General features: G+C 34.1%; 6 protein-coding genes and 3 long non-coding RNA genes across 14 annotated transcripts; 5 read left to right on the top strand and 4 right to left on the bottom strand.

Annotated features, from left to right (window-relative positions):
- Positions 1 to 7,262: 7,262 nt before the first annotated feature.
- LOC122605665 lies at positions 7,263 to 8,404 on the top strand. Of its 3 annotated transcripts, XR_006324669.1 has the most exons (4): positions 7,263 to 7,711; positions 7,870 to 7,930; positions 8,139 to 8,227; positions 8,327 to 8,404. It is a non-coding gene; the product is annotated as an uncharacterized LOC122605665 (long non-coding RNA). The 3 variants fall into 3 exon arrangements; XR_006324668.1 differs by having other exon boundaries at positions 7,263 to 7,930; positions 8,337 to 8,404; XR_006324667.1 differs by having other exon boundaries at positions 7,263 to 7,930.
- Positions 8,400 to 8,950, top strand: LOC122605666. The gene is made up of 2 exons (XR_006324670.1): positions 8,400 to 8,450; positions 8,723 to 8,950. It is a non-coding gene; the product is annotated as an uncharacterized LOC122605666 (long non-coding RNA).
- An 11,252-nt stretch (positions 8,951 to 20,202) lies between these two features.
- On the bottom strand, positions 20,203 to 23,440 carry LOC122605983. 2 transcript variants are annotated; one of them, XR_006324775.1, is made up of 8 exons: positions 23,177 to 23,440; positions 22,979 to 23,075; positions 22,588 to 22,672; positions 22,361 to 22,476; positions 22,094 to 22,272; positions 21,877 to 21,997; positions 20,587 to 20,737; positions 20,203 to 20,491 (listed from the first exon to the last, which is right to left on the bottom strand). It is a non-coding gene; the product is annotated as an uncharacterized LOC122605983 (long non-coding RNA). The 2 variants fall into 2 exon arrangements; XR_006324776.1 differs by lacking the exon at positions 21,877 to 21,997.
- A 2,600-nt stretch (positions 23,441 to 26,040) lies between these two features.
- Positions 26,041 to 28,103, bottom strand: LOC122605720 (wall-associated receptor kinase-like 20). The gene has a single exon (XM_043778678.1). The coding sequence runs from the start codon at positions 28,026 to 28,028 to the stop codon at positions 26,070 to 26,072; it is 1,959 nt and encodes a 652-aa protein (XP_043634613.1). The 5' UTR covers positions 28,029 to 28,103; the 3' UTR covers positions 26,041 to 26,069.
- An 805-nt stretch (positions 28,104 to 28,908) lies between these two features.
- On the bottom strand, positions 28,909 to 33,871 carry LOC122605307 (peptidyl-prolyl cis-trans isomerase FKBP16-4, chloroplastic). Its single transcript, XM_043778223.1, has 10 exons — positions 33,733 to 33,871; positions 33,499 to 33,633; positions 32,839 to 32,894; positions 32,694 to 32,749; positions 32,450 to 32,507; positions 31,682 to 31,756; positions 31,082 to 31,171; positions 30,462 to 30,539; positions 29,255 to 29,295; positions 28,909 to 29,173 (listed from the first exon to the last, which is right to left on the bottom strand). Exons 1-10 carry the CDS (start codon positions 33,791 to 33,793, stop codon positions 29,146 to 29,148), a joined length of 678 nt encoding a protein of 225 aa, XP_043634158.1. The 5' UTR covers positions 33,794 to 33,871; the 3' UTR covers positions 28,909 to 29,145.
- Positions 33,872 to 35,583: 1,712 nt separating this feature from the next.
- Positions 35,584 to 37,183, bottom strand: LOC122605013 (protein CHUP1, chloroplastic). Its single transcript, XM_043777877.1, has 2 exons — positions 36,348 to 37,183; positions 35,584 to 36,152 (listed from the first exon to the last, which is right to left on the bottom strand). Exons 1-2 carry the CDS (start codon positions 37,080 to 37,082, stop codon positions 35,694 to 35,696), a joined length of 1,194 nt encoding a protein of 397 aa, XP_043633812.1. The 5' UTR covers positions 37,083 to 37,183; the 3' UTR covers positions 35,584 to 35,693.
- Positions 37,184 to 38,107: 924 nt separating this feature from the next.
- Positions 38,108 to 44,062, top strand: LOC122605988 (pentatricopeptide repeat-containing protein At5g03800). Of its 3 annotated transcripts, none has more exons than XM_043778955.1 (4): positions 38,108 to 40,736; positions 42,849 to 43,009; positions 43,124 to 43,275; positions 43,369 to 44,062. In XM_043778955.1, the coding sequence occupies exons 1-2, from the start codon at positions 38,183 to 38,185 to the stop codon at positions 42,851 to 42,853; spliced, it is 2,559 nt and encodes an 852-aa protein (XP_043634890.1). In that variant the 5' UTR covers positions 38,108 to 38,182; the 3' UTR covers positions 42,854 to 43,009; positions 43,124 to 43,275; positions 43,369 to 44,062. The 3 variants fall into 3 exon arrangements, with proteins under 3 accessions (XP_043634890.1, XP_043634888.1, XP_043634889.1); XM_043778953.1 differs by having other exon boundaries at positions 42,834 to 43,009; XM_043778954.1 differs by having other exon boundaries at positions 42,834 to 43,009; positions 43,106 to 43,275.
- A 7,713-nt stretch (positions 44,063 to 51,775) lies between these two features.
- Positions 51,776 to 54,483, top strand: LOC122605074. The gene is made up of 7 exons (XM_043777946.1): positions 51,776 to 52,110; positions 52,308 to 52,543; positions 52,612 to 52,821; positions 52,917 to 53,006; positions 53,090 to 53,194; positions 53,510 to 53,794; positions 54,265 to 54,483. Exons 1-7 carry the CDS (start codon positions 51,966 to 51,968, stop codon positions 54,265 to 54,267), a joined length of 1,074 nt encoding a protein of 357 aa, XP_043633881.1. The 5' UTR covers positions 51,776 to 51,965; the 3' UTR covers positions 54,268 to 54,483.
- Positions 54,484 to 62,142: 7,659 nt separating this feature from the next.
- Positions 62,143 to 68,224, top strand: LOC122603547 (coatomer subunit delta-2-like). The gene is made up of 11 exons (XM_043776274.1): positions 62,143 to 62,414; positions 62,559 to 62,598; positions 63,609 to 63,832; positions 64,539 to 64,781; positions 64,886 to 65,069; positions 65,188 to 65,492; positions 66,077 to 66,269; positions 66,389 to 66,542; positions 67,042 to 67,104; positions 67,195 to 67,291; positions 67,889 to 68,224. Exons 1-11 carry the CDS (start codon positions 62,412 to 62,414, stop codon positions 67,976 to 67,978), a joined length of 1,596 nt encoding a protein of 531 aa, XP_043632209.1. The 5' UTR covers positions 62,143 to 62,411; the 3' UTR covers positions 67,979 to 68,224.
- The last annotated feature ends 3,257 nt before the right edge of the window (positions 68,225 to 71,481 follow it).

The raw sequence follows: 71,481 nt of genomic DNA, 5'->3' as shown, positions 1-71,481 counted from the left end.
ATCGTTATCAGTGATTTGTATGATGGAATTGTGATTTGCTAATAACATTAGTTTATTACGCAACGTGGTTCGAATACCATGTAATTATGTCAAATACTTGACATGAATTACCATGATGAATTAGTATACATGAATTTCATAGCTTGAAAAAGAAATTTTTGATACATAAATGACAAACAAATAGATGTTTGTAATAACTCTTTCTTGAAAAGAAAAGTCATAAATTGATATTTTATTTTAATATTATTGTTTTATAATATAATAGGATATTTTTATTTTTTATACTTATTGTTTGTTTGTTTTTTTTTTACGAAGGATCGACTATAATTATCAAGCTATGTGAAATTCATCGTTTTTGGTAATACAGGCTATTGTCTATATGATCCATCTAACTCTATATAAATATAGAGAATCTTTAGAAGAGCTCAATATGAGAACATATCAAAATACATGACAATGGTCATAAGCAATATATGATAATTACAAACATGTGATTCTCTTAAAGTCCTGTTCTAGTTAGTTGCACAAGAAGTTGCAAAATTGTAAAATACGAGTAACTTCACATGGATGCTCATGAAGTAGCAACTTGATAGAAATATTATAAAGCCGTGTAAAGTCCCTCACTCGATGGTTTAACCCACAAGTGTAGAATAACAAGTCAAGTAATCACTAGATAAGACTAGTATGAAACTTCAAGTAAGCACTAGAATGGACTAGTATTACGATAAATATAAATGCAAGAATATATATATATATAACGTAATACGTACTTAGGCAATATAAAGATAAGCAAGTAAGTAAATGGTGAGACACAATGTAATTTTCAAGTGTATTCTATTTATTGATGTAAAATAAAATACAAGGTTGTTGCGGAACAAGATATTACAAAGTAAGTATCTAAACAACCTATGAATTACAAGTGATCTAATCTTTGCTAAATAAACTCTTTGACCGAAATAGTTCAAGTTGTGAAGTATGACTGTTTAGATCGAGAGTATTTTAGCAAAGGCACCAAATTGCAAAAGTATGTGATTTGGACGAGGAAGTGACTTGGTATTTATAGGCAAAAAGAATAAATATAATATTCTTTTTGTCGTACAAATATGGTTACATGCATTTAAGGAAATTACTTTAATTCCTTAAAAGCATTGATTAAAGTACAAGAATAAAGTCACATGATAGTGACTTGTCTTCTAATTAACCAACCACCTTTACATGCGTGTAAGGCTTTTAACAAAAGACAAATGGATTGTCCGGTTAAAAGCATGTAAAGGCATAAAGTCAATTCCTCGTAATCAGTGTTCAGACTTGTAAGGTCTAGAACACTGACAAGGACTCCGGTCAGGAGATCTGGTAAGTCTTCCAGTGAGCTCCGCTATTTGTCAGACTTCTTTCTTCAGACTTCAGTCTTCGACTTCAGTGAGAATGTTCTTCAGTGGAAAGATCTTGACTGGAGTGAAGTCCAGTGAACAAATCTGGTGGAATCCAGATTTCTATACAAGTAAGTTGTTCACTGGTCTTCACATAATGTCTGGACAAATCTTCAGAGGGCTCCAGTAGTCACGTCTAGAGCGAGTCCAGTAAATCTGGACCTAACAAGCCGTCTAACGGTGTGGTATCCATTCACTAAAGCGAATGCAATTACATGCGTTCGGAATGATCCATATGTGTCATGGTCATGGAAATTCAAATATCAAGGTGTTTATGTTTAAGAACACGAGATGACACTAGCAATGATCGACTTTTATACAATCAAATGAACATGAGAGTTCACTTACCATAGTGTTTGTATTATGAACACGAGTTGTCACAATGAGTAACCAAATTATTAGTGACTAAATAAAAACGACTATATGTCGTTATTTCACTTAAAGATACTTATATACGTATTCAAGATTGTCATATTATTGACATATTGTTGTTTCTTAAAGAGCTACTTCGATAGCTAATATAACTTGATCAAAAGGAACAACATTTAAAAGTAAATGATACATTTTGGTATCATCGTTGTATATAAACTATACAATGCATAAGGTACTTGAATCATATATGGTCGTAACCAGAAGTTTATGAACCGTGAGTTTGTTATTATTGTTTGGTATGACCGGTGAGACTAGCCCGGGTCATTATGATGCAAAAGAGAATACATAGATTCTTCAAAGTAATGAGTTTATAAGCTCTCTGAAATATCAATTATTCACCAATTGCTAGTCAAGTGGGGACTCATTCCCTTAAATATTTTAAAGATGATACAAGAGGATGTATTTGGCCTATACATCTAATATACCATTTAGTTATACAAAAAGCGATGCATCGTCTAAATGGTCATATATCGTGAATCGCGCAACATGATGTTTGTGTCAAAAGTGGCTTAGCTAATAAGATTGCGAATATTCGTAAATGGTGGTGAATCTTAAAGTGCTTATTAAGCGTCTATTGCAAATTAAATGATTATGAGAGCAAAACTCTGAATTATATGTTTGGGCAAAGTCATTATACAATATGATCTTGCATCATCCCAACAAGATAAAATATTTCCTCCCTGTTATCTTGGATATGGTATTTCAAAAGAGGATTTCATTAAGGGGGAGAGAAGAAACAATTTTGAACGATTATTGTGTGAGCTTACTAAAGAACATGAACATAAGGTTCATATGATGATCCAAAGACTTGAGTTTGGAAATTGACTTACACGTTAACTAAATCAAATAAAGCCATATACATTGTTTTTCAATGCTCCAATGGTGATCGTATCTCATAATGATGACTTATATAAGTCTATGTCATGCATGCAAAATGGTAAATCGATTCCAAATAAAAAGCCTCGAAACTGAAAATAGAAAGGAGCAATATATGTGATGGTCATATCGAGGTGAAAAGACCCAGACATGTGTCTTAAAGAGACAATAGACATGATGGGTCATAAGGAACCGCTGATATTTTAATAATAAAGAGATCTCTTACAAACATATATCATGTCAAGTATTGCATTGAATCAAAAGCATGGAATCGAAATAAGATTGATGTCGACAACAATTATGTATATTATTTGGCGCTAAATACTATGCGTGCAAATTTTAAGAGCATATATGCTATGAGGTGCAAAAATTGAGATACGTAGGCTAAAATAGCAATACGAATAATGCTATAAGATATTTAAAGCCTCTTATCGTGCACGAAACTATGGACATGAAGTCCATACATAAGAATGTGTAGCATACTCTATATAAGCCGGTCTTTGCTAAAGCGAAATGAGAAATTGATATATTGACGTATATGGCGCAATTGATGCTACAATGAATTTTCGCAAAGACCTAATTTATTTCTCTCATGGTTGATCATATTATTTGAATACCGTGATATACAAATAGTTATTTGTATCTCCTTGCTATCATTAGAGCCCGCAAATGGCTTAAAGTTTCACATAGATTTAAAATGCTCAGAGCATGAATCATATTTTGATGATCAACAAATGTATGAATAGTTCTTATGAACAATATTATTATGTCATTATATGGCCAAACAGAATATGTGTATGGCACAATTGTCTATATGCAATATCATCAATTGCAAATTCGACATCTAAGGAGGAGATTTATAAATAATTAATGAATGGATGTCAAAATTCATATAACTGAATCTCATGAAGAGATGGATATACTACAACTTAGTGTTGTATTATCTCGAAAAATCGAGCATAAATTGAATGAGACTTTTGTCCATTTATGAAAGTATATTGACGAAATGTCAAAGAGTTTCAATATTGGCAAAACTTACTTATTAAGGTATTATCGGTTATCGAACCATAAAATGTATTACATATCCCCGATATTACATCATTCTACAAATGTATTACCAATAAATGACTCCGAATCAACAAGCTATCGGTGGATAAAACTGAAGACATACTTCAATACATGAGATAAAATAGTTCACTTGCAAAGAAGATTGAATATGTTGATGCTACGTATTTGTCTCATCTGCTCAATGTATAGTCACAAACAATTTAGTTATTCACAAATGGTGACACTACAAATTTTATAGAGATTAAGCAATCATCAACAACTATATCGTCAAGCTATGAAGATGATCATGGTCAAAGATCAATGATGAAAATGTCCAAGAAGAATGTGTTCGCAATATTGGCCATTATTTGAAGATAATGTGGTGTATATAGATCAAGCTCAAACGATTATAGAGTCAATCTCAACATATGATCAACAAGACGGTGACACAATCAATTTTCATCAAAGCTGATTGAGCAATAATTTGGCAAATTATTGAATCATTTATATACAAGATCAATATTCGATATTTTGAAGATGGATATTCAAATGAGGGGGAGTATTATACGCGCTGCACTCTTTTTTCATTCACCGAGTTTTTATCCCACTGGGTTTTTCTTGGTAAGGTTTTTAATGAGGTAGCAAAAACCATATTTTCTTATAATAAAGTGTGAATATCCAAGGGGGAGTATTATAATATTAAATATAGTATGGATATTCACTCCTATATTTATGTAATTGTATCTATTCTAGAATGTTCTCTAGAAGCCTATAAATATCAGACTATATTGTAACCCTATGCATCCCTCATTAATAGAATTACTCCTCATTCTCTCTCAACTCTTCTCTCCACATTCTAACAAAACTCAATTAGATAAGTATTTTTTTTTATAAGATTACGGAGAACATGTTCATGAAGTTATTTGTTCCATAATATTTATTTCCGAAAAAAATAATTATGTAACATAGAATTTTGTTCCAAATATATTTCCGAAGAAATTATGGAACAAAACAATAGATCCATATGAAATCATATTTTCTCCAATTATTATACATGTATATATCGCATTGCTTTTGATCGGCCGCAAACCAAAAAAAAAACATTGTTCGTTTTTACATGTTTGGTCGAATGGATACTGGATCACTAAAAAAAAGATCCAAAGTGATAAAAGGATTTCATTGTTATAGTTTTATATTATGCGCGGCTTTCACATGTTTGGATTTCATTTTTTTTACGGCAATATGGAAAAGGGAGAATCAAAATGAATCTCACGATCCATTAATCTCATATTTTTTAAAAAAGAAGAACAAAAAAAAACATATTTTCGGTCATTTTAAAAAGGGAGATGATCTGTACACCACCTGTTTTTGACTGTACACCATCAAATGTGCTTTAGAGTGTTGTACAGTACAATACTATATAGCATGTTTGGTGGTGTATTGTCAAAATCAGGTGGTGTACAGATCACCTCCCTTTTAAAAACAATACAAATCATTAGATCGGTGAAAAAACATTTGGCTCATGATACCACATGTTGGAATTAATATGATTTATATTGTATATATGATGAAAACATGTTAATAATAATATGTACCTGACGATCCAAAGGACCATGTGAGAGCAAGAATGTTTATCATCTGATTGTCAGGTTTCCAAAACGAGATGATTGATTGATAATAGGATTAGAGAGGGAGAGAGCACACACACACACAAGAAATAAGGTAGAAGATTAGATTTTGAAATGTTGTACATGGCTCTTTATTTATAGAGAGGGCATTTACAACTTCAGCCCTTAGTGTTTAGTATGTGCAATATAAGTCCCCGTAGTTATAGTCATCTAATGAGAAACCCTATAATATGTCTTTAAGAGTAAATATGTCCATCGTATATTTACTAGACATAGAGATTTCAGTTATCGTCAACTATCATATCACGAATGATAAACGATCAGTGACGGTAACATTTAACGTAGTTCCAACAGCAAAAACAAAAAGTGTGTGCAACCATGTCTAGGCCTGCTGCATAAACCACACAGCTAAGGGCTTTGTTATTTATCTTCCGAGTCGCCAAATTGATCTTTTTAGGTAACCGATCCCTTAGTAATCGCCAAATAAATATATTAACCTTTTTAGGAATGAAAGGATTCCAGGTAGTATTTATGTCATCAGAAAGGAGTAGGATACTATCAAGAGCCCGACGAAGATTACAAACTTTGAAGGATTTCACGCCGCGATAATTCCATGCCCAACCGTCACGAGAATCACTAAAATGAATTTTTTCGAGAAGAGGCACCAGATTTGTGAAGTCTACTTCCTCTCTGCCGCCTCTAATGTCCCTTCTGCAGGACTAAGAAAACCCGTCATCATGTATTTTTTTCAGAAACCTTACATTCTTTCGTCTGTTCCAAAGCAAACAACCTAGGGAATCTGGTCGCAAGTTTACCTCCACTCAGCCATTCATTCAACCAAAATTTAGTAGTCATTCCATTTCCAATTTTGCGATGGATAACATCAGACGGGATAGAACTAGTTTTATGGACCAACTTAAGAGTCGAGCACATACGAGACCAGGTACTACTGCCACGATATTTGAAACCCCTACTCCAAAGAGGGAAGACTTATGAAAGTTAAATTTCAAACCCGATACCACATAAAATGATTTCAAAGCTGATCTGATCACTTCCGCATTAGAAATATTCCAATCGCTTAACAATATAACATCGTCGGCATAAATTAAAAAGATGAGATATACTAGATAAATTACCAACCTTGGCACTTGTGAGAAATCTATTTTTGACCAAATTGTTAATAGCTACATGAAGTCCTTCCATTGCGATAATGAAAAGAAAAGGTGCCATTGGGTCACCTTGGTGAAAACCTCTTCTAATGTCAAATTCGTCCGTTGGGCTGCCGTTTATAAGAACCGAAGCCCGAGCCGAGTACAGGCATCCCCTAATCCACCTGATCCATTTCTAGCCAAATCCCATGACATCAAGGATTTTTAGAAGATAGCTCCAAGAGAGAGAGAGAGTCATATGCTTTGGCAAAGTCGATCTTGAACAACATGAGTTAATTTGAGCTTCTTCCTTTTGTACCATTCAATGACTTCATCCAATAAAAGAGGACCATCCAAGATTTGATGGTTTTTAACATACGCTGTTCGGGATGGGCTAATGATGTGATGGATAACCTTAGATAGTCGATCGGCTAGAACTTTTGCTATAATTTTACATTAAACACCGATGAGACTAGTAGGCCTAAATTTAGCAACCGTCGTTGGCGAATCGACCTTCGGGATGAGAGAGATAAAAGAAGCATTCACTAAAAAAAAAGTACATTTTAGTGGCACAAAGTTTTTATGGCAGATGAGTTATGTGTCACTATAGGTTGGTTTTTAATAACACTTTTATTTATGCCACAAAAGATATTAACCATTAGTGACACTGTTCCATATGTGTCATTACATGTCACTAACATTTGTGGCACATCAGTTATTTTTGCCACTAAATCCATTTCTTTTTATTTATTTTATATGTACTAGTGCCTACTCTATTACGAGTATATTTCTTTTAGAATAAAACCTTTTTATGAATCAATTTACTATCCCTGATACTCTTTTAGGTTTTCCTATCAAAACTAAAAACCAAATTGGCGGCCTATTTCTAATTTTCAGATCCGCGCCTCATCTAAAATCTTAAAAAGATGGCGGCCATTTTCAAGGGTTTCCATCTTAAAATTTTGAATCGCCCATCTATAGATCTAAAATAATGGCAACCATTTCGTTTCTTTTATTTCCCCCCATCTAAACTCAAAATAATATTGGGGGTACGTAATCACAAGTTGTTAGTCACACATATTCAAGTTGGTTCTGCAATTGAATATCAAACTTACAATTGAGTCATAGAGGGCCCTCAACCTTGTAATAGGTGAATGTTTATGCTCCTTTAACTGCTTAGTTATATTGATATTTTACTTTATTTATCATCTATTTATTAAGGGGTTCTTTTTATTGTTAATTTTTGTGTAATATCAATCATGGTAGTGGATGTGTATTTCTATGTTTTACTAACCATTGCAATTTCAGTTATCATTAATGGTTTAAATATAAAATGCAATCTGACTGCTCATACGTGATAGCAATCATGGTTAGTCCTTCCAACTCTATTAATAATTAATATTTGATTATTACTTTTGCAAAGATTGATGTTGTAAATCACCATCCTTGAAGTAGTTTTTGATTTAATTTTCTTTGGGTATTGGTTGATTTTGTCTATTACTACAGATTTATACATATTGTTGGTTACTTTGATTTAATTTTCTTTGGGTATTGGTTGATTTTGTCTATTACTACAGATTTATCCTTATACATATTGTTGGTTACGAAAAGGCTTATAAATAGATGTGTGTATATATTTACCTACCAGTTCATGGGAGCCTCAAAGGTATTTGTTTTTGTTTTCCCATTCCTTGCAATATTGTTGTTATTGAAGGTGCGTGTTCAATTGTGATACGCCCTTGATTTATTTTGTTTCGTTTTCAAGTATTTCTTAGGTGATACTTTTGTCGGTTGATTCTTGTCTACCTTAGTGAGTTTCATAAGGATGAGATTGAGTTCTGCTTGTATCTCTTTTTAAATGGAACATATTCTCCATCAAATTCTTTTAGGTAATCATCAAGTTCTTAAATACTTGATCTTTTGATACGAGTCTGAGTCTTTAGGTGTTCTCTCTATTACCAGGACTATTTGGAAATTGAAAAAAAATTTGGTGGAAACTTTGAATCGATACCTACTGTTGATGTGATAGGATTGATAAAAGAAAGCAGAATTTAGGACTTTTGTTTACATTAATTTTGATCCTTCAATCTTGTAAATTTCAAAACATCCTTATATTACTAACTTCTTATGAATGTCTAAAACTTTACGTCGGCTTGTGCAGGAAATTGCTAGTTATTATTTCAAGAAAGAATGAAGTCTATGTATTTCAACTATAGATTTGTAGAAGTGGTTCATATGCTTCAAAGTTCGAGTAAATTACATGATGATTATTTTGATAGTCTAGTGGAGTCATTTTGTAGTTGTATTTAACTTTTGGTTTAGAAAGTATCAGAAGAAAATGTAACTCTTGTCTTATGCCTAGTAATGAAGTTTTACTTTTGATTTCTCATATTGTCAGATTATTGTTTATTTTCACTAACCAAAATAACAAATCAGTGTTATTATTAGTAGCTTAATCAAGTGTCACTAATTCCGGTATAATGGTTTGATTGTCATATATACAGTGACACAAATTTTGTGTTGCAAAATCCAAGTGGGCTATTGCGTCATAAATAAATAAAAGTGCCACTTAAGTATTGAAGGTATGTAGTGACAAAACTCGGAAGCGTCACTAAAGGGTTTTAGTGGCAGCGGTACTAGTGACACTCTTTTTTGTGTCACCCATTACCTATGATGGTTTTAGTGACACTTCTATGATATTTAGTGACACTTTTTTTGTGTCACTAAAAGGCATTTTTTTATAGTGATTACAACCCTTTGGGATATAGCAGGTACGAAAAAACTCGGCAACTGAATTAAAAACATCCTGCTGCAAGAGATTCCAAAATCGTTTTTAATAAAATCAAACGTAATACCATCAGGTCCTGGAGATTTTTCCAAGCCACAACTCCACACAACATTTTTAATTTCTTCCATAGTAACATCCAATTCAATGTATGAGCACTGGTCACCGGAGAGTTGTTGAAAATCATTCTTGTTTAGGAAAAAATTTGCTCCTTCGAAGTAGCTGAATTTCATAGAGTAGAACTTGTAGAACTCATTCTTTATCACCCGGATTCTTTGCCCACTTACCATCAACATGAATGTCTCTAATTGCTTGTTGTCGTCGTCTCCAATTAATGACAACATGGAAGTACTTATAATTTTCATCTCCATTAATTGCCCGTTTTATCCTAGATTTTTGCCTTAGATCCAAGTTCTTCTCTGTGTTCTAGTTCTTTCAAGGACGTAACCGACTCAGATCTGTTCCTTTCGATACCATTTATGTCTTGTTGCACAGGATCTTTCACAAGATGTTTAATTTCGGTAAGAATTGTGTCTCGTTGGTGACTGTATCCACGATCCATTTCCTTCGACTTTCTAACATCAATCTTTAGTTTCTTACATTTTTTTTTTAAACTAATAATGGCATTTTTGAAACAAAGAGAACCATTTGTTGCAACTATATCATTTAATTACTATCTTAACTTATTAAAACTTATCATGCTTTTATATTTCTTAATTACAGAACCCACAAAAAAATACGAGTAATATATAACCTTTTTATACATAACATTCTGTTATACTTATGAATGTTAGGGATAAACATAATTTCCCAAGTCCCGTTTGTTAAATGGTGTCATCAAGTACGGTACTGCGAAGTGGTACATACTAAATTCCAGATAGGTCCGGCACCAAACCTACTTTTGTTGATTCACGGGATTTGAGACCGCAGTATAAAAAATGATTTTCCGAAAAATTATACCAGATTCCAAATGGGAATTTTCAAGACGAATACCATTGTTATTGAAACCGTTGCAGACCAGTCCGGCATATATTTTAATCACTATGTTGGTATTTTAGTGTAATTAGGTTAACTATTTATTTAAGTCATAATAATACATCATATAAGTTTAGTGGTGTGGAGAGCACGCTTATATGAATTTATTATGATTTTAGGGGCGAAGCCCCTAAGGAACGGGGTCCTGGGGCAACGCCCCCGGGAGCTCTGTCCCTTGGCTGGGGTCGAGCTAGGGACTAATTTTGCCAATATTGCAAAGTCGAATTTAACTGCCATAAAGGCAGTTAATGGGCCTTGGTTCTGGATTCCGTTGTTACGAATTCTCTTAGAATTCTATCTGGTTTCACACACACTCTCAAACACAAAATCATACAAAACGTTCTTAATCACTGATTGTTTCTAGTTGAATAATTTGGGATGAACCACCGAATTGATTCAATCGGAAAGCGAATCGCGCCTTTAGTGATTGATTTATATCCGGTTTTATTCGTTGTTTACTGCATATTCCCAACAAAGATTGAATCAAATATCGAAGATGACGAACAACGAATCTGGGAAGGATATGATGAAACCCTTTGAGAAATTGGACAAGTTTACTGGGCAGGAATTTCGTCGCTGGCAGAAAAAGATGCACTTCTATCTGACGAATTTGAAAGTGGTCTATAATCTGAGTACCCCATGCCCCGAGGCCATTGAGAATGAAACCCTGGAACAAACTCGCGCTCGTTCAAAGGGGAAAACTCTGACTACATCTGTCGTGGTCATATTCTTAACGGTATGTCTGATTCCTTGTTTGATGTTTATTAAAACGTAGAGTCTACAAAAGAATTATGGGATTCCCTTGAAGCCAAATACATGGCAGAAGATGTGTCTAGTAAAAAATTCATTGTTAGTAATTTCATTAATTATAAGATGGTAGATACTAGGCCTGTCATGGAACAATATCATGAATTGCAAAGGATGCTAGGACAGTTGGCACTATATGGTATCAAAATGGATGAATCAATTTCTATTTGTAGTGTGATTGACAAACTGCCCCCCTCTTGGAAAGATTTTAAAAATAATCTGAAACATAAGAAAGAGGATATGAATATGGTTCAACTTGGAAGTTGTTTCCAAATTGAACAATCCATACGTGATATGGAAAAGGCATCTGTTGGTGGTGCTAAAACCATGGTTGGTTCTTCTGTGAACATGATGGAGGAGGGTGAAACCTCCAAGGCTGGTAAAGGGAAACGAAAATCTCAAGGCAATAACAACAAAGGTTCTGATAAGAAACCAAAACTGGCCTGTTGGAAGTGTGGGAAACCTGGACACTTGAAGCGTGAATGCAGGTCTGGTAAGGGTAAAAGAAAAAGGGAAAAACGATGCTGGTACAAGTGGATCCAAGGATCTAGAAAACCAAGCAGGTTCGTTTTTGGTACCATGTGATCATTCTATTGAGAATTTTATTATGTATCAATAATCTCTGAAGCATTTTATGTGCAAGATGATGACATTTCATGGTGGACAGATTTAGGAGCAACATGTCATGTTTGCAAAGATCTTCGATGGTTCAAGGACTTTAAACCAATTGAAGATGGATCTTTACTGAAGATGGGCAATGTTGCTACTAAACCTATTAAAGGAATAGGATCTGTTCGATTAGTATTTACTTCTGGAAACTCCTTACTGTTAAATAATGTCTTGTATGTACCTGGAATTCGTAAGAACTTAGTGTCTGGTATTGTATTAAATAATTGTGGATACAAGCAGGTCATTGAAAGCGACAAGTATATCTTGTCAAGACATGGAACCTTTATTGGCTTTGGATATTTGAATGGCATGTTTAAGTTGAATTTGGATGTTTCATTTGTTAATAATTCTGTTTGCATGGCTTCTACTAGTTCTAGCAATAGTTTTAAGAAATCGGAATTATGGCATGCTAGACTAGGACATGTACATTATAAGAGATTAATTGACATGTCGAAAATGTGTCTAATACCTTCTTTTGATGTTGGTAGTGAAAAGTATAAAACTTGCATGTTGACTAAGATCACCAGACAACCTTTCACTAAAAACATTATTAGAAATACATAGGTATTAGAACTTGTGCACAGTGACTTGTGTGATTTTCATTCAGCTCTATCACTTGGAAATATAAAGTATGTGGTTACTTTTATTGATGATGCTACTAGATATTGCTATGTTTACTTGTGTCATACAAAAGATGAAGCTCTTGATAAATTTAAAATTTATAAGGAAGAGGTAGAACTTTATCATGGTGTGAAGATTAAAACTCTTCGCACTAATAGGGGAGGTGAGTATTATGATCCAGTGTACTTCCAATCCACTGGAATAGTACATCAAACCACTGCTCCATATACACCACAGCAAAATGGTGTATCTGAGAGAAAGAATAGGAAATTAAAAGAAATGGTTAATTCCATGTTGTGCTATTCTTGCCTAAGCGAGGGATTTTGGGGTGAGGCTATGTTGACAGCCTGTTATATTTTGAATAGAGTTCCTAATAAAAAGAGTAAGATGACCCCTTATGAGCTTTGGCATAAAAAGATTCCAACACTGAGTTATCTCAGAGTTTGGGGTTGTAGAGCTGTGGTGAGACTGATTGACCCTATGATCAATAATGTTGGTCAAAGAGGTATAGACTGTGTTTTCATTGGCTATCCTGAGAATTCTGTCTGCTATAGGTTTCATGTCATAGAACCTAATGACTATGTATCTGTGCATTCTATTGTAGAGTCAAGGGATGCTGATTTTGGCAATGAGGATAGATTCACGTCTTTGCCAAGACATGCAGACATGATTGCAAGTTCTAGTAACACTGGTACATCTGACCAAGTGACTGAGACATCTCCTGAGCCTAGGAGGAGTGAAAGGGCAAGAAAACCCAAGTCTTATGGTGATGATTTCCAACTATATTTGGTTGAAGGATCAAGGGATGAAATTCACTTTCAATATCCATATTGTTTCAATGTTGATGATGATCCAAAGACCTATAGTAAAGTTATGGCTTCAAGGGATGCTGCATTTTGGAAAGAGGCAATTCAGGATGAAATTGACTCTATCATGCACAATAAGACTTGGAAATTGGCTAATTTACCACTTGGGTGTGAACCATTGGGTAGTAAATGGATCTTCAAAAAGAAGATGAAGGTGGATGGTAGCATAGATAAGTATAAAGCTAGATTGGTTATCCAAGGCTTTAGGCAAAAGAAAGATATTGATTTCTTTGACACCTATGCTCCTGTTGCTAGGATTACCACCATTAGATTATTGTTAGCCCTTGCCGCTATACATAATCTTGTAATTCACCAAATGGATGTGAAAACTGCTTTTCTGAATGGTGAATTGGATGAAGAGATTTACATGAAACAACCTGAAGGTTTTGTCATGCCTGGTAATGAGCATAAGGTTTGTAAATTGGTGAAGTCTCTTTATGGTCTGAAGCAAGCCCCTAAACAGTGGCATCAGAAGTTTGATGAGGTTGTGTTGTCTAACAGTTTTGCATTAAACCAAGCAGACAAATCTGTCTATAGCAGATTTAACTCTTCTGGTAAAGGAGTTATAATTTGTTTATATGTTGATGACATGTTGATCTCTGGTATTGACCAAGATCAAGTTGATAAAACTAAAGGATTTTTGTCATCAAAGTTTGATATGAAAGACATGGGGGGGGGCTGATGTGATTCTTGGGATTAAGATCATATGTGGGGAACATGGAATTTCTATTTCTCAATCTCATTATATTGAGAAAATGTTGGAGAAATTCAATGTCAAAGATTGTTCTCCAATAGGTACTCCAATGGACCCTAGCATCAAACTTGTGCCTAATAAGGGTGTTGCAGTGAATCAACTTGAATATTCAAAGGCTATTGGATCTCTCATGTATGCCATGACTAGTACTAGGCCTGATATAGCCTTTGCTGTAGGAAAATTGAGTAGATATACTCATAATCCAAGTCTGATTCATTGGAAAGCGATTCATCGAGTATTTAAGTACTTGAAAGGAACCATGCATTATGGTTTGACTTATTCTGGGTTTCCTTCTGTGCTTGAGGGTTATTCAGATGCAAGTTGGATTACCAATGTGGAAGATCATTCTTCTATTAGTGGCTGGGTATTCTTACTTGGAGGTGGTGCTATTTGCTGGGCATCGAAGAAACAAACTTGCATCACTAATTCAACAATGGAATCTGAATTTGTAGCATTAGCAGTAGCTGGTAAAGAAGCTGAATGGCTAAAGAATTTAATTTATGAAATTCCATTGTGGCCTAAACTGATATCATCAATATCTATCAGATGTGATAGTCAAGCCACGTTGGCTAAGGCATATAGTCAAGTGTATAATGGTAAGTCTAGACATTTGGGTGTTAGACATAGCATGGTACGTGAATTAATCACGGAAGGTGTGATATCGATGGTGTTTGTGAAAACACAACAGAATTTAGCTGATCATTTGACCAAAGGGTTAAGTAGAGATCTCGTGCATAAATCGACTATGGGGATGGGATTAAAGTCCGCCAGAAATCTCTGATATTAAGATACCCAAATCCCATCTAGTATGACGCTAGATGCTGAATTCAATGTGGAAGGCTTAATATTTAGAGATTGGAACACATGAGAGTATACATCCCAAGGTATGTGTTCAGACCTGCAAGTTAAGGAGGTTGAATGTTTATATTCTTAATAGCTCTTTTGACAAATTGCATATGCAGGTGCAAGATTAGAGGAGCTACCTATGTGAGCATGAAGTTTAGCCGCTTCAAGAAGCTGGGACTTGGCTTTGACATGCTTATGAAGGATAGGGACATAGGCTAGTAAAACATATGTCAAGATAGAACTACTATGTATGTAAACTTTTGTGTACATTATCTTCGTGTATTCACAATGAGTTCCCAGGGTTCAATCCTTAGCGACACCCTGGTATTCGAATATATGGAATGTGTAATGTACTAATGTGAAATTCAATCGTCACGACATTTCATTTATGCAAAAGTTTGAATGTTTGAGATACTTTTTAGTTAATCAAGGATTACACTAAAATAGGAGAGGATTGTTGGTATTTTAGTGTAATTGGGTTAACTATTTATTTAAGTCATAATAATACATCATATAAGTTTGGTGGTGCGGAGAGCACGCTTATATGAATTTATTATGATCTTAGGGACGAAGCCCCTAAGGAACGGGGGTCCGGGGGCAGCGCCCCCGGGAGCGGGGTCCAAGAGGCAGAGCCCCTGGCTGGGGTCGAGCTAGGGACTAATTTTGCCAATATTACAAAGTCTGAATTTAATTGCCATAAAGGCAGTTAATGGGCCTTGGTTCTGGATTCCGTTGTTACGAGTTCTCTTAGAATTCTATCTGGTTTCACACACATTCTCAAACACAAAATCATGAGTAAAGTCCTTTGGAAAGTGTTTAGAGCATTTTCCTTTTTTCATACACGGCATAAATGGTTCCACAGGGTCCATGAATCATGTTGTCACAAACAATTTGATATAAAGCAGGTTCAAGCTCCTTGTCAGATAACTTAGCACATATCAAACGGTCTATGTCTTCTGGATTTGGAAGTTTTGAATTTTTTTCCAAAAAGAGACATACGTGGCAATGTGGAAGCCCCCGCTTCTGGAACTCAATGGTATATACAACTGTGAGCCAATTAAGTAAGTGGGGTTAACGCATATTGTTATCAACACATTAAGATGGTAAATATGTAAGTGTAATACCTCCGACGAATTTGTTCTTCTCTCAGACGGCTGATTAATGAATCAAGTTTTATTTTGAATATTATTGTCAAAATATCCGGCCTGTCTTCTGGTTTAAGATTTTCAGATTCAACAAATCTAATGACTTCTGGCCACTTAGGATTGCAAGTAAAGGTCAAAAAAAGATCCGGATATCCAAACCACTTCACCAGAGTCATTGCATCTAAGTAATTCTGCTGCATGTAACGGCTACCACCTATAAAAGAAGTTGGGAGAATGATACGGCTTCCTATCATAGAGGCATCTTCAACTCCAGCTTGATCAGCCTCGGCCAAGTTTCCATAAGTTGTAACGCGCAATGATGGCTGGTTGAACCTTACATAATTTAGGTGATCATTTTCAACCATTGTATAGATATCAACCACAAATTGCTGAAAGAGTTTCCTCCCATGCAATATCAACGATGTTTCATTAGTTCTCTGTTGTATACGATAAGCAGCAAACTCTCGCATCGTCAACTTTATTTGGCCCTTTTCTTCTGGATCTTCAACTCCACGACGTAGTATATCTGGTCGGTATCCATCCTCAACATAAGGGAACAATAATGGATATTGGAGTACTAGATACTGAGGATGCAACTCATTAATCGTTTGGGCTGGTTACTTTTTGTTTCCAAAACTACGTCTCTTGAATCACAGCCGTCAATGTCACCTACAATGATAGCTGCAACCTCACTTGCAGTTGGAAGATTATACTGCCTACCATCCTTTGCTCTATCTCCCTTCAGTTTAATTCTAATAAGCTCTGTTGGATCTGAGCTAAATCGATCACGTGCCATTCTAAATTGCTTAACTAATGGGTTTATGAAATCCAATAAGCCCATCAATTCGTGAACAGTCCAGAACTCGAGAGAATGTGGATTTGCCATGGTGTTATCTAATGAGGTCTTTCTCTTTTTGGAGCTACATTATGACAAAAACGAAAAGATTAATATACGTTGTAGGTAGTACAATTAAAAATAACAATATGAAGCTACTATAATTATACGATAGTGGGTATTTATTCACATACTCGTATGCGTTGAATCTGTTTTCGGCCTCATGCTCTGTATCATATATGTACAACTGGCAAAATTTTGGTTTGTCTCCCTCCTCTGGTAGTAAGCTGCCTCCAACATGATAATTCTGGCTATGCATTCGAAAAACATAAGGAGCGCCTCCAGAGTTAATGGTGTGATCTATCTTACCAGCCATAGACGTAAATGCGAACATCATATTGTATCGACGTACATTCTGGATAAAGTTTTGAATTTTTTCAGAAACTCCACTATATAAGTCAACCAACAACTGAGGTGGATGGATCAGATTTGGTAATTCAACTTTTCCATTGTAACAACAAATGGAATAATATGTTTTGATCAAATCTTTATTATTTCTCATGGCTTCTGCAAGCCACACTTTAGCTTTACATACTGAGCAAACATATACTGCGTCGCCTGAATATCTTAAGACAATTAAAAAAAGCTCTGAAATTAGATATGCAAGAAGATGGAAATGCTAGAGTGTAAACACGTATTATTAATTGCAACGACAACAAAAGTAGTTATAGGAAGTTAATACCTTTGCTTATTCCCTCATATTTACTCCTCTTGTTAGTCATTTCTTCATTATCAGTATATGAAGTTGAAGGTAGACATATTTGTATTTTCTTTTTCGTAGAAGGGGGTCTGCCTCTTTTTTTACTTTCCTTAGATTTAGGGTTGTTACCACTTGACTGGTATCTATCAGAAGATGTATATGCATAATAAATATCTGAGTTTATGCATAATAATATCTGAGTTTATATTTGTTGAATGAGGGTAGTACAACGCAAGAATTAGTCAAGAAAATGTATAAGTCATTCAATAACAAACATAGGATAGTATACCTTGGATGGAGTAACTATAAAATGTGTTGGTTCCATTGTTTCCGGTCATTTTGGTTGGAGTGTTTTGGAAGTTTGACGCAACACGTTTACAATTTTCAGGTACAAAAAAACGGGTTAATGGTCTCGTAACCATTTGGTTGGGATTGAAGGAAGCGTTGATGGGTAAAACATGATTGTTTGTGACAGGTTGTTGAGCTTTTCTTTTTCTTGAAGTAGATGAATTGTTACTCTTCTCCATAAGTTTGGTTTATTGTGTGTTGATGCTTATACGGGTTTCTGTGTTGTGTGCAACATATATAGTAAAAAGAAAAAAAATCTTATATAAACATAGATATATCTATACTCCCTATATAAACAAACTACCCCTCTCCAAATTAAACACTCTACCTTTAAATTCTCTATTTTACCCTTTTAATTTACACTACCACCAAACACTTTAATCGTGAAATATCGAAAATACCCTTAAGAAAACCTTACGCCCTTCCCCTGAAGCTGCTCACATATTATACCAAAAAACACATACATCCCCCCAGAACAAAACACACACATACATCCCCTCAGAACCGCCTCCCTCTAAAACACACATAGCCATCGCCCCCCAAAACCGCTGTCGTCTCCACCGTCTAAAATAGTAAAACACGCATAGCTATAGTTACAGTGATCCAGTAATCGCGCGGGTACCGCGAGTGTTTTTTTCCTATGCCCCGCCGCATCGCATGGGTACAAGGCTAGTATGTATTTAATGTAGTTTGTTGTTGGCTTTAATTGTTAATTGGTTGTATAAGGAAATTACAAATTAGGAAGAGTTCACATTACGAAGATATTGTTAAAATGGAGAGAATATATATTAAAAAGAAAGAAATCTTATACAAACATAGATATATATGTATTTAATGTAGATTGTTGCTGAGTTTAATTGTTAATTGGTTAGTATTAAGATATTACAAATTAGGAAGAGTTCACATTAGGAGGATATTGTTAAAATGGAGAAAATAAATAGGAGATTTTAAAATTTTTAAAAGTTCAACTTTAAATAAGAGGGCTATATATTTAATGAGTTTTGTAAAAGTCAAACTTAAGGTGCATATTGAAAATCGTCGATTCCTTTTTTGCGTGTATACATTCTACCAAAATTGATTGATTTTGAACCATATTTGTGCATTAGATGGCTTGTAGGATGTAATCATGATAGGACAGTTGTTGACCTATCCGATTTTCAACGTTAACCATACATGTAGTATAACGTGACCATCCTTCCAAAAGTATTTTGTTTACATCGTAGTAAAGAAGAAGAGAAAGATACCTGGCTCGATAACATGGTGAATGCATTGACTATGTATGTTTCAGACAGTAGTTGGGGTTCGTTTAATAGGATTTCAAACGTGACTTTAAAAGTAGTGGAAACCAGTGCCGGTCCTGGATTTTCCGATGCTCAGGGCTTAGCTGCCAAATTATGCCCGTAATAAATTTTGAAAAGCAATGAAACACTATATTTAGGTGTTTGGAAATTGGACCTATCTAAAGTATAAAATACTATATTTAGGTGTTTGGAAATTGGACCTATCTAAAGTATAAAATTCATTTTCATGTTGATATTTGTTAAGTAAAGATTATAAAGTTATAATTTAAAGATCTAAAACAAAAGTTAATTTCAAGGTTGAAATATAATTGAGCTAAGGGTTTGACTCGTCTCACGGATGACATGTTCCATTTTATAAATATGTAATACGAAGTAATTTTGTATCATGAATGATGATGAATTACGAATGCTAATTTTACATGTAATATATACTCTATATTAAAGAAAATACCCCCATGTTGAAAGTTACATGGGTGAAAATGTCTAAAATGCCCTCCTATGTAATATTTTCACTTACAAGGCTACAACCCTTTAGAATATTTTCACATACACTATTCTCTTAACATTAATAATTAAATTACACTATCAATCCTTTATTTTTCTAAAATATCTTTATTAACCTTTTAAATCAATTACTTTTATATGAATTATCTACGGCACTCGACGTCGCATCCACCACCAACACTCGCCTCCACCACCACACCGTCGTCGTCACGACCACCACCGCATCGCGCGGCTACAATGCTAGTAAAATGTTAACAAAAGTCTATAGTCTTAAGCAATTACAGTATTAAAACGTTTATTTAATAGACAACTAACCAAAATCAAAATTACAAATGTAACGTTCAAAGAAAAAAAAACTACAAATGTAAGATAAACTACCATGTTAATATATGGACCAATGGTTACAAATGTAAGATAAACGATCAAAACCTTTATTTAATAGCCAACTGAGAAAGTTAGAAAGCTGCATAGTTAATGTCTTTATAGTTTAGGGACTCATATTATACTTTTAAATTATTGTAGGGGTTTTATAGAAATAAAATGAAAAAAAATGTGTTACTGTTCGTCTTCTTCCTCTCTTGTTGACTTGTTCCTCTGCTTCAAAACTCCATTAAAATGTAACTTTAAGTTTCACTTTATTTTATACTTCATTTCCTATAAAACATTATTTAGTTATACTCAATCATCCAAATTTATATAATAACTACTCAAAACAAGTTCGGAAAAGCTCAGATCTTGTTGCGATGGACCTCAAAATTGTATGCCCCTAAGTTTCTTGTTGCTCAGGGCTGTCGCCCAGACTGCCCATAGCCAAGGCCGGCTCTGGTGGAAACTGCTACAACATATTACTTGTTGTTGTAATATTTTGATCAATTTTCTACTGTCATAGTTGCTAGGAACCTGTAATTTTGTATAACATGCAATTTTGTTAAGAGGCTCATATATTATCTTTTGGTTTTATTGTACTTTAAATAAAAGATGTCATGATTTGTTGTAGTATTTTTATTCGGTCAAATAAACCATGTAAAGGGGCTCTAAAGATAGAAGGTTTACCTGTAAGCTTGGTATTTGGTAGTATGCAGATATTGCTTGAAGATCTTTTTTCCAGAATTCTATATGTTTATTAATGAATGTCAGATATGTCAATTTCACATATGCAGGGTATATAGTTCCGTTAAATATCAAAAAAATAACTAAACAAATAACAGATGCTACGAATAGCGTATTACAAAATAAAATACCTAATATCACGAAAAAATCGTGTTTATCTCTTATTATATTAAAGGTCCTTTGACACGAACATCGTGTCAATCCCAAATTAAAGGCACATTAAAATCTGGAAAAAAACTGACTTGAGTTATCAAGCCGTATAGCAACAATCAAAAGTGCTACACAATTATTAAAAGACAGATAGTTCAAACATGAAATGAAAATTAAGTGTAGATGATGACAGATGGCATCACATTACTACAGTTTTTCCATCCTAGGGATCTTCAACGTAACAAAATCAGCACCACCACCACCAGGTTTGGATGAAGAACACTCGAAAGAGTCAGTCGCTTCAACAATCTCAATAGTACGCTTTCCCCAAATGTTTGATGGAGTTACAGATTCAAGATCAATAACGTCGGCATTATCACCATGAATTGAAGTTTCATTGTCCTATACATAATGTAAAGCAAGGCTTGTTAACAATTTAGTTTACTAACACTTTTAACATCTATAATTATAATTAAAAACATCGACCTTAATTGGCTGGGTAACACGAGTCCCAGCATCATGACTATCTTCATCAGCAGAAGACGCTTTCAACACTGCATTAAGTACCCTTTCATCATCGGTCAACCTGTGCACAGTTTATATGGGATATTCGTTGTCGATATTGAACATGGAGATCTGAATTGTGAAGACAAATTTCCTATTGACCAAGTTGTTGAACTCATCAGGGATATTCTGTCGGCCTTAATCCTGTATTACAATACAGGGATTTATTGCATCATTTAAAAAAAGACTATAAATTTGGAGATAACTTGTCAAACCTTCGATATTTTATCCACCAACCATTTTTTTCCTCAACACAACATATCTTTTATATAACGATCAAACAATATGAATGAGGAAGATCCAGTTTCATCTTGAAGACGAACTACTACCCTGGCCCTAAAAATGTTAAAATAATATTTTGTAGGTTATTAAATAAAGAGTGACATAGATGAAAATAAACAATGCACACCAAAGATTTAACAAAGTACTTACTTCACATACACATCCGAAACTCCACCACATTTTTCACAGTTAAAAGGTTGAGAGTCACTATCATCATCATTTTTAGTCACCTTTATTGAGTGTTCATGACAATAAAAAGAATACCATCCTTCCTCCACGGCAAAAGAGATTATAGTAGCAATAATGGTTAAACCAACTTCCTCCTCCTTCTAAAATTGTTTCAAAAGAGATAATATTAAACAAATTTCATGTGTACATGGTATATACCAAAAACGTTAACGTATGTATTTCATGAACCTTAACATAGTTGGGAATATCATCAATGTTTCTGATCACATGTTGAAGGTAGTATTCTTTTGGAGTGGAAACAACAGTACCAGACTTAAGTTGTGTCACTTATGTGGGATCCTCAACTAGCCCATCAACAATAGACATATTACATAGAAGCGATACAAAATGAGGGGGGTTAAACCGTAACTAATGTAAGATACAAGCACGTAAAATATCCTGGTAGCAAAACAAACCTTTCTTTGAAGGCCAAAATCTGAGGTGTGTCATCATTTATGAACAACCTTGATCCAAATAGACAATTACTAACCTGAGGATGATCTGCAAATAATAAGGGATTTAGATAATTTCATTGGAAATGGTAAATGTGTTGATTTAGATAAATATTAATGACTAATTAAATGGACTTACTTCCACAAGTTTTGAGTTTAGCCAGACATAGCATAAATATAATGGGAGAAGTATCAGTTTCATGATTCGCAATGTAAGTATTTAACTTCATTGCAAAAGTATCCCACAAAGCAAACGCAATCTTTGTACCATTAAAAAAATGCATAATGGTCAAGACCATATAAGTATAAAAATGTAAAAAGTTATAAGCAGTAAGAATACACATATTTGTAGTACCTTTGATCCTTGGCAACCAGATTCATTAATTTTTTTTCAATTGATTTCTCAATAATGACTCGCATGGGTTCTGCTGAGACCACTTGACCAAGAAAATCTAATTGTTGAAAAAAGTTAGTATCAGTCAAATGTTGCTTTGATTTTTTTTTTAAACAAATACCAACATATGATTAAATATTATAATAAATTAGAAGGTACCGAATGCAACGCGAGCATCAATGTTGTTGCTTAGCAAATCGGGGATTGACACAAACGTATACGGATCCACAATATCCACAAATTCATCAGAGACGCGAACAGTAGTTGTCTTGTAGAAGTTGATCTTATGCGTATGATTCACAAGCATGTAATCTCCTTCATTGGAAGCGATGGCGAAGTTACGGATTTCTCTAACGCCTCTTTCATCAAATAGAATCTCAAATGCTGGAATGAGATTCTTCTTAATTGTGGCTTGTATTTTAGTGCCCTGCACGTTATAATGACATTTAAATTAGTGTGAAAGAAACAATTTAATTTATAGGACAAATAAATGTAGCAAACCTTCTCATCAATTAAAATCATGTCCAAGTTGGAGATGATTTTTGGGTTGTACTTATACGTTTGCTTTCAAAGTAAAACGACCTTAACCTGGATGTTCCATGATTCCTTGGATGCATCAAGGTCGGCCACCCTATCAAACACAATTGGATTTTTCATGATATTGTATAAGTGAATTGAAAAAAGAAAATGAGAGGAATTGTGATATGAAAAGAGTAACATTCGTCAAATTTATAAAGAGGTATAAGGTAGTTAGGTGCAATATGACAGGCAGATTAGTATCATTACCATACTTACATGATATAACCAAATCATATATCAAATGAAATTCTGATCAAAATAAAATTGTATTTACTTTGGTTGATATGGAAATTATAGTATTTCCTTACTTGATGATGATTTTGAACAATCTTTTTAATTTTTACAACTATAAACAATTAGAAAACAATAAACAATTTACTTGGAAGATCTGGGGAAGAAGATTTGTTTAAAATATTAATAAACTCAAATATTTACAAAGCAATAAATCTTTATTTGATGTACAAAAATCATCTCTCTATATGTCCCTGAATATGTGTAAATCGAATTTCCCTGCAAAATACCACAAAAATCAAATTAGTCTAAAGTTATTAAAAAAACCTAATTATACATATAATTATAAAATAAATTAAGTGATCTGATATATACTAATAATTAATAATATTATTAGAGAATACATATAATAATTATAAAAATTAGGAAAATTTGTTTGATCTAAATATGTTTGATCCGATCATTATATATAATGTAAGAATCCATATAGAAATTTGATTTTAGGAATATGATATTGAAAACTTATCTTAAGAGAAAAAAGAGGAACGGATCTTATGAGAAGGAAAAAAAAAGGAACGGAGGTGCAAAAGATGGATAAAATAGGCGAAAGTTCAAGGGCTAAAAGGGGCTTGATTTCAAGTGGAATAGAACATGACGTAAGCATCTTGATCCAAAGGTTTAAAAATAAGGTTAAATTTAAATGAAGGGTTCAGATTTACTCATTTTACTAATTTAGGTTGCTGTTTTAATATATATAAAAGATAATATTAATATTAATAACAATAAAGTAAATTGAACAATAAATAAATATCAAAAAAGTAAATAATTTGTTAGTTAAAGGTTTTAAGTGAAAATTCTGAAACTATATAATTGTGTGTGATGGTGGGACCAAACTACAAAACAACCCCATATTTGCAAAGTAAAAAAAAACCAACCTATTTTTATAAAACATATAATAAACTAGCCTAATTTTGCAAAAAACTCGTTCTTGTGTCCAAGCCTTGGGTATGGATCCCCCCCCCCCCCCCCCCCCCCCCCCCCCCCCAAAAATCGGGCATTTAAAATAAACCTTTTCACTTCGAAAGTTTCCGCGGACCCGGTTAAAACAACGTATGATAGGCTTTTCGCTGTCGAATCATGACACGAAGTTTCCGGCGAAATTCACCATTCAAAAAAATAATTCAGAATGACAAAGTAACACATCATTACTAACAAATTAATACGAGTATGAGTATACATTAGTGGAGCAACTATCTAAACGTTTTGTGATGGTACAAAATAAGTATGCAGATCCGCTTCATTGTCACAAGTTAATATAAAAAGTTAGGGGTAAATATCGACAGAACCAACTCATTTCATTTAAGAAAAACATCATTCTATCTCGAATATTCGTTTACAGTTAAAATTGAAAAGATTATAAATAATGCATAACAAAAATTCGAGTTTGGTATTTCAGATTCACGAACATGGCTTGTTCTAAAGTCTTGCTCATTAAGGAGCAACTCTTTTATAACATACTTACGGCAAAGACTCTTCCCTTAATCCATCTATAAATATACTTTTTTCGTTAAGAAAGTCTTCTGTCGGGTTAAAAGTCCAATAATAACGTTTCATTGATTTTTCAGTAACGTAAAATCATCCAAACAACTTTTAGCTTGCTTCTTTATCGTGATTATCCCCTTCTTCCATCCAAACGAACTCGAGGAGGATTTAAAACCAAATCTTCGTCTTTCATATATATATAGAAAGGTAGCTCTCATCATATGACGTCACTAAAACATCATTTATAGGAATTCATGACACAGGACTATGATATTAAGAGCCAACATTTTAGGGTGGGTGCTCTCTTTATATATAAAATTTAGTAAATAATATAAACTTCTAACCAGCCATCATAGGTCCATAGCATTATATATGTATGGTTCTAGGTGTGGTAAGAAATGAATTTATTTATATTGAAAGCCAATCACATAGAAGCTTTTAATAGGAGTAACAAAATAGTCACTTTACACTAACAAGTGCATAACCCATATTTAAAAGGTGCTCAGTTCACACTAGCAAACACCAACAATAAATTGGTAAGGATTTTATTTTCTATTTTTATATTGGTAATTTTTATATTGATAGCGTTGATAAAATAAATTGGTGTGAATAAGAGATTTTTTTATATTGGTAGCTCTAATAAAATAAATTGGTATGAATAAGATATCTCATTGTCAAACAAAAAACATTTACTAAAGCTTCATTTGATCTCTACACTTGTTTCACAAGCAACATACTCTTGATTTATAGTCTCAAGTATGGATTGTAGTTCTTGGACAACGTCTTTCATGGTTGGCCTGTCCCCTCTCTTCTCTCTTAAACAAGCAAGTGCAAGCTTGCAAAAGAGCCTTACACTAGTCAAAACCTGACAAGAAGGCTCCTCTCCTACCAACCGTCGGTCCACAACCTTCGTAATTGTGTCTGCTCGTTGAGCCACATAAACCGCCAAGTTCACATCATTTTCTTCTCGTTCAAAGTCAATTGCCCTTTTAGTAGTGACAATTTCAAGCAACACAATGCCATAACTATACACATCGCTTTTGTCAGTTAACTGGTAATTTTTGTAGTACTCAGGGTCCAAATAGCCCAAAGTCCCTTGAGCACAAGTTGAGACATGGCTCAATCCTGGTCGAGCCAGTCTAGAAATACCAAAATCCGCAACTTTGGCATTGTAATCATCGTCTAAAAGGATGTTTGTTGACTTGATATCTCTATGATAAATGGGGGTATGAGCGCCAGTGTGAAGATAAGCCAATGCTTCAGCTGTTTGTAAAGAAATTCTCAACCTCATTTTCCAGTTCAGAAACGTAGAAGACTCGACATGCAAATGATGATAAAGGGTTCCTCTAGGAATGTATTCATAAATCATCAATGGTTGTTCCGCTTCCACACAACATCCCAAAAGCCGAACTAAATTCTTATGACTGACTTGTGAAAGTATCCCAACTTCATTAAGTACGTGTTCAGTACTCTTTATATTTCCTACTTTAGCCGACTTAATGGCTACAACTTTCCCATCTTGAAGTTCGCCTTTGTAAACTTCACCAAATCCACCAACGCCTAAAATTGTATCTTTAGAGAATCCGTTAGTTGCTTTCTTGAGTTCTTTATAGCTAAACATTCTTGCAGATTTCATTCCACTGTTTGATTTGAACAGTTCTTCCCTCTCCTTAGCAACCTTTTCTTTCTGATGATTCTTTCTTGATCTTCTCACTGTAACGGTTATCATAAGTACCCCCATTGCAAAAAACATGGCCACCCCGATTGCAATCTTGATTGTAAGACCAGATTTTTTGTGACCCGCCTTGTTTATACAAACTCCAAGGGCATGATCCCAATTATAATGCTCATTACAAAAACAACGGGAGATACCCTTGTTTTCAGTAGGTTGACACTTGGAAGAAACCGAGCAATCATGTTGAGTTTTACAAACAGGTTCTGGTGGTGGGGCCCACTGAATCTCAACTCCTTCATCCCATAGACTCGCGGGTTTTTCTTTATCCAAGTCTATAATACTTCTGAAAGCTCGGCAACCTGAGGCATGTAGACGGATCTTGTATGCCGATGAAAGACCACCTGCAATGAAGGTACAACATGGGTTGATAGAACTTGCACACTGAAGAGCCCGGGAAGGGTCAACCTGGCCTGAGCTCTCAAGGTAACGATGGCAAAGACTTGAAGGAGTGCAATTAAGAGGGGACAGGAAGAGGCGAGGTGAACAATTGAAGATGAATATAGTGTTTGAGGAAGAGATGTTAAAAGGGAGTGTTTGGTTTAACCAAAGTCCCTCACTAACAGGAAAATCTTGAGTGATGCATGTGTTAGGCAACCATGGTTGACTCTGGAGAACTAACTTTTGACTATCAGGTTTGATTCTGACCACGGTATATGAACTTCCATTCAAGGCATCAAAGTAGAGTTTTCCAGAATGAATGTCACAACGAAGAGAGTAGTCGGGGTCGCCACAGTTTGGGTTAGTGCTTAACGGGTATGGAATATTTAGGAGACCACAGTTTGGACAAGTCATTTGGGAAAAAGAAGAGTAACAAAAAAAGCAAATGAAAAGAAAACAAGAATGTCTAAGGGAAACTTTCTTCTCATTTGGCCTTCTCATGGTTCTGTTTTGAAGATGGCCAAGTCCGAAAGAGGAGGCAGACATTTATAGGCTAAAAAATCAGAATAAAGTGGTTTCAAATAAACTAAAATAAAGTGGTTACTAGAATCTAACTTGAAGCCACTGAAGTGTTAGTAGTTAGAATAAGTGAATAACACTGTCCTATGGGGAAAAATTATTACATTGAGGACCATAATTTTGAGCACAATCTGTACAAAGGAGGTCTATGGAAACTTGAAGAAAGGGACAATGACGTACCCATTAACAATAATAGTTGGAAAATAAACTTTTGCTTTGTGTTTTATGAAGATACTTTCTATAACTCGTACCCATTACCAATGACGTAGCTAGGAATTTATGTCCAGTAGAGCCAAGCAAGAAATAATGTTTTGTAGATGGGCCAATTAACTTTGGACTAAACTAAAACAAAAAAAATAGTTTTAAAGATATAGAGTTTTTTTAGATATCGTGGGGCCAACCTTCGCCTGCATGTGCCTCGGCCACTACCCAAGTACCCATAGATAAATTCTCGTGTTACTTGCCTGTATCGTTACAAGTGACTTGCAGGGTCACCATTTGAAATTTTCCAAGCATGGGGCCTCTGGTCCATTCAGAAATGCATTTACAGTAATGTTAGATTTGTCAAATATAGTGTTTACTGTTTACATACCCCTCCCATCCCAAAATAACTTTCAACCTAATATAGATGCTAGGGTTCAGTTGAGTCAATGGGAGGGTTGGTATATCTTTTGTCCAGGTTTCATTAGAAACTAAAAGAGAAAAGTTCCACCAAGTCCACCAAGACTTAGGTGAGGATTTGTAAGCGGGCCGATTAAGTTATGCTTATAAATGGGTTCAATTTGGGAATCTGGATAAAAGAAAAATGTCGCTACAGCAAGAACCACTACTTAACTACAGAAATCTTCTTAAATATTATGCACCTTTCATGAAAAATCATATAACAGGATCCAATTATCAGATCTCGAAATGAAAAAAAAAAAAGTATCTAGTATATAAAAGTTGTGGTCGACTGGGAACCTGCAAAAAGCGATTCATGGTCCCTAAATAAAGTATATTATATGTAGATGATATCCCAACTTCTACCATGATGTGTCGTCTTCTGTTCTTTATGAACAACAAAAGCCAATAAAGCATATTCAGGTTATCCCTCAACTATTTTGACGGGTGACCTGCAAGTGAAAAAGATTACTTATAAGTACGTGAACTTACAAGCATGAGGTTGGTCATGCTTATGAGCAAACTATACATACCCAAATGGACTTTGTTTGATGGACAGTAATTCGATATCCATCTGCATTGTTAAAAAACCAACAGAAAGATAAGAATGCATAATATGGATAACTGTTGCTGTATTTATTCCAAAACATAATTAGTAGGTTGCAAAATGGGTGGGTCAGGCAGGTTGATTGATGGGGAATGGGTAAGTTTTTGTGTGGTTCTGATTGAGGTCAAAGACTTTCCACCAAAAATTTTGGTTTGCTATAATAACTAGCATGTCAATTATTACAATAAAATATTTTATTTCAATGATAATTAAACTTTTGAAGAAAATGATTAAGAAATTTCTATGTGTGATAGACTTCAGGCAACATTCAACCAGTTTGAACCGATCTGATAGATTAGAGCCTTAAAGGTAAAAGGGAATTGGGCCATGTCAACTTGGTCGAAATTATCCCGAAGCATGTTGTAAATTCATAAGCCCTTTGATATGAATACATTCATAGATTTGTATTATAATAATTATAAATTTTTTTTTGTAATCTCTTAACTCACTAATTATTCCAAACAATTGAACAAGTCTTCCGAGTCAAACCGACTGATACCCTAAATTACCCATTTAATCCATTACCCAACCAGCCCATTTTGACATTGGTAAGTTAATTGCCAAACATTACACATCTAATAAAACAAGCAGAACATGACAGTGTAAACAACAATCTCTGACATGAGAGCTACTTTGGATAATAAAATGCCATTTTTTACGGAAGCTTCTTCAAGGGATTAATTTTGATTGAATTATTTCCGATCCATCTATTTCTGATTTGGTAGCCATTCAATATCAAAAGATGTTCCCAGACATCCATGATGTAAATAAAGTCCGAAGTGAATCTGATACGCAAGTACAGAAGTGACCACAAGCAGGCTTTATAAAACATTTAAGATAGAGATATCCACTTATTTAGAACGATATAAAATCAATGCTCAAAACAAAGAACGTTATAGTATAAAATTATTGATCTGCAAAACACGGTTTAAGACTTTAAGATCAACCACATGCACAGATCACAATCTTTTCCAATCACAGAGAAATGTAACGATCACTCTCAAATTTCTATGCGGCATCTAAAATTTTTACTGACTAATAATATGCCAAGAGAGTTGGCCTAATTAGTATAGAGTCATTAGTTTATTAAAAAAGATGATATAACTATAACTAAAGTAAAAAATAATTGGTACCTCAATGGTTGCATTTGGAGGAATTTCTTGCACACCTTTGCTTCCATAAGCAAGCTCAGGGGGGACAATCAGCAACCGCTGCAAGAAGAATGTTTTAAAATATGTTAAGGAATATCTAATAATTTCTGGCTAATTAAAAGGGGTTATCGTTCATTTCAGGGAGAGTATACCAACTAACTTGACATTCAAGAAACTTCAATAAGCTTAACTTTTCATTCAGTTATAGCTATTCTTTGTTTAGACAGTGATTCTAAAGTATGGTTACAAAATTCTAGGGCCGTATGCTACTACATACACATCATGGGAGCTGCTTATAATCTAGCATATAGTTGAGGGGTGACTTTCCCTTCGGAAAATGGTCACTTGTCGCTGATGGTTAAGAGATACCTAACTGAAACACTAATAGATATTCAGAAGGAAAAACATGCACTCCCAATGTAAAGATGCCCGCTCCAAGTGATTCAACGTCATTAACCTTCCTTAACTAAATGATATTTTATTTTTCGAAATGGACAACACCAATCGAGGAATAACGAGATTCGTGAATTTAAGAAAAGTGAGTCTATTAGAATACCGATTAAAACCAAAAATGTGCAATAAATTTAGAGCAACAACCATACCTGGCCTCCTATGCGCATGCCTTGGACCCCCAAGTCCAAGCCTTTAAGGACATTTCCTCTCTCTGATTCACCAACATCAAAACCATAAGGCTGGAACAAAATAAAATCATTGAATTTAATTATTGAATAGTTTGAATAAACTTCATATAAATCCAAAAGCTCAACCAAATGGAACATGTATCAATTATAAAAGCTGTAAACTGTGTGCATTGGGCAACTGGTGAAAATGGGGTAGGATCAGACGGGTAAAGTTGGTAAAAATTGGGTTGGGTAAAAACACTTCTCGTCCAATAACTTCACATTCTTTGTAATATTACTAGAATGTCAAATATGGGTAAGAGGGTAACAATGACTACAATGTCAAATAGTAATACTTTAAAGATAATTTAATTTACGACTAGGATTTAGGTGGTTTTATGAATTGGAATACAATTAAGCAATTTGAACTTTTCCATTCTAAGTCAAAGTTCATTATACTACATGTTTAACCCATTAAAGATAACACATGATCCCAATCGACCAATATATAACCTAATGTGTCAAATTTGGCTTGTTTAATATAATGTTAAGCAGAAAGAGTAAGATGCATATTGTCCTTACTGTTCCACCACCGACACCAAGCCCCTGTCTGCTGGTCATAAAAGTGATGTTTCTCCATTTAGCAACATAATGTACCTACAACATCGTATAAGGAAATCTAAATCCACTGAGTCACCTAGTAGAAAGAAACTTAAAATACATTAGCAACCAAATAGCATAACATGGGAATTTACTAAGTTTCTCGCCTGTTGACAAAAAAAACAAATGTATCAAAACGGGTTCAACAGGCCGCTTGGCAACAGGTAAACATGGGTTTGTGATAAAATGGGTAATTATTTGGTGAATGTCAGAATGGGCCAAGTTGACCTAAAATATAACTTGGTCCATTTTTTTGGAGTAACTCGTGTGTTGAATGTGACTACCAAATATAAGTTAAGCTGAAACTTTACCTGTTGGTGTTAGCAAAGAGTATTTTTATTGTGGCGTGAAGCTTTTTGCCATTATGGTTAACATTGTTAATTGTAATAAAGCAATTTAGTAGGTTGTAATGAAAATAACACCTCTGGGAACCATGACCCATTTGATCCCTTTCCTTTTTAGCTGTAGTTTTTTTACCCATTTGACCTGTTAGAAATGAAACATAACCCGAATTGTGGGATTCGCAAACTGGGTCGAATTGCCACCTCTAACAAAAACTAATTTTATTCAGAATTTATGGTAACAATGAATCAACCATTAAGCATGATAAAACTAACAAATAGTAACTGGCTCTAAAATTATTAATGCATCCGATAAGAGATACAAAATTAAATGGGCCACAAACCGTACTGCAACCCGAGATCCCTTCACAGCTTCAGCTCCATTTCCAACCTTTAAATCATAATACCTGAAGACAATTTCCGTAAAATATTAGTCACATTCAGAAATTACGACCAGGTACAAATTTACATATCCATGAGTTCAAGAAAGTTGAAATTGACACTGATAAGTTAGTGACATGAAAAAGACAATAAGACTTAATTTTGCTCACAGAAAAGGAAATTAATACAGTAGTTGTTTGTAAGTTACTAACTTTAGCCCGTTCGGAAGAGTTGTGTATTCACTCTCGGGCACTTTTGCTCCCTTAAGCTGCAATAAAGAAACTTAAAATTAAGAAACTATCAGTATAAATTGAAATATCCAATATAATAAAGAATGATATATATCAAGGATCTCACAGCTCTTCTACTTGTACTAACAGCACCGGCCACATCAGAGACGCATAAACCAGCAGCTGCTCATCGTACAGATTAAATTCCAAACATTAGGGCCACAGATGTAGAGAAACAAATACAATAACCGTCTTGGTGCTATTGTTTGTGGTTCATAATAAGTTTCAGTTATAGAATACATCAAGACATATATAAAGTATTAACGATACGCATTGTCAAATCATGGAATTTCCAAGGGATGGAAAGAGTACCACTGCTTATCAAGACTTTCAGAAGACTTTTATATCATCTGCAAGTATGAAACAGTGAAACACTATCTTATGTAACTATGTAAGTACGTTATTACAACGTTTGAAACAACAATGGGTCAAATTTTGACAATCTTTTCCTCGTTCTGTGAAAGAATTCCAACGTTATACCATTTTCGTTCCACAGACTTCACATTGAATTTGAATTCGACTTTCAACTCCTAACAAGTCAACGTAGGAATGCAGATTACTCTAATCCTTCTGTTATCGATTAGCCTATTAAAACATATATGATATATCCTAAAACGACACTATCGACCACAATAGTGAAAACTTCTAAAACACGATAATATTCCGTAAATCAAAATCGATACAAGTGAAGAATAAAAAAAAAAAAAAAGTGAAAAAGAATTAGCACCTGCAACAAGAAAACAACTCATGAAAGCTCTTCTGCCCTCAACTGATGCAGTATCTATTATACTCACAGAAGCTTCTGAGGAATGACATGACAATGGTGTAAACCTACTTATACTATAATGTGTCAGTCTCTTTCCTGCAAATTATACAACAAATTATTCCTACAAATTATATACATATATACACATACAAGTAATAAAGATAATAAATTTAAGATGATAATAATAATAATTACTTGAAGTGGTGATGGAGGGGGGAAGAAGAGAGGGTTTGTGAGCACAAAGAGAAAGTTCCATTAGTTTAGTTATGAACTGGGAACAAAATTATATTTCTTTTGTGATTTTGTTTATGCATATATAGGTAGTATATGCATGGATCAAAGCAATCAAGATAGTATTGTGAATATCATCCACATTTTTTCTTGTGGGGTTTCAAAACAAGAATAAATAATTGGACTTGCTACACCTACATGTTGGTAGAGTAACGAAGAATCGGGTGTTATTTTAAAAATTTTGATGGAATGAAATCTAACTTTTTTATTTAGATTTAACTTCACTAAAATTCTCATACATTATGTAAACCAAATGATAAATCAATCAGGCGGTTTTCATCTAATAACATTTTTTTTTCTAACTTAAAAAATTGACAATGGACAATAATACTCAATTCCGAAAAAAAAAATATATATATAAGAAAGATATGATGTAATAAGTTTTACCTTACGTAAAGATAGGAAGCCTTCTTCTAGAAGGATTTCTCGCTTAGCCTTTATTTTTAAAAAAAGATTCTCGATGGCAAATCGAAGCAAAGCTAAAGAGGAAATCAAGATCTCTCAAGCTTAGATCTAGGGAGGTAATCTCTATAGAGAGAAGAGAAGTTGGTCTATTAGTCATCTGCATTGGGTGTATGTCTTTGATCAACACCCGTTTTGTTCATTGCAAATTACACTTATTTATTGATACTTTGATAATAATGTACAATGTGATAACGTTGTTATTATATATATTAACTAGAGAGATAACCACACAATACTGCGGTGCCGGTGGTATAATGGTGGCGACGATGAATGGTGATGACTATGACAAGTGATGTAGTTAATTGATTTAAAGAGCCTTAGTGGATATACTTTAAAAGATTAGAAACTTATAATGTAAATTAATTAATTTAGGTAAGAATGCTCATTTTGAATGTCTCAAAATTCAAACTTTTAGATATGAGGTTAGAACTTTTATATAATACTTAGGGGAAAATATAGGTACTGTAAGCAATACGTAAGCTAGGTATTGTTACTCTCACAGACTAGAGACTTAATATGTACATCTAATAAATTCAAAGGGCAAAATGGATTATTATTTCTTCACAATCTTGTAGTATCTATCATTTCCCCTAATATTAAAGTATAGACTATGTATCATTGGATAACTTTTAGAATGTTTATAGTGTAACTTTTAGAATGTTTATGTCCCAAATTATGTTGCTTATACTTTTTTTATTTTTTTTAGCATTTATGTTATTTGTGTTATTTTTTACTTAAAAAGAGAATTTTCTTTAACCAAGAAATTAGGAGCAAAATTTTTTTAGAAATGAAGATAAAAATTGTTTTTAAAGAAAACCACTATGTATGTATGTTGCACACATTTTGCAGATCTTTTAAGCAAAAACAAACATCACTTGGTAATTATTTTTTTTATAAAAATATTAAACGCAACCGTTAGGCCTACATTTAATATACATAACAATTTGTACCTTCCATATTAAAAGTTCACTCCTGAATTTTATGGTAAATATACAACTATTTAAACCTTGATTACAGCCCTAAGGGTTGCGTTTAACAAAACTCGCTTTTTTAAATCAACATATAAAGATTGGACAAGAGTCATTGAAAAAACTAACCAAAAATGAGCCAAATCAAACAAATTCAAAACATCACAAAAGAACTTGAGGGGTAAAGTTGGAGGGATCTTGACCCTTGATTTAAAATCAAAGGTTAAGATTTAAATACGATTATTTAATCTTGACATTTAACTTTAATTCAAATATCTTCCTAACTTTACCCCTCAAGTTACTAATAACTAGAGGGAATCGATGCCCGAATATATATGGGTTACATATAATACTTTTGTACGCATACAAGTTACATAACTTTGACGAATATATATATATATATATATATTTTAGATGCTCTTAGACAATTTTTCAAACACTAGAAAACGATTTTCTACCCGCTGAATGTGGCTCTTCAGTCTCATCAACAACAGAATGGCTTCCAAAACACTTGGTGTCATGATGCTTCTCATTTCCTTCAACCCATTTTCTAAATTTCCTAGCCAACCATCGTCTCTTTCGATGTCTTTGGCCCGATTTGAAAAATGGCTCGACATTGCATACCACGCTCTCATTGTCCGATTCATGCGCTATGCACTCTTCCGGAGCTATATCTTCCACCAATCCTAGCTCATGATCATCAACTCTATTCTCTTCAGCTTTTCTTTCTTGCTCGATTTGATTTCTTCTTGCCAGCTCGTGTTTTAGACACGCGTGACACCATCGTAAGTATATCAATTCTTTTAGTTCACCGGCTCGATCCTTCTTTAGGTTTTCTAGCTCTTTTACTGCTTGATTGTGGTTTTCCTTGAGTATACGTTCCGCTTCAATCTAGAAATAAAATAAGTTATGACGCAAAAATCCTAAGAATTGTCGATTTCAAATTATTTAGTTATAAATGAGTCGATTTTGTCTATGTTTTATGTTTAAAAATGGGTAAAAAATCGACCCAACTCTTTTCCTCAAAATAGACCTGTTTTGACCCATTATCAAATCGGTCTATCTTTTTACCACTACAAAATTTACCTTGAATGAAAGTGAATTTTCTGCTATCTCTAACTTATGCAAAACCTCATTCTTCTCATCCAGCAAAGCGTTGATCACACCTCGAATTTCCTCAACTTCATGTTCGAATCCCTCGATCACGATTTCCTTTCTTTTTGAATCGGCTTCGTTTATCAACATTTGGGCTTCTTGAGCTTCAATCTTCAACTTTTGTTTCTTAATCAACCTAGAACTTTCTCTACTTTTCTTCAAAAGCTTCTTCTCCCTTCTTTGAAGCAACCCGTTTTCCAACCTCAAAGTCTCAAGTTCTCCCACCGCTTTGAGGTATTCCATCACCATTTCATCAAACTTCTTGTTCTCTGCCTCTATCGATGACGCCTCCCTTTTCATGAACTCAGCTCGTTCTTTCTCCATACACAAACTGTTTTGAATCTCCATCAATGCATATTCTTGGTCTTTCAAGTCAATGAATCTAAAGAACCGAACCTCTATCTCCTTTTCGAGCTCTTGAAGCTCTAGAATCTTACTCTTAAGGGAGGAAATATGTTCTTTGAGATGATTTGGATCATGGGCATTTTCGATATAATCTTCTTCGTCTCCATAGAAACCGCTTTCGTTTATTTGAACCTGATATGATTTAGCATTTTTTCTATCTTTAATCCTAGCAATCAAAGAACAAGCAACAGAAAAAGCAATAGGGATTCCTGCCATGATCAAGATTGACTTGATCAACTCTTTTGAACCTTTGCTTTCCATATTTCAATTTTTTGATAATATTTTCTGAAAACAATGTTTGTTGTAGATGTGTTTTTGATAAAAGTATTTAAGATGGAGAACATTATAATTACAAACGTGTTATTGATTAGAAATATTGTGATGCATATTCTTTGCTTTTGTGTTATACTTTAAGCTATCTTTTTGGACATGTAGTATTTTGGTTGCTTTTGGGGCACACTTAGTGGTCACAAATTGCACAAATGCAACTTTATTGTTCTTCTTTCAATCCATCAAATTTGTTTGGAATCTGATTCCATTTTTTGTAGTCGTACATGATAATGTATGTGTAATTGATCAGAATTTGCATTCATACTAACATTAATTTAAAGGTAGCTTTTGCATCATGTAACTCGTCAACATGATTCCAAGAAACCGAGATTGTGGGTTTTTAATGCAAGTTAATAGTTTTTCGAAAGGGAATACTATCTCTTAACACAAAAATAAAATTTTTACCTAAACAGTGCACATAAAAACCAGTTTCTATAAAACCGGGTTAGGAAAACTGAAACCAAACCCGGTCAAAACTGGGTTTGACCAAAACTGCTTTGGGTTTTGAAAAACCTGATGGTTTAAAACTAGTTTCAGTTTCAGGTTTTAAATTGTCAGGTTCAATTTTTTGGGGAAAAAATCCAGTAAAAAACTGGTCCACCTTTGACAAAAACCGTTGACGACTAAGTCGTAAGGTTAGCCGGAAGACCACAAGTTCATTGAACGCAACTTCATCCTGGTATTTGAAAGACGAATCAAATAAGCAACTTATGCCAACCATCTTGAAGAGTATGTAAGAGGCAGCGAAGTAAAGTAATAGATCAAATCTTTCAAGTTTCTCCAATTGATAATTCCCGGTGGTTTAAATAAAAAATAATTAAATAAAAAGTTTGAAAGAAGCACGAGAAAAAATGTGGCTTAAGTGTGGTCACCAACCCAATCATTTTTTCGAGCAAAGTTACTTCTACAATTCTAACCAGCACGTTTTTAATCTATGAATGTGTGAGGTTTTAAAGTGATGAAATCGTTTTCTTTTAAACTTCGATAAGCTAATAAGCCATCCACCTTATTTTCTGTATCAATCATCATCCATGGCTACAATTAACGTCCTCAAACCACCCCCTCTCTATCTTCCATCTTCTTCTTCTTCTTCACCAAAATCCATCCAGCAAAAACAAAAACATCACACCAAAAAAGACCCCTACACAAACTTACTCAATCTTTCAGTCCAAAACAACAACACCCATCTTACAAAATCAATCCACGCTTCATTTCTCAAACTCCCTATTAAAAAAACTTACATTTTCAACACCCTAATTTCATCTTATTTCAAATTAGCCCTTCCAAGTTATGCATACAAAGTGTTTGATAAATGTATCACCAACCCAGATGTTGTTACATTCACTTCACTCATATCTTGGTTTGCTAAGTCAAGTAGTGGGTTTAATGAATCTGTTGGGTTTTTCTTCGAAATGCGGGACGTTGGTATCGTCCCGAATGCGTATACTTTTGTTGCCATTTTGACTGCTTGTGGTCGGGTTTTGGATTCGGGTTTGGGTTGTCAAGTTCATGGGCTGGTTGTTAAACTTGGGTTTGTTGATGATGGTTATGTGGGTAATGCTTTAATGGGGTTTTATGGGAAATGTGGTGGTTTTTTGGATAATGTAGTTAAGGTGTTTGATGAAATGTCTGAGAGAAGAATTGTGAATATTTCTTCTTGGAATACGGTTATTTCGTGTTTGGTTAAGGAGGGTTTGGTTGAAAAAGCGTTGGAGTTGTCTCGTGATTTGTTGAAAAGTGATTTAGGATTTGAAGTTGACGGGTTTACTGTTTCGACAGTTTTGAGTGGCTGTACTGAACGTGGTGGGGTCATGGATGGGCGTGCGGTTCATGCCCGTGTAATAAAGTTTGGTTTGGATGACGATTTGAGCGTTGGTAACGCGCTAATTGGATTCTATAGCAAACACGGTAACGTAAAGGACGTGGTGCGTTTGTTTGATAGAATGGCTGTTAAAGATGTGATTACCTGGACACAAATGATATCGGTGTATATGGATTCTGGACTTGTTGAGATGGCGGTGGATGTTTTTGAAAAAATGCCTGAGAGGAACTGTGTTTCGTATAATGCCCTTTTACACGGATTTTGTCAAAATGGTTTTTCGTCAAGAGCTTTGTGTATGTTTTGCAGGATGGTGGAAGATGGTGTAGAGTTGGATGATTTCTCCTTGACAATTGTTATCAATGCTTGTGGGTTTTTTGCAGATAAAAGCACCAGTGAAATGATTCATGGATTCGTTTTAAAGTGTGGGTTTGGGTCAAATGACCGGATTGAATCTGCGTTGCTTGATATGTGCACAAAATGCGGAAGGATGTCAGATGCAGAAGAAATGTTCCATTCCCAGTCATTAACCCAAAACAGTTCGATTATATGGACATCAATGATTTGTGGGTATGCTAGAAACGGGCTTCCGTATGAAGCACTCGAGATGTTCTTCAAAGGTCAAGCTGAAAACAGCTTGTTCATTGATGAAATTGTATCGACTACCGTCCTTGGTGTCTGCGCGACACTAGGGTTTGACAAAATCGGTGAGCAAATCCATTCCAGTGCCTTGAAATTAGATTTATTTTATGATATAAAAGTTGGAAATGCATTAATTGGAATGTATAGTAAATGTGGCAACATGATTGCTGCCATTAAGGCTTTCAATAACATGAAACAGCGTGACGTTGTTTCTTGGAATAGTTTGATGGCTGGTTATATCTTTCACAAGCAAGGGGACAGCGCCTTAGATTTATGGGAAAGCATGAAATGGGAAAACATAAAGCCAGATTCGATTACTACCCTCTTGATAATATCAGCATACACACACACCGCCTCAAATATGGTTAGCGAGTGTTATACATTTTTTCAGTCCATGGAAACCACTTACGGCATTGAACCTGATTCAAATCATTACACGTCATTGGTTAGTGTTTTTGGGAAATGGGGTCTACTTGAAGAGGCTGAGGACATTATCAAGAAAATGCCTTATGAACCAAGCCCTTTTGTATGGAGAGCTTTACTTGATAGTTCTAGAACTCATATGAATACTGTTATTGGCAAAAAGGCTGCAAAAGAAATTCTTGCTAAGAAGCCTAATGATCCATCGACATACATACTTGTATCAAATTTATATTCCGCTTCTGGGAGATGGCATTGTTCTGAAACAACACGTGAAGAGATGAGAGAAAAAGGCTTTCAAAAACGACCTGGAAAAAGCTGGATTATTCATGACAACAAGGTTCATTCGTTCTATGCAAGAGATAAATCTCATACCCAATCTAAAGACATTTATAGTGGGCTAGACATTTTAGTTTTGGAATGCTTGAAAATTGGGTATATGCCGGATACTAGTTTTGTGCTTCATGAAGTGGAGGAGCATCAGAAAAGGGATTTTTTGTACTACCATAGTGCAAAACTAGCTGTCACTTATGGTCTTTTAATGAATAAAGGTAGAATGCCAGTTCGTGTTATGAAGAATATCCTTCTTTGTGGGGACTGTCATGCTTTCTTTAAGTATGTTTCTATTGTCACCAAGAGGGAGATTCAAGTGCGGGATGCTTCAGGGTTCCATTGTTTTGTCAATGGTGAATGTACATGCAAAGGTACGTGATCTATTTCATGCACATACATGTGTGTTGTTATGCTTTACGCATGTGTATACCATATTTTTCATTAAATCATCTTCTGATAACAATATGTAGTTGTCATTATTAGAGGTTACAATCCTGACCCATTTATTGGTAAACGGGTCACTTAGATTACCTTCTGTTTGTGACAAGTCAAATGCTTAAAACCTTGAATTTTGGCCAAAACGGAAACACATGAACCAGACTGAGTAGGTTAAATCGCTTGAAAGTCACCTAAAATGTATGTAGAATGCCATATGATAGTTTATAATCAAGTAAAACGCAAGAAAGGAAAAGTTGATAACTTGATAAATTGTTTGTGGTTCCGCCCTTTGAGACTCATTCTAAAAATGACAACGGTTTTAATCTGTTATGTGTTATGTAATTCGCCCAGCCTGACTGTGTTGTCATTTCTAGTAATTATGCATCAATACCAGCTGAAGCAACTTCTTAAATGTTGGAGATACATCTTTTTTTACTGCTTTAGAAGGGATGTTTTGTGATTCATATGTTATGATCTAAATATGTTGTTGATTTGGATGGGAATTTATTCCTACATATTAAAGATATTCATATACCTGTCTAAGGCAAGTTTGTTCTTACATATCAAGTCAAAGTTACTTATATCCACTAGATGCAGTAGTTCTTGAATCCACCTACTGGCCTTATGGCAATCAGTCTCATTTAGCCTTTTTTTGCAATATCTAACGTCAAGCCCGAGTTTGCATTCTAGTTTTGGCATCGGTAATGATCTCTTGATTTTGGAGATTAGTTGGTTTGTAACTCTTTAAGTCTTTTTAGATCCACTGAACAGGATTAGGTGTGATTGGAATCTGCATCTTTTTCTGCATTTGAAAATGAATTACAAGTTATTAGGAATGATCTATGGGTTTAGTAATTTCATTTACTTTTGTTTGATAGATATAAGTGGACATATGATGAGCTTCACTAATTAAGATAATTCAAGTAGATATTGCATGTAGATTTAATGAATTTTACTTTGGTAGTTTGATGTCCATATACATGTAGTGAACCCACTATGATGTAATTCCCATCATATTATTGTTATATTGGTTTGATAGGATCATTGGTAGTTGAGGCAATGGTTGCATGTGCCTCATAGTCATGGTTCCCTTAGGTCATGTTTGCGGTTTGCCTGTTTGATACGTTGCAATGAGGGATGGAATGGAATAAATCATTCATATGGAATGAAAAATTGTTGTTTGTGATGATATATGGAATGGAATGACTAATTCCAATTGGAATGACATTCCATCCACATCCACATTTTCCATTCATCAAGGTCCCCAGATTGTTTTTCCGTTCCTTGACAGAATCACTAGAAAATATCTTTAACCTCCACCATTTACATAACTGTATTATTTTTCAAAAAAAAAAAAGAAGTAATACAAGGTCTATAAAGTAATTGCATACAGTTCAAATTATTTCTAATGCCAGTAATGACCACCCATTCTATACGTTGCTCAATCTGTTCTGTTGTTCAATTCCATTCTATTTTAGGGTGTCGTATGACGTACAAGCCTGCAAGGCCGAGTAGCCAATATATATCCAGTGAGAAAGCTATATCCCAAAACAGCAGTAGTTGTGGCCGTTGCAAAAGTGGTCCATATACATTGAATGGCATAATTAAGCATATCTTAATATCTGTAGTAAGAAGGCTTTCACCTATGATAAAACTTCTTAAACCTCATTCTTGGTGTGATAAGTCAAACAAGATGACTTGAGTTTCAATCCCCACATAGAACTCAAATTCCCTGCATATTGAGCTTAAATATTTCTCAAAATGTGCTTTATAAGAGTGGATTACTTTCCACAGGGTAATGTTTCAACCTAGCACCTTGATGCTCCTTTAGTCTTGGACTCTAGGCACACCTTTTGCTATAACGTGTATAAATTTAACAGTTGTATTTTGACCAAGTATATATGAGCAGGAGTTGTGGCCTGTGTCTTAAACAACCACATAGGATTCGTTTATAATAGCTGTTTAATCTACGCCATGCGTAATGATAGTGTAAATATATATTTTTAAGTAGTTTCTATATAATCCTTCAGAATTTGTTATGGCAGTTTGACAACATGTCTTTAAGAATTGAAGGGCTTCTTGGAACTTAATAAGGGGGAGAGGCTTCTTGCAGCTTTTCACAAGTTGATTGCAAGTGCGAAACACCATACCTATGTTGAGACATGATACATGGACTATATGTACCAGACTACCAGCCAATGAAAGGGTATATGTTTGCTAACTTCTGACATGTAAAGTAATATTTGAGGCTTTTCTCTAAATTTGTGTCCTTGCTAACACAGACTAGTTATCTTGTTACAAGTTTGGGTCACCTGTGCAGGTAGAGAGGGGACAAACTGTAAAAAGGTGGCTATTATCTCTACAATCAATGAGCTAGAAGGATGGAACATGTTGCTTTAAGCAGCAAAATGGCCACATAAAGGGGTTCTGGAATGATATCTTAGATGGACGACTCCTTAGGCAAGTTTAAAGGTCGGAAACTGTTTACGTTGATACTTCAAAATTGCTATTAGTATTTCGTTAATTACTGATGTTTTTTTGATCATTTATATTGGTTCCTCACAGTTCGTCCATCTGCACCTGTCTATTAGACTATCATTGCATGGCTTATACTTACCCTTAAGTCAAACATCTGACTCAGCCGTCTGTGTAACTTGTTCAAGACCAGTCTTGAGTTTACTTTTGGCTCCATTGCATGCTAGCCCAATACCAAAGTGTTTATATTATGTTGGTTATACATTTGGGTCTTGGGTGGTCAAGGTTTCCAGAAATAAATCTTTGGCCCTTTCTATATGCTCTCACGGAGTTGGTAAGTGTCGGTAGTTAGAGCTCGTATCAGCCTATACATAGAAGCTAAGTTGAGGTATTATATTGTGGGAAAAGGTTGACGGGAAACAGACTACAAAGCTCCAATAAGGTATCGAGAAGGCTATCACAATCAGGTGCAAAGCGACAATGGCTTGGGCAGGAAACCCAACACTCACCAAAGCTGTTTTGATAGAGCGTTCCACTATCAATTGACCATACGCGGAGGTTGTCGTTCCCGATATATGGACGAAACACAAATCCATGAACGAAACACAATGAATAAGGTCATATGCACTTGCTGTTCTTGGGACAAGGCCTGCAGATTTTTCAGCAGGATTCAAGTAAAATTCTTATTTCTAATGAATATATATATGAGAACTTTATATTTGTAATCCAAATAAGGTGACAATGTTTAAAGAAGATAATGATATATCTTTGATATTACCAGAATAATTTAAGCTTTACGACTTTAACGTTGATGTAGTATTATTTCTATTCTATATTAGTCAGGGTAAAGGAGTGTACTGTGTCCTCGGAACCACATTGGATCCCCATCATCTCACCCTCTAAGGGTATGTTTGGTAGGAGGAGATGGATGAGGAGAAACTGAAATGAATTCATTTCATTCGTTTGGTTGGTCTGAGAAAAAGCAACACGGAGAAATGTAAATTCTCAGGGAAATGCTTCCTTTGTATTTTCATTTCTCTTCATTTTGTGTGGAAATAGTTTTTGTGAAGAAGATTTCTCCGTTTAATTTTTCAAGAGAAATAGTTTACTTCTTAAAAAAGAGGGGTATATATCAACTATCACGTGAATAGCACATTTTCCCCCCAAAGCCCAAATAAACAATTGTTCAAAACCCTAGACCCTCCCAATTATTTGCTCTGATGTTCCCTTCCGGCCTTCCCCTATCATCCTCCTCCGTCCCCCACTGCCATCCACGGTCTTATTATCTGCTTTCAACCTCCATGGGTAGGTTTTTCATGTTGGTGCTCAATTTATACAGATCTCAATCGTATTTTTATCTTGAGATTTAGTTTCGTGAAAAGATCTTAAATGAGCAGAAGAGTTTCTTTGATTTAATCCACAGGTTTTGTAACATAAATACAAATATGTTGTTCTTTATTGTATACATGATTTTGATTTGAAGCAATTGTTCTTTATTGGCTGTTCTTGGTTAAATAATTTTCACGTGATGTTGTTTTAATAGTACTCTTTTCTTGTTGGTAACACGTCGGCGAAGAAGGCGATGATGTTGCTCGTAGTTATTGTATTAAAATTTTATTTCATTTCTTGGATTTTTTGACCAAAAACAATTTTAAATGATTTTTTTTCTTGGATTTTTTTGACCAAAAACAATTTTAATGATTTTTTCCAATGTTACCAACTAAAAGGAATTTATTGAATTTTTGAGTTAATTTTATTTCTCTCTACCAAAGCCCAATGTAGGTAAATACTTTCGCTTAATACCCTTATGATTTGGGCATCTCAAATATTGAACCCGCGTCTCTCAACTTCACATGTGAGACGTTATATATATATATATATATATATAGGGTAAAGTTATTTTGAGAACCTTTTTTTTTGCGAGAACTTTTGAGAACTTTTTAAATCAAGCTTAACCGATGATTATTCTTTACATGAAAAGTTTTTGATTGTTTTCTGAATAACTTATGTGTAATTTTGAAGTCTATAATTGTATGGATCATGGATTATCATCCGTTATACAATTATGTGGAGATTTGGATTCTTGATCACATGTGCACGAATATTGCTATCATCCATGGGATCATAGCAATATTCGTGCACATGTGATCAAGAATCCAAATCTCCACATAATTGTATAATGGATGATAATTCATGCCTCCACACAATTAAAAACTTTAAAATTACACATAAGTTATTCAGAAAAAATTAAAAAACAATTTTCATGTAAAGAATAATCATCGGTTGAGCTTGATTTAAAAAGTTCTCAAAGGTTCTCGCAAAAAAAAGGGTTCCCAAAATAACTTTTCACTATATACATATATATTTCCTTATTTTGAGAACCATTTATTTTGTAAGAACCATGAGAACTCTTAAAATATGTATTTGTTCACATGTTTTTTTGTTCATTCATATGTGAAATAATATAAAAAAGTATGTTGTAGAAGAAACTTTTTTAAGAAACCTTCAAAATAGCTTTTTGTGACCTTGTGAATGAATTTGTTCACATTTTCTGTTCACATGTAATAAACGGTTATATATATAAGGTTTTGAAAAAAAAATTTCTACAACATATGTTTTTATGACGTTTTCACATGTGAATGAACAAGAAAAACATGTTATCTAATATGAAATTTAGGAGTTTTTACGGTTTTTACAAAAAAATGGGTTCTGAAAATAAGGTTCCCCTAGGTTCATTTGAAAAACATTTGAATAAGAAGAATCATCAGGACCTTTACATTATAACTTAATGTTCATATATATGAACAAATTTTTGCATATATTTTACCTAATAATACTTATGTTCATATCTATATATATATATATATAACTTTGTCCAACATTTATACTAGATTAATACCCGGTCTGTGACCGGGTAAAAATACAAATTGATATATGCATCATACATTGCAAAAAAATATACGTCAAATTATTAGAAAATGTATTGTGAAAGAGAGAAAAAAAAACATATAGTTTAATAGTAAAGATGAATGTTTAGTTTTGTTCATTGATATATTTATGAGTCTTATAATATTAGTACTTTTTTTTTCATGTTTATTGATATATGAAGTTTAATACGATAAATTGAATATAAAGTTCAGATAAAATTTTACACACGTGTAATATTGGGTATATCATGTTAAGGTTGTCAATAGTTGATCTAATCTGATACCCAATTTGAAGAAAAACAGTTTTAGGTCAGGTATCTCAACTTGCCAACCCAACAACTTAATTTTTTTCAGGTTAGTTTGGGTTGGCTTCTTGGGTTTTCAGATCCACCTAGTGGTGTACAAAAACAGTTTTTACTTAACCCAACCCGGTTTTTTGGTCAACGGGACCAAAAACGGGTTTGACCCAACTCGACCCGGTTTGAAACCGGTTTTTGGTCAAACTTTGACTGGGTATTGACCAGGTTTTACCAGTTTTTTTTTACCAAAACCCGAGCCAGAACCAATCTAAATCCGATATAAAAACGAAAACCCAAACCGGTTAGTAACCGCCGGGTTGGGTCAGACCCGGTTGTTGACCAATTTTGGGTTCAAGTTCTTTTTCGGGTTCGGGTTTCAACCCGTTTTTTTGTACACCTCTAGGTCCACCTCCCAACATGAAATACTTTTATATTAATTTATTTATAATTAATACTGATCCGTTTGACACAAAACCACACATTTGACATTTCAATTCGTCAACCAATTTGTCTAGAAAACAACTCATTTGACTATATTGATCCTATAACAACCCATTTAACCTAATAACCCACAAACCTACAGGTTGACGCGAGTTGGGTCTTGGTTGTAATCTATGATATGAAACTTTAGTGGGTCTAATTAAGGTTAAAGATTTTTAACCTGTCAACCCAATTGGGGTGGTCCTAATTGACAAACGTATATCATATATAGAGCTTTCTATGAATTTTTATGTATGCTAAAAAAAACTCTTATTGGTTAAAAAAATTAATTATAAATTTGAGTAAAATTATACACTATAAATAATTATAACTCTTGTATTTTTTTAAGGATTTTTTTTAAAAGGATGAAGATATGTAAAAAACCCTCTCTTAAGATATTGTAAAATATTATAAATATATAATTATGCATGGACAATAATGGTGGAGTACATAATCCCACTTTTTCTAAACGAACTTTAAAAAATCATATGTTTAACAATATATAGTAATAATGTTGATAAGCTAATATTCTCGTTATGTTTGGCAATTGTGTTCTAGTTATATAGACCGCAATCAATTTACCAACCCATATAAATTAATTTGTTTTTTATTATGTTCAAGTTAAATTAAAAATAAATCAGAACTATTATATTTCTTTAAAAAATTTGTTTGTATCTAATATTAAGCCTCTTCTTTAAAATAGCCAAATATATTACTAATATATTTGTTTTATATTTAACTTCATTAATGAAAAGATTCTTGTATAAATAAATGTTAAATCATTTCCAAAATTAGACTCAACCAATCAAAATACAAGAAAATAAAACCATCAGCCAATCAGAAGCGAGAGAATTCAATTTTTTTTCTCTCAGCTCTACCGGCAATATATATATATATATATATATAATTTGCCTAACCGTACTATGGCTTGTTTTTGGGCATCGCAATGTAATTTCTACTTCCATCCGTGTATCTTTTATTTGTAACATACCATAATTATGACAATAAGACTGAAAGTGACTGTGGATTTGTCAAAAAGTGATTATCTATGCTAAAGTATGCATGGTATTTAGTGATTTGAACTTAGAGTGTAACACCCCAATAATTTTAAGGTAATAAAATAACCCCTTTTTGTAGTTTTGACATTAAAATAAGTTCCTAATATTTTATTTTTGATTATGGGGTTAATTTAGTTGGAACGTTAACGGATAGCCGGTATTTTATCATCAGAATTCTAAATGGGTCGTGGCATCCATATGGAGTGCCAGCCACATTGTTATGGGTTATTCACATTTCCACTAACTCATCCTTTCTTCTTCTTCTCCATAATTCTTCTTAATTCAAAGAAAACCTCAACTAAATCCTTCATGCAATACTACTAAATTATCCAAGAATCATCATAACAATAACCTCATATGATTAAGAAATTGAAAATTTAGGGTTTGAGTTGGAGTAGTGGTGGTGGCCGAATTATTGAAAGAAAAAGGGAAGAGTTTGTGATTTGAAAACCCTAATCTTTTATCTTCCATCATTGAGGTATAGAATTCTTAACCTAATTTCTTTTCCTTTCTTTGAATTAGGGTTCTTGTAAGGTGAAATTGGGGATTTTGCTAGTAATGAGTGCCTATATGAGTTTTTCCCCAAAATTCTTGTATATTATGATTGTGTCGTTGAGTTGCATGTTGAAATCTTTAATAATGAGAATGTTAGTAGTGAAACTCCAAATAAGGAAATGGTGACTTTGCTAGCTACATGATGATGTTGATGATGATGATGAATCCTTGGGTAATATGAGATTTTGTTAAGTAAGCAACTCAATGACTTAATGGGAAGGGTTAGGGTTAGGAATGCTAGTGAAAGGTTGGTTTAGCTTTAGTGAAATAGCTAGGAAATGTGAATGGTGTCTTATATGTGCATTATGATATGTTGATAGGTTGAAAGCTTGGTTTTGTGCATTTGCGGTTATCTTGATTATTTGTTGTGTCGTGAAGGAGGTGAGTATACTTGCATAAATTGTATATTCGTCGGGTCAATTACCATTCATGTTGAGTGAGTCCGTGGTGGTAATTGATTTGGCGTTAAGTCCCATGTTTATGGTTGAGCTTGATTACAGGCCTAATTGGTGGCCATAGGCTCATGCGGAGCATCTGTTATTGTTTAATTGTGATGGTAATCATTTGCTTATATGGATCCATGTAATGCCTAGCCCAAGGGTGAGTATTATGGATATGACACGACGGTGTCATAGTCCATATGCAACAGTCCCTTGAGCATTGCCCTCCTTCGTTTATATGATATTATGCAAGCATATTCACTAAGCATTCGCTTACCTTTCAGATGTTTACCCTTTTGATTTTAGGTGGTTCCGGAAGAAGGAACTAGGTTTGCTTGACTCGAAGAATAGAGAACGAAGTTGCTAGGGATTGTAGATAGTTGGAAGGTATCTTGGCCATTCTCAGAAGAATAGCATGATTTGGTTAGAAACCTAGTTGTCCCTCTTGACATTGGCTCATGGTACATTTTGGTTGTTATTGGCCATATTTTGATATGTTTTGTACTTGGTCATGTTCTTGTCTTTTGGAGTTGATAAGGATAGTTGGTTTGGTTGTAGCATGTCAAATGGGTAATCGACCCATATAGTTGCGTGGTCGATCATGGATCAAACTAATTCGGCAAATATGAATGTTTTCGGGTTAACTCTCTTACTTTCAATTCTGGAACGTAACTTCCTTATAATGTTGGTTGTGGTTCAAAGGTTTTTGTTAAGTCTTGTTGTGGGCAAAAATTTGATGTTGCTGGGTAAATGGGCCACTGCGGCGCAGTGGGAGCGTGCCGAGCCCACTGCGGCGCAGTGGAATCCCACTGCCCAAATCTCTCTCTTCTTCCCACTGCGGCTTAGTGGGAGCGTGCCTAGCCCACTGCGGCGCAGTGGAGGTTCTTCCAGTTTTGGTCCGAGAATTTCCACTGCGGCGCAGTGGAAGTACTCGACCTCACTGCGGCGCAGTGGGGACATAAAAAAAAAAAAAAAACTTTTGCGTTATCGAGTGGTGTCGTTATAAGTGGTATCAGAGCCAAGGTTTAAGGGATTTAGGTATTCCCTCGTATAGCGAGTGCCTAGACTTAAACCTTAGTTGAGACTCGACCTTAAGTATTAGAAATTTTATATGGGACCCGAATATGTGTTCGATGATGTTAGCTTATGAACTTGCTAGTATTAAAGCACAATAAGAAGCCGACCTTATTGTGATTGAAGTACTAACAAATTGATAAACCAACCGCATCAAACTTTGGAACGGTCTAGTATAAAGTTATAGGTTTTGGCTTATGACTCGTAGAGAGAGATAGGCTGTGTATTTAACTCGATTTACTTACTCTTATTATAGAATGGCGGGTGTCACATATCTAAGACCTTCCCGGGTAAATCCAAGCAACTTATAAAGATGTAACTTGATGGTGGTAAGAAATTCATTTGACGGTAAAGATGTAAGGGTTACAACCGGCAAGCTGCAGCAATCTGGATATTCATTTGACGGTAAAGATGTAACTTGATGGTGGTAAGAAATTCTTACCACCATCAAGTTACATCTTTACCGTCAAATGAATAGGTTAACTTCAGGGTTGTAAGGGTTACATCTTTACCACCATCTAAGTGATGCCTTAGGTAGACAACCAAATCGAAAACTTCATGGCATGGAAGACAGTTTCATTGATGATGACGAAGATGATGATGGCAATGACTCAACCAATTCAGAACCAACTCAAAATGAGGACTCATGGGAAAATGATTTTACAGATTCGGAATAGGTTAACTATGACATAGGATTTTAGCTTTTGCTTTTGGTTTAGATTTACTTTTTTATAATCTACCTAGTTATGCATGTTAAGCTTATGAGTTGGTTAATTTTGATTGTGCTATATATACAAGAATGCTATTCCATGTCTGAATCTTTATATATATATATAATCTACCTAGTGTGTGTGTGTTTTTTCAAAATCTGGTTTCTTGAGTTGTGTTTTATCTATATATAAGCATTTTATTCAAAATTGAAGCTCAACAGTTTGTGTTCTCAATAGAATCAGTATTGAAGCTCACAACATCCGTGTTTTCACCGTGGTTTCAAAACCTCCAGATTCAAGCTCATATAGGGTCAGTCTCTCTCTCTCTCTCTCTCTCTATCTCTATCTCTCTCTCGTATAGGTTATGATAGTATAATAGTGGTGAAAATGATAAGTTAAAGTTACCAATTTTTAAAGAGTATAAGTTGGTTCAACTTAAAAGTGCAAGTGATTGATTTTTTGGTTAAAAATAGATATAGGAACTTAGGACTACTCTAAACAGTTTCTAGTTTGTTACTTAATATCCATGTTTTGGTTAAAAATAGATATATGCAGTTAATTGGTTAGGAACTTAGGACTACTCTAGATATAGGAAGGGATTGGGTGAAACTATTTTTAAACATATTGAGCAGGTGTATTACATGTACACTATATAAAAGTCTTATTTCATGACATCTTAACAGTCTCAACTGTTTGTTTTATTGTTATATAGATGGTTGGACCAAGTAACAAAGCACTTAAAAAGCCATTTAAAATGCCTGGTGTTCAAAATTTTAGTAGCAATTATGATGTGAGGAAACCTCATCAGTCAAGCAGTGATGTACCACAACGTTACCAGTCAAGTCGCCATCATGATGGTCTACCACCTCAAACGTCAAGTGGCCATAAATTACACCCGCAGGATTCAAATGATAGGCATGGTGGTCCACATTATAAGAAACCAGTCAGAAACATGGTCCACAACCTCAAAATTCAGTTAGCAGACACGGTGTTCCACAACCATATATGTCAATCAACAAGTCATTCAACACAAATGATGTTCCACATCAACTCGGAGGTCATAAGGGGCAAGCATCTATTAGGTTGCAAGATAAAAACCGGCAGTTTCATGATACATTGCAAGCTCACTCACCTCTTTTAAATCATGCAAGATGGGTACCACAAACTGAGAGTGAAGTCAACTCCCCACAAAATGGAGGAAGATGGTCATGAAGTCGATTCCCCACAAGTTGATAGTGACACAAGTGATTCTCAACAGGACGAGAACATTGATTATTCACCTTCTCATGGTATGCTAATTAAGTTGTTATTTTAAGTTTCAGTTTGTGATAGAACTCGCCTATATGATGTTTGAAGTCAATTTGTCATCAGGTATTAGATTTAACTTTTTAGAGTGTTATCACAGCCAAGCTTTGTCTACTTTCCTTTGAGTTTAATTTTATAGTATTATTTAATTTTCTTATTGAATCTACATGAGTATATGTAGGTACATTCGATACCCGAACTCAATCTAGAACCTTGGGTGAAACTAAAAAAAGGCGATTGAACAAGGGAAAGTTCATTTTTGAAGTTGATGAATATGACAAGCGTATAGTTGGTGATGACAGCCAAAGATTCATCACTAAGGGTGGGTGTGTTATGCGTAAGTTTGCAAAATTTGATGGAACCACTTGGAGAAATCAAGATGATATGTTGAAGATAGACATCATCAACAAATGCACGGTAAGGTTTTTTCAGCTTCCCTTTAAGTCGTCTTTCTATAATTGACACCAATTTCATTGTGGTTCTAGGAAAATTCAACTTACGATCCCAATTGTCCGTTGATGGTACATGCAATACACTCACAGCTAGCAAACCAACATAGAAGCAAACAGTATAGGTTGCATTGTTATTACAAAAAATTCTCTACACAAGAGGATGCAACCAGGCACCCCCCTGCAGGTATTGAAGGTGCTGATTGGGAATTACTCTGCAAAAAGTTTGCTAGCGCAGAATTTCAGGTTCATATCACAACATTAAAACCAATTTTATCTTACAAGTATTGATATGAAACATGTGTAGGTTAAAGTTGATTTCTGTTATTTAATTTTTGCAGAAAGTTAGTGCTAAAAATAGGACAAACAGCTTAAAGAATGAAGTTCCACCTGCTGTTGGGACGGTTTCCATTGCAAGGATCGTTGATATGGTGAGTAGTTCTTGTCAAGATAGGATATTCTATGTTGGTTATTTGATATTATTAATCTAGTGTGTTTTATTTTTATGAAACAACGAAGAAGAGAAGGAAAAGAAATATCAGCAATAGATAAGTACAAGATTGGCCACTTTTCAGCAAAGAAGAAGAAAATGGTGAATGAGAAGGCTGACGATATATTGGTATGTTCCAGTAATACCAACATTTTATGTCTATAACAGATTTGAAAAAAAACTGATTTCATTTTCATATGTGACAATATAATATATCATTATTGTGAGATCAGCCCCTTATGTGAAATAAAAAGTATATAATTCTAATGACTTTGTGCAAGTTTGCACTTTGCAGTTAGGTTTGTTTTAAAGTTTTTGTTTGCTCGGTCCTCTGATTGGTCTACAAAACTGGGTTTAGTTTGTGTTTCGTCTATTCAGGTTTCTGTTTGGTCCTTTGTTTTGAAGTTATTTAGTAAAATCTTTGTTTATGTTTGGTCTATGTAGAATGAATTGTTACATGAGAAAGAATCTTCCACTTGCTCACCCGCTGAAATTTGTATAAAAGTACTACATTATATCCCGGGACATACAAATGGACGTTCTGTTTCAGTCAAAAAGGTTTTAGACTCAGAAAACCTACGAATGGAATTGGAGTCAGAAAAGGAAAAATCAAAAGCCTTAGAGGAAGAACTTCATGTTGTGAAACAAAAGCAAACGAAGTATGAAGAGAACCAAGTTGTAATAATGGCAGAGTTATCACGTCTATCCAAACTACAATCTCAAAATAGTGTAAGTTTACATTCTGGTCATTTCTTTCTTTCTTCTTCTTTTTTTACGATGATATTCTACTACTTTTATGCTTCTCATCATGATAATATTTGTTAGCCCAGGTAGTTTAAACATTAGACCGCCTGCGAAAATAGAACAATAGATGATATTAATACAACATAATGCTTAGTTAGTTAGTTAGTTAGGTACCTTAGATAGGACTCGAGCACTAGCGTACATGTTGTCCCAACTGAATATGTCTGTTGCATTGTGCACTTAATGAATCAATAAAATTTCGGTAGGATGGATCTATTTTGATTTTAGATCTATTTTGATTATTTGAGAAAAGTTCAAAGTTAAATTTATATGATTTGGATCTATTTTGATTTTAGATCTATTTTGATTATTTGAGAAAAGTTCAAAGTTAAATTTATATTATTTGTTATTTCTGCTATTTTGATGAATGACAAAAGTTCATTTTGCTTTTGCAGTGATTGGTTGAGGGGTAAAATTCCATGTCAGAAGTCAGCCTGGATGAAGTTCTGACCATATTATAATTTAGTATTGATTTGTAGTGATTGAGGGGTAAATGCTTTAGTATTGATTCGGTATGATACGGAGATGGTATTTTCTCTTTGGTATTGTTATAATGTTGATATTGTTATTTCTGTTATTTCAATGATATATATTATACAAATTTATTGTTCAAACTAAGTCGTCGTTTTGAATTTATATGAATTGCAAATTTATTGTTCAAACTAAGTCGTCGTTTTGAATTTATATGAATTGCAAATTACATTTCTAGTGAGCATATCAGAAACTGCATTATTAGATTTGAGATTAGTAGCCACTTATGTTGTCACTAAATTAGTGACGAACTTTCTGGTGACTAATTGAGATAACAGAGCTCCGTTAGTTGAGCCTAATAGTGACGACTTTCATTCATTAGTGACCAGTTTTTAGTGGCGCAATTGGCCGTTACTAATTTAGTGACGACTTTGGTTTGGTTACTAATTAGTGCCCACTTTTATTATTTGGTTTCTAATTAAATTAGTCACGAACCTTTAGTGACGAAAAGTGACGACTTGAATTCTCGTCACTCAATAACTTTAGTAACCACTTTTTATACTGTTAGTGACCAAATTGTTTTGGTCACTAATGACCTTTTTTCTTGTAGTGAAATTTCAATTTGTTTTTTTTTTTTTTTTTTCTAGATGGTCGAGAAGATCCTTGGGTTGTCTTCCTTCACCCATTTGAATCCAGATTTTAGTAGTATTATCAAGCCATTCCAATGTCATCTGTGAAAAGACCGTCTTGTCTTGAAGTTGCAATACATACTGGTGAAGATCCTCCACATCGTCATCCTGGTTCTCTGACTCAGCTGGTGATTGCTCATTAATATAACAGCGCGCCTTAACTTTCTCCATTAAGCACGACAAACAAATTGACGGTGCATACTGGATAATAGATTGCATCCCATTTTTTTGTGAACAGTGCAATCTATTGTTTAAGGTGCTTCACGGAGAAAGTTAAGGCTGCTGTGTGGAATGAGCAATCATGTGCCGAGTCAGAGAACCAGGATGACGATGTGGAGGATCTTCGCCCGTATGTGTTGTAACTTCAAGACAACACAGTCTTTTCACGGAAGACATTGGAAAATAACATCCGTGAAATGTTCATAGGTACTTGTGATATACCTAGGAAAATGCAGATTGTTCATATGTTATTTGACAGCTTTGATAACAAAGTGGTGCATTATATGATCCATAACCGGGTTCCATGGAAATGAGTTAAGAAGATGACGGTTTAATTGATATAAGTAGAGTAGGCTTCATGTAAATTTGGGTGATGGTTGTTGCTGATCGATCGTGTGATGAGTTAAAAGAAAAATGGGAAATGCAATAGTTGAGCTTGCTATATGTTAAACTGGTGATTGCGGTTGCTGTTTTTGTAGTTGTGCAAAGTGAACCATATATATAGAAAGAGCGGAGGGAAGATTAGGTGGGATTTAAAACAGATTGAGTGCAATGAAAGAGAAGCCACGAAAATATAGTGAACGGGCTAGGTTGTTGTTTAAGGACCGATCGATATCTTGCAACTACATAAAGGCAAAGCCCATTATGATCATTAGTCATTGATTGTAAACATGTTTAATTAGAATTATCACTATATCGGATATTCATTATGGGTTTAATAAACTTGGAACCAGAAAGTATGTTCTTGCCATCCTTCCATTTCTTTTACCCATTTCTTGGGTAAAATGTCCCACCATCTTTTTTCTGAGTCTCCCACTCTCCCAACATCCTTTTCAAGTCAATAAATAATGTAAGTTGCATGTAAATGAGAAAACAGAACATGCGAGTAAAATACATATAGCCCCACTATATGGCAATGATGTTGATATTATTTGATTCCTTAGTTTTAAGACCAAGTAAAAGAAAAAGTTTGATGGCAAGAGATCTGTAATTCATTGGCCAGTATGTCTGTTCTGGTTTAGGACTGTGAGATGATCAAATAAAGTCTCTTTATATATATATAGCTAGCTAGACTTGTGGGCTGTTCGGGGATGGTACTTTATTTATTTATTTATTTTTTCGATATATGCTACATCGAGATAATTCCTCCGTATAATGGTGAAGTCTTGCACGTACTATAGATAACAAGATGTTGACCATGAGCCGTTACAAGTATTCAGAGGGAAAAACCTCAAGGTTTTGCTATTACTGAGGATCGAACTTAAGACCTTGGATAAAACCGGGAGTGCCTCTAACTAGTTGGGTTTGATGCTTAATATAGATATACACAAGCTATATTCATCATGAAACATCTTGTGGTTACATTTGAAAAGACAAAAAAGAAACCGAAACATTGAACCATTATATATGCAAGGCAACTAGATTAAGGGACTAAATGTGTGGTGGTAGGTAACTGCTCTTAAGAAAATCTAAAATAAAACTTTGATGATTGAGATCACAAACTTCTAATTAATTAGCAACTAATTTATTCATAGTATTTATTTTATTCATAGAAACTATGTTTGCATATTACATTACACATACTGATATATGTCATTATTTGTGTTTGTCTTGTACTTTGCATAACATGTTATGTTTTCTTTAGGACGAGATACCCTTATGTTCACATACACATAACATAACCCCATAATACATTATTGAGGAAAATCACAATGGAGATCCTGACAATCGTTGTGTGTTTGAAACGTACTAGCCCCAGTACTCCCCGGCCATTCCCCAATATTAATTAGGTAATTATCACAACCCGGCTAAAATATTTTAAAGGTGTATTACTTCTTAGAGTTTTACCTTAAATCGTCAAAACTTTTATTTATTTATTTATTAAACAACAACTTATTAAGATTATAAACCATGGGTAATTGACAAGGACACAACCCGAAAAAAATAAAAACTTAAAGTATTACATACTACACAAAGGAGTAGACTTTTAAACCGTCACTCGTCCCGTGATGAAAACAAATTTTCTCATAGTCAAATCAAATAGTAGGGTCAGTGGGTTGTATAAAGCAGATCCCGCTACCACCCGTTGTGCAACTTCATATTACATATATTATTTTTTTGACTTTAATTTTTTAAAGCTTCAAAATACAATCTGCATTGAAATATGAGTATAATGTATCAACTTGTTAGGTAACAATCACAATAAAAAAAAGGGGTGTATATCATAAAAAAAAAAAGGAATGACTTACTTCAAACGATAACCAAAAACATTAAGAAAGAGGATAGTGAGGAAATTCTATTCAATCATAATTAGAACGTAATTAAGTGGGGCTCATTTTATGATGAATTAATCGCTTACAACTACAGTCTACATATAGCTTTTCTAAGTGAATTAATCTGCTTTTCTGTAAATAAGAAAAGTATCTGATATAGATGTTTTCATTAGAAATAGAAAACATATCAATTGAATTAGGACAAATGGCAAATCGTGTTTATCCTATCAAGAAAAACATACATATATACAATAACGCTTATCATGTTAGAAGATAATAATGCAATAACTTTTAATACATATGAAAAAAATTGTAATTTGAAGTTCTTAAATATATGATATGTGGTCTTATTCCAAATTTATTTATATTATTATTCTTGAATGCAATAATAATAATAATAATAATAATAATAATAATAATAATAATAATAATAGTGTTGATTTGACAGGGTCATCACCCTTGACGCTGACCGGTATGACTGACTTTGTGCCTGGCCGTGTAGTCATTGAGGTTACACAACGCAAACGGGCCAAGTATGAGGCTAAATGTTCGGATATTGGATATGGTTTTCTTCCATTCTCATTTTCTTCAAGTGACATTACTTAAATGAATCCTTTAATTTTCCCAATATCTTAATTTACGGATCTAAATTAACTCATACTATTAATTTTCCCTCTAAATTTTCCCTCTAACTTAACACTGATTTTCCCACCCAAATTTTTTCTTTTAAGATTTTTCAATATCAAATCTCATCATATCAATTAGATACAATTTCCTAAAAATTCAGAGCACATCAACATCAAAAAACTAATTTTACGTTTGTTTTTTCTTTTGTCAATGGGTGAACAAGGTCAATTTAGAAGTTCTTCTACTAGTTCAACTACATCAGATCCATTAAACAATATTAAATATCAACAAGGTTAAACATATTTTTTTTATTGCATTTTGTTATACAAAGTTTAATTAGTTATCTGGTAATATTAGCCCATGATTTAATGTTAGTATTTGTTAACTAGAAGTATGCGTGATCTATTTTAATTTTATCATATTTGATGATCAGATGAAAATAAAGATGAAGGTGAACATACACTCATCGATGATATCGACAATAATTTCTATTTGGTGCAAGATGTGGAAGGAAACGAGCCAACTAGTTTTCTTAATGAGCCTAACAGTTACTCGGTAATTGGAAATTTTTTTGATAATCTAGATGCAACATATGATTTTTATAATGAATATGGTCTATCTAAAGGTTTCGGTATTAGAAGGCATCAATCCTATAAACACAAGGTTACTAACATAGTTTACACGAGTATATTTGTTTGTAACAAACAAGGTTATAAAAATATGAATGATAAACGACGGCTCCGAGATGATGTTCAACGTCGTTGTATCACTCGAATTGGGTGTATGACCATGATACAGGTGACTATTTCAATGCAAGGGGAATGGGTTGTAAAGAAGTTCTATGATGAGCATAATCACCCACTTGATCCACCATCACAAGTACTAAGGCAACGATCTCACAACATTTTTCATCGCTCTAAAGAATGTAAAGATGTTGTAACTCTATTATCGAATTCGGGTATTAAACCTTCTGATATCACTAAAGTTGTGAATGCATTAAGAGGTAGTGAAAAAGATAGGCTTACTCGAGTTCAATATTCTAATATATATTGTCGCCAACGAAAGGAAAACTAATTTAGGAAAAGAATGTCATGGAATCATTATGCACTTCCAAGAAAAGGCTAGATAAAGAGTTTTACTTTGCAATGGAATTGAGTACAGATGGTACACTACGAAATGTCTTTTGGGCCGATGGGAGATCAAGATGGTCTTTTTGTCAATTTGGCGATGTCGTTGTTTTTGACACAACTTACAAAACTAATAAATTTAATTTGTCATTTGCCCCCTTTGTTGGGGTAAATCATCATGGTCAATCTATTCTGTTTTGAGCTACCTTGTTGGAAAATGAGACTGAAACATCGTTTATATGGTTGTTTAAGCAATTTCTAAAATGCATGCATGATTATCCACCTGTTTCTATCAAAACCGACCAAGATATAGCAATAGGTAAAGCAATTGCCAAGGTTTTCCTAAAACGAGACATCGCTTTTGTGCCTGGCATATTCAAAAGCATATTTTAGAACATCTTCAACCATTACGATCTCGATATGATGATTTTGAAGAAACTTTTAATCGATGGCTCAAAAGTCAAAATGTTGAAGATTTTGAATCAAAATGGGAGAAATTAAAGGATAAATATGAGATTGGGGATGACTCTTGGTTGGGAAACATGTACAGCTTGCGTCATTATTGGGTTACAAAATATTTGAAAGATACTTCTTTCGCGGGCATGACAAGTAGTGGTCGTTGTGAAAGTATGCATTCGTTTTTCGATGGTTTTGTCAACTCCAAAACGATGTTAAATGATTTTGTACGGCAATATGACAAAGCATTAAGCTCACGAAGAAGTGCCGAAGAAGATCAAGATCATAGAACTGTGAATTCAAAGCCTACATTACATGGTGATCATCCGATTGAAGACATGACATCACACACTTATACAAGAAATATTTATGATATCTTTAAAAATGAGTGGAAGAATAGCTTTGATTGTGGTCATGAAACATTAAACAAAGATTCATCTGTGATAAAATATTGGGTTGGCCTTTTGAAAATGAATAAGGAATATTGGAGGATAGTCAAGTATAGAGTAACTTCGGATTTTTCTGCAAGTTGTTCGTGTGCAAAATTTGAGACTTACGGAATCTTATGCAAGCATATTCTATACATAATGAGGAAGAAGTCATTAACAGTCATCCCAGACCAGTACATATTGCCAATATGGACAATGAAAGCAACATATAAGGTTTGAACCACAGTGGAGATACAGTGATAGTAATGCTACCGGAGAAAGTACTTTATTAACTTTATGGTCATTTCCAGCAAAATTTAAGAAGTTAATAGAAGATAGACGAGATTCTCCCACCGAAATTAAGAAAGTTGAGTTCATCCTTGATGGCCTTTTGGAAGCACGGAATCAAAGAAAAAAAACTAGAGTCGAGTCGATGACTAATTCTGATTCTAATGTCCTTTTTATGACCCAAGAGGACATAATACAAGAAAGTCCCGTTCTTGATCCAAAAATAGCTGTCAAGACAAAAGGTCGTCCAAAGGTTGCTACAAGAATAAAAGGGAGTTTGGAAATTTCTATGGACCCGAAAAAGAAGAGAACATGCGGTTATTGTAAAGGAAGAGGTCATACTAGAAGCGTATGTCAAAAAAAGAAGGTATGATCATGTTTTGTAACACATACTTGTAAGCTAATTTTTTTATATGTTTTTTTATCAAGACTTTATATATTATTCAGATGGATGATGCAAGAAAAGAGGCTCCTAAGAATGAATTGGTGGAATTAGCTTTTGTTCTATCTTGGTGTTGCAGTTTTAGTTGCTAATCTTGGGGTTGCTGTTTGCTGTTGCTGTTTTCTGCTGCTGTTGGTTCAATTATTCACACTCTAAGTTGCTGGCTTTTTGGTACAAGTGTTGGATTGGATCAAGTTGGTGTCACATGTCATGGAGGGACATTCAAAATTTAGTCATTTTAGTAGTATTACTATTGGTATTGTTTCCATCATTTTTTCCAGCCAAATGTGTGGTCATATACTTGTTTGCAGTTTGCACCAGAGAATAATCATAAAGATTGTTGGGTCTTAGTTTTTGAATATGGATGTTGAACTTTTGAGTAAAGCTTGTTTTGGAGTAATTGATGAACAAGATCCGTAAATTAAGAGATTGGGAAAATTAAGGGTACATAAGTAATTTTGTTAATCTAATATAGTTAATAGGCTACATTACCAAGTGGCTAATATTTCCCCACATACATAATAGGTCTCCATATACGTAAATGGTTGAAATTCAGATTGTTCATTAGACAATTCATTTAGACGACCCATTTAGCTTTCACAATTAAAACTTGGATGTATCATAACAATTTTTTTTTTTTTTAACGACATTGTATTCTACTCTTACTCTTAAATTACATGCATGTCAGAAAACCAGGATTCTTGAAAAATCCCTATTAATCTGTCCTTACAAATGTAAGAAATGAGACTCAAACCTAGGTGAATTCTTCTAAGGTTAAAAACCTTACCAATGGGCCACTAACCCCATTGGCTACACCACTTGACGCTGCTTCCACCACCAACAGTCGCTCCCAACACCACAACGCTGACGCCACGACCACCACCGCCGCATTGTGCAGGTAGTGTGCTAGTAGTATACAAGCAACATATTATCGTCTTATCATCAAGGACACACAAATGGATTTACAACTCTTATCTGCAGCATTTCCGTGTATATATTTCATATAACAACTTCGCAAATAACAAGTGAAATCTAACAAATGAAGCTAAAAATATCCTTATGATGCATACAACCATTACTTAATTAGTTAATTAAGATTAAGTCATGACTTTTTAAGAGAGATGATACCAAATACTACCTTTATACATAGTTTTTAGAGGGATTAGAAGTTGAAATAAGTAAGAACCTTGAGGATGTATATGAAACATTGTTCACTCACAAATCCATATCATTTTTATTCAATTCTCCCTTGTATAAACTGAGGAAAACAGAAAGGAAGAAATACAGTTAAAAGTAGTAGTAGTAGTTGTTTAATCAGCCCGCCGGATCTCCCATCTGCCTATTCTGCCGATACACAATTTGAAAACGGTCCGTCCGTTCATGCGTTTTCACACTTTTCCGATCTTATTCACATTCACAATTTGATCTGTTATATATATATATATATACACACACACACACACACGCACACACTTGGGGCATTTGATCTGAATCTCACAATTTGAATCTCATTCACTTCATAATGGTAATAATCACTCTCTATACCTCTTTCATATCTTAATTATTTCAATATATTTTTTACATAAGTTTTTGAATCATTAATTTTTTATGATATTTATAAGATTTATAGTTTCTAATTAATGATTTATATATATATATATATATGCAGGTTGTTCTAGCAGCTTCCATTACCAGTAAATCTGGAAAAGGTTCTCATCATTCTCTCTTTATTATTATTATTTCATGATCATCATGTTTGATTCAAATTTTCCGATTTCTAAGATGTCGATTTTTATTATAATACGCTATTGATGATCTTAAATCGGTGATTGGCAAACTATTTTCCGATTGAGTTTCTATCACCAATTGTCGGTCCTAGTTTCCGTGTTAATGCTCTTAGAATCTTAGATATGTGAATTATATAAGGGGAACGTACGAGCGATGTTTTTACTTGACACCTTGATTCTCATTTAGCCTACTATGTATATGAGATGCAATGCATTAACCGTAGTGAAGTTTGTGTAATGTACTTGCTAAAATACCATTATACTTAGTAAACTGTTAAAATCGGTTCAAAGTTTATAATTATTATAGTAACTAGTTTCCGGCTCAATCATTAACTTGATCAATGAACTTCCAAAATATGTAGTGTTAGTGTGTTACATTTGGCAAGATTTTAAAGTTTGTATTATTATAAGTAGTAAACTCTCAAATCTTTCCAATATGTGTATGCCATATGTATATCCATAGATGGATTCCAAGGTAAACAATATCGAGTACGTTACTCGTGTTGTTATTCTGCAAACTACATTGCCTAGACAAAAGCGTAAATAGGTTGCTATATAATGGTGATATTTTATTCTTATATTTTGGTAATCATGGGTCTCCCACTTGCTTTGCGAGCAGAATAATACAAACAGATGACTCGCTTTGTGAGCCCAGAGTCAGAGCAGGTGAGTCTCTGTGGCCACTAGGGTATGGGGGTTACCATTTTGGTGACACATGCCCAACCAATGGACCACCACTAATGGTTGTATAATGGATTTTATCCTTCTATATATCTATTTATGTATATATCATGATGTTAGCGCATCTATCAACTTAATAGAAAATACCATGTGATCAGGTCAACCTACTGGTAACAAATACAAAGGGGAATATGATGTTGTATGCAGATTTTGTTTACTAGTACTAATTTCCTTTTTTCTTCTTTATGCAGCACTTGTTTCAAGGCAGTTTGTAGACATGACCAGGATAAGAATCGAGGGGCTTCTTGCGGCTTTCCCTAAGTTGATTGGAAGTGGGAAACAACATACCTATGTTGAGACCGAAAATGTACGCTATGTGTACCAGCCAATGGAGGGTATCTATTTGTTGCTCGTGACAAACAAACAAAGCAATATTCTTGAGGATCTTGATACACTCAGGCTTCTCTCTAAATTGGTATCCTTTCTGACGCAATACTAATTTTATTTTTCTTTTCACATCGTGTGTGTGTGGTTAGTGTTAAGACTAGTTGAAAATGAGACTTCAAGATCGAGGTTTATTATGGCCAAGTTTTGCTATTACACTTTATGAATTAAGAATAGTTGTGTTCAAGTAAACAACTGGTTTAATTTGGAGAATTTGTTTTCTTCTTTTTGTCTTTTCATCTTCTGTGCCACAGTTTTAAACAGTCGATACTTTGTGAGAAAGAGTTGTTTCTTGTCTCGCTAATTTGAGATTTTAATGTGATGATGGTCAATGCCTTAATAAAGACTGATGACTTGATATTGTCTGTAGCTTCTTATGTATTTCTTCCGATGATGTGACTATGTGAGGGTCTACATGTTTTTTCATTTCTGCTAGAACTTATAGAAACTCCACTTATACTTTTTGTATAGTAAAAGGGAAAGCAAACCCATCAACAATTTGTAAACATGGTGGTGTTTTAATTGTGTCTTTCCTTCATATGTTTTTTTGTAATCTTTCTACTCCATATATCGAATTAGGCTTTAAACAAATTTTGAAACTTTGCAATGAAAAGCCGATAGTCAATTCAATTCATGGACTTTTCTGATGTGCAATAACCATGGGAACTTTACTTCTTGAGATGTTTTCTTTACTATACAAAGTGCTTCTGACGGATGAATTCCTTAACCATATTTAGGTCCCTGAGTTTTCTGCCTCTTTAGATGAAGAAAGCATTTGCAAGCATGCATTTGAGCTGATATTTGCTTTTGATGAAGTCATTTCCATTGGGCACAAGGAGAATGTCACCATTGCTCAGGTTAGGCAGTACTGTGAGATGGAGAGTCATGAGGAGAGATTGCACAAATTGGTAATGCAAAGCAAAATCAATGAAACCAAGGATGTTATGAAGCGTAAAGCTAATGAGATTGATAAAAGCAAGGTAAGAGCATTACAAAATCAATAAAATCTACATTCTTTTCTAATAATCTCTATTTTCATTGCCTTTTCTTGTATTTTTGTTACAAGTTTGTGTCATTTCTGTAGATCGAGAGAGGCAAATTGGAAAAAGGTGGTTATTCATCTTTACAGTCAATGAGTTCAATGGGCTCAATTGGAAGAATGGATAGTGGCTTTAGCAATGATATGGGTATATCCAGTGGTACCTTTGGAAGTGGTTCTGGATTTGGAATAACCTCTGAAGTGGACTCCTTCTCAAGCAAGCCTAAAGGTAGGCACCTGCTCAATGATGCAAAAAATTTGTTGGACTAAGATGATGCAATCCTTTTAAATTTCACAGTTAACTAACTACTCGCACATATTTAATTGTTTATACTTGTATCTTCTAGGTCGTGCATCTGCAGCAGTTACTGCTCCAACTAAAGGCATGGGTATGAAACTAGGCAAATCGCAAAGGGCAAACCAGTTTTTGGAATCACTGAAAGCAGAAGGAGAAATGATTGTTGAAGATGTACGGCCAAGTGCAAATCCAAGCAAAACCGCTGCTCCTCCTCTTACTGATCCTATCAGTTTGACAGCTGAAGAGAAGCTTAATGTGACACTTAAGAGAGATGGTGGTCTCAGTAACTTCGATGTGCAGGGAACTTTGTCCCTCCAAGTACTTAACCAGGATGATGGCTTTATCCAAGTCCAGGTTCTCATTCTACTACTCTTTTTGTTAAAGTTGATAATGAATAAGTGTGTGGGGCCAAGCTGGTGGTGTCAATTTTGACCAATCGACTTATGAGATGGTTATTTTTGGTTATGTTATATCTCTAACAGGTCAAATAGGTAAAGTCAAAAGAATACTTTCAAAACTTATATGGATGTCAAATGTCGCCCAAGGTTATGTTTATTTCATAAATCCTCCCAAGTTATAAAAAAAAATGTTTAGATAACTATTTAGATTAAATGACTTTCTCAAACCATGTTTGACATACTAATAGTTTGTTAATTTTAAGAATTTTCTGACCAGTGTTTCAGGTCAAACCTTCCATGCCCTTTTGAAAAACTACCTGATTTGATTTATTGAGACTGCACATTTTTCATATCAATTTGTTTAGCATGAAAGGTTTTGTTTTGATGTTCCTGGGGTTGTGGTATATTTGTAAGCATCGGTTCAAATTGTTCAAATCCAAGCCCACCCTTATCTTGATCACAATTATTCTTATTTGATAACTGCTCAAGCTTTAAATTGTGGACTCTGTAAAGACAAGTTTCTTATGATGTGACGTACAGATTGAGAGTTCGGGTAACTCTGAGATTAAGTTCAAGACACACCCTAATATCAACAAAGAGCTTTTCACCAATGAAAATATTCTGGGATCCAAAGATCCTAATAGACCTTTTCCTGCTGGTCAATCTGGTGATGGTCTTGGTCTCCTTAAGTGGAGAATGCAAAGTAAAGATGAATCGGCTGTACCGTTGAGTAGTAAGCATCTATTATATATCTGTTGTGTTGGATGATGGATATGATTTTTATGTATATGGTTGTATCCTAGATGTAAATTCTTTCTAGTCTAACCTGAATACAATTCTCTCCTCTCTTAGTTAACTGCTGGCCGTCTGTTTCTGGAAATGAAACTTATGTTAGCATTGAATATGAAGCTTCGAAAATGTTTGACTTACAGAATGTGGTTATTTCGGTCCCTCTTCCAGCTCTTAGAGAGGCACCGAATGTAAGGCAGATTGATGGAGAATGGAGGTACCGATCATAGCTTATGTGTTGCATTAGTAATAATTGTCAATTTACACTGTAGTATTTTCTGGTGCTATAGACATATTAAGGTTGGCAAAGTGGTTGGTTTGGTAAAGGGTCAGAACAGGTAATCTGTTGGTACAGGTTACAAGGGAATGGGTATAGGGTTGGTTGATCCTGAATATTTTGTATCCAAAGTTTCCAATTTTTATACATAATTAGTGTGTGAATTAAATCTTATATTGTTCAATAATAAGCATATCTTAAAATGATTTGTGCTTTCATGTATAAAAGAATAAACTTTGGGCATCTCTTGATTCATTGGACCCAATTTCTTTTAAGTATATTTGTTTTATCTTACATGTTGACTTGTTTGAAATTAAACAAAACCCATATCAGCTCATTATAGCATAATATGATATATGTATGCATAGACAGAGATGCTCGGACAAAGCCTTAATAAAAGTTATTCTCTTACAAAAAATTGTTCTTTTTCGAAATGCAGGTTTGATTCAAGAAACTCGATATTGGAGTGGTCTCTACTTCTCATCGATGACTCCAACCGCAGGCAAGCGCACAATCGTCTTACTCTGTGTTTTCTAATAAGTTCTGGAACCATGAAGTTGCTAAACGTTTAATGTTATGAAACAATCTGCAGTGGCTCAATGGAGTTTGTTGTTCCTGCTGTCGATACCTCAGTCTTCTTCCCCATTGCTGTGCGCTTTACAGCATCAAGTACATTCAGCAGTATGAAGGTATGGACTTTAACCCCAAACCAATTCCAGTCATGGCTTGATACCAACCATTTTTCAACATTTCACATACCACAAGCTATGGCCATCCCAACCTATACATGCATGTATCCATCTACAATTTGCTCAACTTGAACCACTGACAACCTAGGGTCTTTGGGTACCTGTTTTTGGCACTGTAATGATGTGTTCAAAAAGTTGTAACTTTTGAAAAAGTTTCTTTTAGGGATTGTTTGGATGTGGATGAAAGTGATGTGATTGTTTTGGCTTTGAATTTGTTTTTGTTGCTTAAATCTGAAATCATCACTTTTGATCATTTGATGGTATCTTATAGTAAATGCTGATCATTTTTGGGGGTATTAGATGAAATCAGGGTTAAATAAATGACTACACATAATTTACTCTCCTCCAGTTCAACTTGATGCTCTTTTTTGTTTCCAAATTGAATATATGACCCGTTTTCTCTTTAGTTATGTCACTATGCTTAACCTTTTTGATACCCCAAAGAATATTAAGCTAAATCGATCCAGCTATATGTAATGTAACATCTAGTTACCAGAATTTTGTGCATTATCTGATCAAATGAAAAATATTTTGCAGGTTGCAAGTATCGTCCCACTAAAAGGTGGAGCTCCTCCCAGGTTTTCTCAGAGAACTCAATTGGTAACTGAGAGCTACCAAGTTGTTTGATTTAAGTTATTACAGAACCATTCAAAAAGCAAATCTCAAAGCAATCATAATCATTCTTCAAGTACAATTTTGTACACTGAGTTCTCATTTTAGTCTACATAGTCGAGTGTTTTCATTCTCCGAAATTCAAATTTTGAATTATTAATCAATCCTGAATTTATTTTAAGTTTTACAAATAAGTTGTTTTCATGATTTGGACATATCCCTGTATGGTTGATACAATCATTCAAGCTGTCGATTCTTATATATATTGTTATTTTTTATTTTTTGGTATGATTTATATTTGATGGTGTGGATGGATTGTATATAGGTATAGTTTGCATTCCATTTCATCTGCTTTCGATTAGATTCAATTGTTAAAAGTTCAAGGGTTAAGATCTCTCAAACTTTACCTTTTTAACGGGGATAACTTGAGGGATCTCTACCTTCAGTTTTATCCGTGACACGTGTTCATTTAGATGTCACATATATACCTTTTTATTAGTGGACTTTCAGTGGTTGTACGACTTGTATTATCAATTTGCAAAACAAAGCGGGTTGGTCGTTTCTTACCATAAATCTGACATCATGAGCATCGGTTTAGGAAATCGGTATTAGACGATAAGGGGAGAGACGAGGCTGTAAGTCCCCAACCTATCCAAGCCATTTGTTTATACACAACGATGAGGAAGAAATGATATATTGTTTCGATTTAAGTTGTTTTATTCTTACCTTGAGGCTTTACAAATTTCTATTTGTATAAAGATCAAATATATATTAAAGACTTAGTGATTATAAATTAAATTTTTTTGGAATTTTGATCTTTGATTTATGAGAAATAAACTAACAGGATTATTGGTTGGGTTAATAGTCAAAGTAAAGATTAACTAATAGGATTTTGATATTAAACTTTATATAGTTAAGTAAAGTTTATTTACCATTCGGTTAATAAGCCCAATGGTAATGTAGTCAAAATTTAGATTTGTGGAGATTTAGGTTTAAATCTTAGATAACAAGGTTTTCTTATAATATATACGTTAGTTAAGCCTTTGGAGGGACTGTTAGTGGGGTTTTTTCCTATTAGATATTGAGTGAAAAAACTTTTTAACGTGAATTCGGTTAAGACAACATAGTCTATACTTTTATGATATTCGATTCGGATATGTAAAAAAAGGAAAAAAAAAATTTTAGAGAGAATTATGTATGCAAATGAATGATCAATATAATAAACCAAATACTAGTAGGATTTTGGTACAGTGGTTTAACAGGCTTGTTATGGAGTAATTAACGAAATCAAATGCTAATTTTTTGGAAGAATATATAGTTTTTCTTTGGGAATGCTTCACATTTCATTTGTATACCAAAAATAACAAAAGCCAATGCATGTGTGCTTGCAGACTTTTTCCTACACGTATACATGCAAAACTCAACTAATTACATCACTCTCTTTTACTTCATTCACAAAAACACACATTCACATTCACATAGATATAATATAATATATACACCATCTTTTTATTAATGTTTAATGGATGTAGTATAACTTTACAAATACTAAATTCCGGAGACAGAAATATATGATGGGTTCATATTCTAGAAAAATCTTATGGTTAATCATAATGCCATTAGTTTTGATTTTAGCCTATATGGCTTTGAAAAAATCAAACATAATGGAACAAAATGGTTTTTCTAATAATAATAATAGTTATTCATTGGGTCCATCTAGAGGTGATGATGATTCTATATCACAAGCAGGACCAATATTGTCACTGGAAAATGATATTGGGTTTTCACTAGAGAGGCGGTGGAAGACAGCGGCGGACGGTGGTGGTTTGGTGGCTGAGGTGCCATCTTCACCACTTGAAGAAGATATGGACATGCAACAACCTGTATGTACTTATATCTCTTGCCACTTTATTTTTATATCTTTGATTGATTTTTTCTTGATTTGGAAATAATTGACTTTATTTTCATGGTGGATTGCATTTGGTATATATTTCTTGAGGATTTTCTTTTTATATATAAATATTAGTTTTGGAGTTTAGATGTGATTGTTGGTTTTATTCATTTAGAAATGATTATCTTGCATGCAAGAAAGGTAGCAAAATATTATGTTGAAGTAGTAATGAAGATAAGAATGTGAATAACCAAAATTATTAAGGCTTATGATTCATACATGCATATTTATAAAATATAAGTTAGTTTGTTATTAATACTAATTATACATGGAATTATCAATGAAATTTTGTTGTGCCCATATGTAACTTCCGTATCCTTTAGAATAGAAGATAATAATAAACAAAATAAATCCATATTTTTACTATGAAACAATATTTGATGAGGCCTTTTATGATTTTTGCTGACGCCAATTAAGTCTCATGCAGCCACATGTGGCAGGCACTACATGCCAAAAACTCATGCAATAAATCAATATATATCCGGTTTGGCAAAATCATTCATTTGTAATGTTGTTGATTTTAGCAGTTCACACTTTTGGACCCCCATTAGTCCATTAACATGATACCGGTGAATAAAGGATTAAATCATATAGTATATTAATATTAATTTGTTAATTACTAAAAATAGGAGATCAAATATTATCAGAGAATTAGAAAAGTACATATTCTGATCCTTCAAACTAGGAATCAAGTTTTGACTTAACTAAGTACATGTGACCCTAAACTAGTAACCATTGTGATAATTTAGTTAGAATCTACATCTTAAAATTAGGTAAATTTATTGATTTGTTAACACAGTGAATAAGACATCTCCAACGACATGAGCATTTCGAATAAGTTCATAATGCTATCATGTCACATTAAATGTTACCATCACAATTTTTTTTAATGAAGTAATGTGCATTACATAGTTGAACAACTAAGGACACGTTTATTGTGAAAATTAGTTTTAACTTTTTTATTTCTAATTTATTTAGATAATTGTGTTTTCTGTCTTGTTCGAAAGTTTTTTTAAAAAAATATGATTTGATCGCGTTTTCTAGTTCCCCATGTTTTATTGGAAAACAAAAATAAAAAACAAGAGTTGTTTTCCTTAACTAAATTTCACCTTAAAATTTATATGTAATACTTTTTCACATATTTAAGCTAGTCACTGAATTCCATTTCAAAACACTCAAATTTTTGGACCCCTTCAGCCATTTGTATTAGCATATAAGAGTGAAACTAACATCGCTAGGTATTTGCATGAGAAATCTTATCACATATACCAATCTTACAATTTTGTAGGTAGAATGGTCTAAAGTTTGTTCGGGGGTATGTAGAAGGTGCATTTTCTTGAACCCATGGACTAGTTAAGCTCAACAAACTTATTACCATAGTGTTTAAAACATGCTTTAATTATCTTGATTTTGCCACCCCTCCTCCCGCAGGACTAGTTAGTGGCGAAGCCAGGTTTTTAGGTCAGGGTGTGCCAAATTATCTAAAACACAAACAAATGCCAACAAAGTTGGTCCTGAAAACCCACATGCCTTGGGCAAGATGGTCAAAAATATATTTCTATCAAAC

The sequence above is a fragment of the Erigeron canadensis genome, chromosome 6 (genome assembly GCF_010389155.1).
Source record: "Erigeron canadensis isolate Cc75 chromosome 6, C_canadensis_v1, whole genome shotgun sequence".
Taxonomy (NCBI): Eukaryota; Viridiplantae; Streptophyta; class Magnoliopsida; order Asterales; family Asteraceae; genus Erigeron; species Erigeron canadensis.
Note: the sequence above shows the minus strand (reverse complement) of the source record. Positions and strands in the feature narration are given on the sequence as shown.

Bases quoted from the DNA above. Each gene is read 5' to 3' on its own strand.
- LOC122605307 (XM_043778223.1), bottom strand. From the start codon at position 33,793: ATGGAACTTTCTCTTTGTGCTCACAAACCCTCTCTTCTTCCCCCCTCC. The intron at 33,634-33,732 runs GTAATTATTATT...TATAATTTGCAG, and splicing joins CCCCTCCATCACCACTTCAA to GAAAGAGACTGACACATTAT. The intron at 29,174-29,254 runs GTATGTATAGTT...TTTCACTTGCAG, and splicing joins ATCAAACAAAGTCCATTTGG to GTCACCCGTCAAAATAGTTG.
- LOC122605988 (XM_043778953.1), top strand. From the start codon at position 38,183: ATGGCTACAATTAACGTCCTCAAACCACCCCCTCTCTATCTTCCATCT. The intron at 40,737-42,833 runs GTACGTGATCTA...ATAATCCTTCAG, and splicing joins TGGTGAATGTACATGCAAAG to AATTTGTTATGGCAGTTTGA.
- LOC122605074 (XM_043777946.1), top strand. From the start codon at position 51,966: ATGCAAGATGGGTACCACAAACTGAGAGTGAAGTCAACTCCCCACAAA. The intron at 52,822-52,916 runs GTTCATATCACA...TAATTTTTGCAG, and splicing joins TTGCTAGCGCAGAATTTCAG to AAAGTTAGTGCTAAAAATAG. The intron at 53,195-53,509 runs GTATGTTCCAGT...TGGTCTATGTAG, and splicing joins AGAAGGCTGACGATATATTG to AATGAATTGTTACATGAGAA.
- LOC122603547 (XM_043776274.1), top strand. The intron at 65,070-65,187 runs GTAGGCACCTGC...TGTATCTTCTAG, and splicing joins CTTCTCAAGCAAGCCTAAAG to GTCGTGCATCTGCAGCAGTT. The intron at 66,270-66,388 runs GTAAGCATCTAT...CTCCTCTCTTAG, and splicing joins ATCGGCTGTACCGTTGAGTA to TTAACTGCTGGCCGTCTGTT.
- LOC122605720 (XM_043778678.1), bottom strand. From the start codon at position 28,028: ATGTCTGCCTCCTCTTTCGGACTTGGCCATCTTCAAAACAGAACCATG.
- LOC122605013 (XM_043777877.1), bottom strand. From the start codon at position 37,082: ATGGAAAGCAAAGGTTCAAAAGAGTTGATCAAGTCAATCTTGATCATG. The intron at 36,153-36,347 runs GTAAATTTTGTA...TTTTATTTCTAG, and splicing joins AAAATTCACTTTCATTCAAG to ATTGAAGCGGAACGTATACT.